General features: G+C 40.8%; 1 protein-coding gene and 1 pseudogene across 2 annotated transcripts; both read left to right on the top strand.

Annotated features, from left to right (window-relative positions):
• The first annotated feature begins 7,533 nt into the window (after window positions 1-7,533).
• On the top strand, window positions 7,534-28,073 carry LOC132842738 (interferon-induced very large GTPase 1-like; annotated as a pseudogene).
• A 14,987-nt stretch (window positions 28,074-43,060) lies between these two features.
• On the top strand, window positions 43,061-56,624 carry LOC132842737 (interferon-induced very large GTPase 1-like). 2 transcript variants are annotated; one of them, XM_060865573.1, is made up of 3 exons: window positions 43,061-43,091; window positions 48,881-48,924; window positions 51,566-56,624. In XM_060865573.1, exons 1-3 carry the CDS (start codon window positions 43,076-43,078, stop codon window positions 56,309-56,311), a joined length of 4,806 nt encoding a protein of 1,601 aa, XP_060721556.1. In that variant the 5' UTR covers window positions 43,061-43,075; the 3' UTR covers window positions 56,312-56,624. The 2 variants fall into 2 exon arrangements, with proteins under 2 accessions (XP_060721556.1, XP_060721557.1); XM_060865574.1 differs by lacking the exons at window positions 43,061-43,091; window positions 48,881-48,924 and having other exon boundaries at window positions 51,672-51,804; window positions 51,908-56,624.
• Window positions 56,625-68,176: the final 11,552 nt, after the last annotated feature.

The following is a 68,176-nucleotide window of genomic DNA, read 5'->3' as shown; positions in this document are numbered from 1 at the left end:
AAATTTATGGCAAGACAAATACAGCATGTTATCAGAAAATACTGGCAGACAATTTCAGGAAACCCACAATGCATGACTGAATATAACAGAAGCTGCCTAAAGGCTTGGAAAACACAAAGACAGATATGAGCAGATAAACATGCCAAATGTATTGATACCAAAATCAAGTCAGAAAAATTAACACAACACTTCCTCCTGGAACCCCAAAATGAAAAACAGTCCAAAAAAAAAGAAAACACCCATAAACCCAGAATCAGAATACTTTATTAATCTCCAGGGGGAAATTGGGTAAACACAGATCCCAGGTTTCGTGCTGGATCTGGAACTGCAATTAATTCATAAGCAACTTCAAACAAATGAATTAAAACCAACAATCTGGAACCAGTCCTTAAAACACAGATAATTACTAACATCCATGCCCCTGTTCTACTTCCTGGCTTGGCTCTTATACTTCAGTAGGCCATACTGTCTCAGGATGCATTAAGGTCAAAATAAAAGTCCCCTTTTCCTCACTCTAGGAGGTTTCTTTCCCAAACATAAAAGTGGCACAATGAAAAGGGTTAAGGGACCTGCTCAGGGGGCCAACAGTGGCAGCTTGGTGGATGTGGGAATCGAACTAACAACCTTCCAATTGGTAGTCCAGCACCTGAAACACTAGGCTACCACATCCCCCACTAGGCTACCACATCCCATTCACATTATGTATTCAAAAACAAAGACCTGGGAACCAGAGCTCAGGTCTGTGTGCTGCTGCACAAAATAGACAGAATGATTGACAACAATGGAGGAAGCAGTAAGATGTTTGAGGAAGTAAAAATCTGACAGGAGGAGGAGAAGAATGGAAATGACAACAGGATGAAGTGAATGCAGGAAGAACAAAAAAAAAAAAAGAAAAAAAAAGAAGATGAACCAAGACAAGATACTGTTGCTGCTTCTGGAGCAGCTGAAAGTGCAGTTGCTGGTGCAGCTGGAGGTGTTGGCAGTGGTGCTGCTGCTGGTGTTCTTCTTGGTGCTGCTGCTGTTCCTAGTATTGCTGCTACTGCCGCTGGTGGTACTGTAGTGCCTTTACTATTGCGGCTATTGTTGCTTATTTTGTTTTGAAATTTATAAAGGAGTACAGGATATATTTTATCATAGTTTTTGGTGCAATTGTTGGGGCAGTTGTTGGCTGGGCAGTTGGCAGTTTAATGGGATATGGCATCCTTGGTAAAGTTCTGTGTACATTTGGTGGTGTTACTGCTTGTGTTGGTTATCTGTTTGATTCAAAATGAAAAAAGTAATACATAAGCTGAAGCTATGGAGAGTTCATACTGTCACTATTAAAAGTGTTTCCTAAGCTTTCTTAATGAATATTAAGCACATATTCAGCCATTTGCTAATTAAAATTAACAAGTGAAGTTGTTTTTATATCATATATATGTCATGATTCAGCCCGGACTTTTGGCCATGTGCTTTTGTTGTTCTTCGTCACGTGTCTGCCCCGCCTTTGTCTGCTCCTCCCTGTCACCACACCTGCTCCTTATTGTCATCATTGTCTGTATTGTATTTAAGTTAGCCGCGTTGCTGAGTGCAGCGCGGATCATTAGTTACGTTTCCCCTCGTCCTGTCAAGTCGTGTTAAATGTAGTCATTTATATTGTTTTAGTTATTGTCATTTCTGTCTATGTCTTCCTGTGTTTATTAAACCCCCCTCTTTTGAAGCTATCCTGCGTACGGGTCTGTCTCCTTCCGTCCCCGGTTGTGACAATATATTTGCTTGTACATCTCATTTATTCAAGTCTCATTTATTATTCAGATTTCACATACATAGATTTTATATGCTCTAAAACAATATTACAAACAATGGTTAATTTACCATTTACCTGTAAAGCTGTTCATACAATCATGCTTACCTGTAATAAAATTGTTAAAGACAAGTGTTTTTGCAATTATTTAATAATATATTTTTTTAAAATTAATAACAATTCATTATTCATCCCATATAAGGTGTATCTACAATCATTCAATATACACTCTTTAAGCACTTTAATAGGAACACTGCACTAAAAGTGGGTAGTTAGATCATAACTAATCTGTTATGATCTCCAAATAATTACATTTTAGACTCATCTGTCATCTGTCCAAAGCACATTATTCCATTATTATTAAACCACATTATTATGGCTTTTGTCTCTGTGTTCATTCTCAAACTTCTTAGACAGTAAAGGTTTCCTCCTTCCGCACCTTGCATGATAATTAAAGTTGTGCGGTCTCTTTCTGATTGTAGATTCATGCACTTTGACATAAACTGTAGCAAGAGCTTGCTGTTGGTCCCGTGATGATATTTTAGGGTTTTTGGAGACTTTTTTTAATCATCTTGAGGTCTGTTCGTAGTTCGTAGCCCTGTTAGTAGTTTTAAATGTTTTTGTAAATGAGTTTCAGACAGTGGAATGGCTTATTACAAATTATTTTGAGATCTTTTTATATCCCTTACCAGACTCATAAACAACAACAATCTTCTTTCTGAAGGCCTCAGAGAGCTCTTTGGATCTCACCATGGTGATACCTCTCACATCAACAATTAAGAGTAAAACAAACTAAATGTCTGAGGTTTAAATAAGACAAGCCTTCTTCAAAATGCTCTGTAACATTTATCTAATAATTTGCACCCGATGTGATACACCTGTAGGTCATTTTAACCAGTTTATATACAAATAATTGTGGGGGTGTCCTTACTTTTCCTCACAAGAATGGTGAGGTGACTGTGGTGAGGAAAAACTCCCTTAGATGGAAGAGGAAGAAACCTTGAGAGGAACCAGAGTCAAAAGGGAACTCATCTTTATTTGGGTAAAACTGGAGGGTGTGATTATAAATTCTACAATCAGACAATTGTTTATTGATGAGGAGGTTGTTGTCCTCAAAGACCACATGTAGTTGGCATTTCCTAATAGAATGTAAGTAAGTAAGTAAGTAAAGTTTATTTATATAGCACCATTCACAGATAAAATCACAAAGTGCTTTACAAAATATATAAGAGTCTAAATAAGAGTGTCTTCAGTTGCTTTTTAAAAGAATCAGCAGAATCAGCCACACGCAGAGACAGGGGCAACACGTTCCACAGTCTGGGGGCCACAGACTGAAAAGAAAGATCCTCCGAGTTTTAAAATGGGTTTTAGGGACCACAAGCAGATTTTGACCTGATGACCTCAATGCTCTCAAAGAGCCATAAGGGGTCAACAGGTCAGAAATGTACTCAGGAGCATTCCAATGAAGGGCTCTTTAAGTGAGGACCAAAATTTTAAAATCAATTCTATATTTGATTGGTAACCAGTGATGTCTGAGTACTTCATGAAGCAGAGTCCACCTGGAGCTGGTACATCTCTAGATGGCTCAGGATCCTCACATGGTTGGCCTCATCTCAATGAATGTCTGAAAACTTCATGATACGAAAAACAAGTGAAGCTGGTACAAGCTCTGGATGCTTCCGGATGGGTAGAAAAAGAAGCAGTGGAGAGGAATTAGCTAAGCTGCTGTTCATAATATTAGCAAGCACTAGATAATAATATGCATGTACAGTACTAGAGCACAAGATTATGGGATGTATTATGTGTAGGCATGACTAAAGAGATATCCCTTTAATCTACATTTAAACTGGGAAAGTGTGTCTGAGCCCCGAACACTATCAGGAAGGCTATTCCAAAGTTTGGGTGCTAAATACGAGAAAGCTCTTCTACCTTTAGTAGACTTAGATATGCTGGGAACTACCAGAAGTCCTGAGTTTTGTGATCTCAGAGATTGTGAAGGATTGTAATATGTTAGAAGACTAGTTAGATACATTGGAGATAAACCCAGGGCTGTCAAGTGTTGAGAGTGACAGTCACGCATTTCGGTCTTTTCTCACACTCTCCCGCCACACATCGTATTTCTCACGCAGAAAAATGTACTGTTTATCATATATTTAATAAGCTGCAGCGCCCAAAATGTATCAGTCCGCACCGCTGTCTCTATGGAACCGGGCAGGAATCAAGCGCGTCTCAGTTCTTAGTCGAGCCTGACACTTATCAGCCAATCAAAAAAAAGAGGCTACACAATAGGCAATGAGAAAATAGCATTATCTGGGTTAGATTTAACGCAACAACCAATGAAAAAAAACATTCATTAGAGAGAGTATTTACGATTTGAACAAAACCTCAACATGAAACAGCTTGTCTCTGGACGGGACATTGTCCTCAATAATGACCCTAAAAATGGCTGGGCTTGAGCCGAACTGTTTTAAATGGGAGCAACATTACAAATGATAAAGGAGTCTAAAAAAGCAACAAACACTTACAATAAACAACAAAAAATTATTAAACAGAAATTAAACAAATACTCTGGGGTTTTTTGTTTTTTTTGGGGGGGTGGGGGGTGGCTGAGGTGGAGATGTCACGCTTGCCTTCTTCAAAACTTGAGAGCCCTGCAACACACACACACAAACACACACCAGACACACACTACACCCCCCACACACATCTCACACACACACTCACACACACACACCAGACACACACCACCCCACACCACACACACACACACACCCACACCCCACACACATTCTCAGCCTCTCTGCATTACGAGTCTTTCAGAGCACAACGCTGTCTGCACACTTTTATGTCTAAAAGAGCAGCGAGCTTTACAGCTGTAGCTGGACATCACTGAAAGATCCTACGGAGATATATTTGTACCTACAAGAAACAAATCTGGAAAATTCCAGAGGTGACCAAACTCCAGCATAGGCGTGTGTTTTGTAGATTCTGATTGTTCTGGTGAAATTTTACTTTCACTTTAGATTTCTCCACCCGAGACACAAAATGGCGTCGGGAGAAGGTAAGGAACAAATGACATGAATTTATCTTAATAAAGTAACACAAACAAGGAGTTTTGGATGAAATACGTTATGTGTATTTTCTACTTAAAACCTTTACACTAGTTTACTATAAAATGATACTATGTTTTAGAGGCAAAGCCAAACATAGAACATTTAGGTCTTTTCCAGTCTGTGACTGTGGGGAAAAATGACGCAGTGGCGATTTAACCTTTCGGTCAGAATATTTATACTGTTTAAAAGACCAGTAATATTTTACAATACATGCTAAAATAACTGAAATACACTGACATATTAGCTGAAAATACACTAAAGAAAACTAGCTACTTTGTCAAACTGAGGAATATCTCTAACAATAAGGTTTTATTTGTATTATTTATCTAATATATCACACAAATTTTAACATTTTTAAAAAAATATATATTCTGTGTATGTCAACATATACTAAGTAAAACACAGTGTATGTTACTGACCTGTAAATCAACAACAACAACAACAACAACAACAACAACAACAACAACAACAACAACAACAATAATAATAATAATAATAATAATAATAATAATAATATACATTAAAACAATACATTTATGATTTTGCTCCAGTGAAGGTAATAATGCAAGCCATTATTCTTATTGCCATCCTCTATGTGTGTTCTATAATAGGTGCTTAATGTCATTTAAATGCAAAGACTCAATTATAATTATGTCCACATATTTATAGTCATGTTTCTATTATAAGAAGAACAAATCTCTAATAGCACTTTGGTGTTATTCTCTACAGAGCTGCAGGCTATACACCCAATCATACATTAAAAACAACATTGTTGCTAAGATAGCATATATGTTTACACACCACCCCATGGTTGATTTATTCATTTGGTGCAGCACTGTGTGGCACCACTGACTTCATCCCTTCTCTAAATTTGCCCGGATGCTCAGTCTGTAGCCTATTGTACCACTGATTTCCTCATCTCCTCTCTCTGGATTAGTCAAGTCAAGTTTGCTTTATTGTCAAATCTTCCACATGTACAGTACATACATACAGAGAATTGAAATTGTGTTACTCTCAGACCCAAGGTGCATACAGATAACACTAACAAATAAAAATTAAATAAAGCAGCACAAGGCACATGGCAGATAAAGTGCATATGAGCAGACCAATGCTGCACAAAGTGACTGGTGCATGTCATCATATGTTAGTGGAAGGGGGGAGTGGAAGGACCTGGGGATGTGGGATCTGGGGGTAGGGTGGGCTCATAGTTCTGTGGTGCCTGGGGCAGAAAAGGGAAGGGGGTAAAGTTTGGGAGCGAGTTCAGCTTCCTGACAGCCTGATGAATGAAGCTGTCCTGCAATCTGTTGGTCCTGGCCTGGAGACTCCGCAGTCTCCTCCCTGATGGCAGCAGACTGAAGAAGCTGTGTGATGGGTGGGTGGGAGCACCTGCAATGCAGAGGGCTTTGCGGGTGAGACGAGTCTCATAAATGTCCTGGAGGGAGGGGAGAGAGACACCAATAATCTCCTCAGCTGCTCTCACTATGCGCTGTAGCGTCTTCCGGCAGGATGCGCTGCAAGCACCATACCACAGTGATGCAGCTCGATAGAATGCTCTCGATGGTGCCTCTGTAGAAGGTGTGCATGATGGGGGGTGTGGCTTTGGCTCTTCTCAGATTGCAGAGGAAGTAGAGATGCTGCTGTGATTTCTTGGCCAGTGCTGCTGTGTTTTCAGTAGGGATACTCAGTAGTACTCTTTAATGATAAATAAGAATTTAAATGTAAAACTTTATTATTTATATTCAGATTTTATTTATGTTTCTTTAAATCTGGCTTGTGACAATATCCATTATTAGAAATGCTACACAAATAAAATTGAACATGATGAGTTGACACACCCTCCCCCATTTTTACCGAATGTATTTCTGGTCACAGATTCTCAATGGCTCAATGTCGCAGAGCTCCTCAATGACTCGCTTATCTGCTTCTATGCTTCTCAGCAGTGAGACTCCAGCTAGAAGTCAGTAGCCCCTAAAGGCCTGGATAATTTCACATGTTGTAAGATTGAGTCACCTATAACTAGAGTTATTACAGGTTTCTTAGCTGGTACTTCACTAAGCACAACAAACCTGTTAGACATGTAGAGTGGAAAGGAGGGGTCCTCCCATGGGCTATCTTAGCGATTTGGCTTTGTGATAATGCCACCAAGTTGTCACCCATTTGCCAAGTTGTAAGTGCTCTACTAGTTGGGTACTACAGCAGTCCCTACAGAGGCTACACTGTTCTTGCCCTCACTAACTCTCTAGTGTTTGAATCTTCTCCATCAGAGAGCTAATATGAAGACTGGCAGTCATATGAAGCCATTTCTAATGATAGAAGAAGAATGACAAAATGTTCTGTACTCAACACACTGAAAGCTCAGTATTTGCCATGTTGTACATACATTACTTGTAGCTTTCTAGTCGTGATATTATGCAGATTGCCATAAAAGTCCAAAAAACCTCCACTTCAAGAAATTGCGTTAAATACCAGACAGAAGCAAGAGTACAGCAGTGTGTGTAACACCAGCTTCATGTATTCTCTCTCTCACGCTCTCTCTCTCTCTCTCTCTCTTCCTCCCTCCCTCCCCTCCCTCTCTGTCTCTCTCTCTCTCTCTCTCTCTCTGCATTACGAGTCTTTCAGAGCACAACGCTGTCTGCACACTTTTATGTCTAAAAGAGCAGCGAGCTTTACAGCTGTAGCTGGACATCACTGAAAGATCCTACGGAGATATATTTGTACCTACAAGAAACAAATCTGGAAAATTCCAGAGGTGACCAAACTGCAGCATAGGCGTGTGTTTTGTAGATTCTGATTATTCTGGTGAAATTTTACTTTCACTTTAGATTTCTCCACCCGAGACACGAAATGGCGTCGGGAGAAGGTAAGGAACAAATGACATGAATTTATCTTAATAAAGTAACATAAATAAGGAGTTTTGGATGAAATACGTTATGTGTATTTTCTACTTAAAATCTTTACACAAGTTTACTATAAAATTATACTATCTATTAGAGGCAAAGCCAAACATAGAACATTTAGGTCTTTTCCGGTCTGTGACTGTGGGGAAAAATGACGCAGTGGCGATTTAACCTTTCAGTCAGAATATTTATACTATTCAAAAGACCAGTAATATTTTACAATACATGCTAAACTAACTGAAATACACTGACATGTTAGCTGAAAATACACTAAAGAAAACTAGCTACTTTGTCGAATTGAGGAATATCTCTAACAATAAGGTTATATTTGTATTATTTATCTAATATATCACACAAATTTAAAAAAAATATATTCTGTGTATGTCAACATATACTAAGTAAAACACAATGTATGTTACTGACCTGTAAATCAACAACAACAACATCAATAATAATAATAATAAGAAGAAGAAGAAGAAGAAGAAGAAGAAACATTAAAACAGTACATTTATTATTTTGCTCCAGTGAAAATAATAATGCAAGCCATTATTCTTATTGCCATTCTCTATGTGTGTTCTATAATAGGTGCTTAATGTCATTTAAATGCAAAGACTCACTTATAATTATGTCCACATGTTTATAGTTATGTTTATATTATAAGAAGAACAAATCTCTAATAGCACTTTGGTGTTATTCTCTACACAGCTGCAGGCTATACACCCAATCATACATTAAAAACAACATTGTTGCCAAGATAGCATATATGATTGCACACCACCCCGTGGTTAATTTATTCATTTTGTGCAGCACTGTGTGGTACCACTGATTTCATCCCTCCTCTAAATTTGCCCGGGTGCTCAGTCTGTAGCCTATTATACTATTGATTTCCTCATCTCCTCTCTCTTGAAGTTGTGTTACTCTCAGACCGAAGGTGCATACAGATAACACTAACAAGTAAAAATTAAATAAAGCAGCACAAGGCACATGGCAGATAAAGTGCATATGAGCAGACCAATGCTGCACAAAGTGACTGGTGCATGTCATCGTATGTTAGTGGGAGGGTGGAGCGGAAGGACCTAGGGATGTGGGATCTGGGGGGTGGGGTGGGTTCATAGTTGTGTGGTGCCTGGGGCAGAAAAGGGAAGTTTGGGAGCGAGTTCAGCTTCCTGACAGCCTGATGAATGAAGCTGTCCTGCAATCTGTTGGTCCTGGCCTGGAGACTCCGCAGTCTCCTCCCTGATGGCAGCAGACTGAAGAAGCTGTGTGATGGGTGGGTGGGAGCACCTGCAATGCAGAGGGCTTTGCGGGTGAGACGAGTCCCGTAGATGTCCTGGAGGGAGGGGAGAGAGATCCCAATAATCTTCTCAGCTGCTCTCACTATGCGCTCCAGCATCTTCCGGCAAGATGCGTTGCAAGCACCATACCACACAGTGATGCAGCTCGATAGAATGCTCTCGATTGTGCCTCTGTAGAAAGTGTGCATGATGGAGGGCGTGGTTGTGGCTCTTCTCAGATTCTCAGAGGAAGTAGAGACGCTACTGTGATTTCTTGGCCAGTGCTGCTGTGTTTTCAGTAGGGATACTCAGTAGTACTCATTAGGGAGTACTACTAAATAAGAATTTAAATGGAAAACTTTCAGATTTTTTTGTTTCTTTAAAGCTGGCTTGTAACAATATCTATTATTAAAAATGCTACACAAATAAAATTGAACATGACGAATTGACACCCCCCCTCCCCCTTTTTCACTGAATGTATATCTGGTCGCAGATTCTCAATGGCTCAATGTCGCAGAGCTCCTCAATGACTCGCTTATCTGCTTCTATGCTTCTTAGCAGTGAGACTCCAGCTAGAAGTCAGTAGCCCCTAAAGGCCTGGATAATTTCACATGCTGTAAGATGGAGTCACCTGTAACCAGAGTCTTAGCGATTTGGCTTTGTGATAATGCCACCAAGTTGTCACCCATTTGCCAAGCTGTAAGTGCTCTATTTGTTGGGTACTACAGCAGTCCCTACAGAGGCTACACTGTTCTTGCTCTCACTAACTCTCTAGTGTTTGAATCTTCTCCATCAGAGAGCTAATATGAAGACTGGCAGTCATATGAAGCCATTTCTAATGATAGAAGAAGAATGACAAAATGTTCTGTACTCAACACACTGAAAGCTCAGTATTGGCCATGTTGTACATACATTACTTGTAGCTTTCTAATCGTGATATTATGCAGATTGCCATAAAAGTCCAAAAAACCTCCACTTCAACACCTTGGGTTAAATACTAGACAGAAGCAAGAGTCTCTGTGAAAAAAAGTCTGTTTATGAGAACATGAGAATTATGGATGGTGAGGGGATGTGGACCAAATGCTGTTGTTTTACTGTTATTGTTACTTTCTGTTACTGTAATTTTATATTGCATGTTCATGTATCAAATTTAATCTTTGGTTTATTTAACCTTATTCTAACTGTCCCTGCCATTGAAGTGACTCGTTTTTCCCTATATTTATGCATACACTTATGTTCACTTTGTAAATTTAAAGTGGCCAGGTGCAACACTGGCTGATTACCTGCACAAATGCATTATGTAGTAACTGGTGCCAGCTTAGTTTTGCCTCAGAGGAATCTTGTGGCAGTACAGAACAGTGAATTTAGTAACTTCGAGATCTTCCTTTAGCAGCAGCATCCTCCACCAAGCATTTCCTGTACTTGTTTAGAAGACTGGTACAATGATGCATTGGAATTTTAGACCATTCCTCCTCAAAAAAATGTTACAGTTCATCAGAATTTGGGCTATTCTGATTGAACAACCCTGTTCAATCATGCCCCAACATCTCAACTGGGTTAAGGTCATGATCTGGCCATTACAAAACACAAACTGTCTATTTGCCATTTTTCAATTGAGTTTCTTGTGTGATTTAAGATTTGTCATCAATGTGGGAATAAAATAGACCTAAATGGAGGATAGCATGAAAAAAACAGGATTTATTAAATAAAAACACAAAACAAGGACAAAGACAAAACCATACACTAGAACGAAGACAAAAGACAAGTATTCCTTGTCTTCCTTGTGCCTATGGTAGCGCGGCACAGTTAAATACATGACAAAATTAACTGCATAAGAAACAGGCGTGCAGAGGCATGGAGGAAGAGGCAAGAGTGGGGCAGACACAAACAAACAAAAGCACATGGCCAAAGTCCGGGCTGAGTCCTGACAGTACCCCCCCTCAAGGCGCCTCGGTCTTAATGACAGTCCCAACGAGGTCCAGGAGTGGGGAGCAAGGCACACAACAAGGCAGGTGTTGGGAGCAAGGCACACAGCGAGGCAGGTGGGAGGAGCAAGGCACACAGTGAGGCAGGTCGGGGGAGCAAGGCACACGACAGCGCAGCCAGAGAGGGCCGAGCAGAAGGGCCGAGCGATGTCCACAGCCGAGCAGAAGGGCTGAGCGATGTCCACAGCCGAGCAGAAGGGCCGAGCGACGTCCACAGCCAAGCAGAAGGGCTGAGTGATGTCCACAGCTGAGCAGAAGGGCCGAGCGACGTCCACAGCCAAGCAGAAGGGGTGGGCACAACCCCTGATGCACCGTGGGAAGACCCACTGCAACACCCCCCGCGGACAGGAAGTGGGGCAGCGTCCTCCACGGAAAATCGGAAGTGAAGCGACGTCCCCCACCGGACAGGTGCTGGGCGATGTCACAGGACACCAAAAAAAAACAAAACAAAAGTCGGCTGGTGACACGAAAACAGGAGGTGAGGCGCTGCGGAAAAAATGCAGACCGATGTCACCAAAACCACAAAAATCCAGGGCAAAAACAGTCTGGAAAAAAAAATAAATAAATGAATAAATAAAAATGCTCCCACTGAGCCGGTCCAGGCTGATGCTATCCTGCTGGGTCTTGGTGTGGCGAAATCCTTCTGTCAGCAACATGGTGATAAAATAGACCCAAATGCAGGATAGCATTTAAAAAACTGGGTTAAGGTCATGATCTGGCCATTACAAAACACAAACTGTCTATTGCCATTTTTCAATTGAGTTTCTTGTGTGATTTAAGATTTGTCATCAATGCGGGAATAAAATAGACCTAAATGGAGGATAGCATGAAAAAAACAGGATTTATTAAATAAAAACACAAAACAAGGACAAAGACAAAACCAGACACGACTAGAATGAAGACAAAAGACAAGGATTCCGTGCTGCCATAGGCAACGTGGCACAGTTACATACATGACAAAATTAACCACATAATGAACAGGTGTGCAGAGGCAGGGAGGAAGAGACAAGGGCGGGGCTGACACAGACAAACAAAAGCACGTGGCCAAAGTCCGGTCCAGACAAGATTAGACTCAAGTTTTATTGTAATGGTGCATAGTACAAGAACAGGGCCAGTGAAATTTACTGTATTTGGCAGACGTGTCTTCATATCTCATTTTTTAAAAATACAACTGAGCAGTTGAGGGCCTTGCTCAAGGGCCCAGCAGTGACAGTTTAGTGGTCCTGGGATTTGAACTCACAACCTTCTGTTCAGTAGTGTCAGGGAAGACAGGTGAGATCCCAAATGCAGAACATCAATCCTTCACGCTCTCTGAGATCACAAAACTCAGGACTTGGTATTCTGGTAGTTCCCAGAATATCAAAATCTACTATATGCGGTAGAGCATTTTCGTATTTAGCTCCCAAACGTTGGAATACCTGTGACTGACAGTGTTCGAGGCTCAGACACACTTTCCCTGTTTAAAAGTAGATTAAAGACATTTCTACCAGCCCAAGGCATCCAGAGCTTGTACCAGCTCCACTTGTGTTCCGGATCATGAAGATTTCGGATCTTCATTGATATGAGGCCAACCATGTAAAGATCCTGAGGCATCTAGAGCTGTACCGGCTCCAGTTGGACTCTGTATTCAGTATTCAAACATTCTATGAGGAGATGCCACTACATGTGGTCTTTGAGGACAACAACCCCCTCATTAATACACAACTGTCAGACTGTATATTTACAATCACACCCTTCAGTGGCATTGCAGTTCAGAAGGAAATCAGTGTCATAAAAAGCCCAATAATCCTTAGCACAGGAAAACGAGGCAATGCATAGCAGGAAGCAAGAGCAGGCAGCAAGAGCAGGAAGAAAGAGCAGACAGCAAGAGCAAGCAGGAACAATGACAGGGTGAAACCAGGCAGAGCAGGAGCAGGAATAAAGGCAGGATGACTTAACAGGAGCGCAAGGCAGACTGATAAGGCCATCTACTCAATAATCCTGTGTTGGCAGTGTGCTTACAGTATGTAGCGCATGGTCATATGCTGGAAGTGCATATAAGGCTTTAACTGAGCTGCAGGTCCTCATTTTTTGCCTCAATTATTTTTACATTTTCAGCATTTAGCAGACACTCTTATCCAGAGTGACTTACATTGTCTTATTTCAGTTTATACACCTGAGCAATTGAGGGTTAAGGACCTTGCTCAGGGGCCCTGGGGTGGCAACTCGGTGGACCTGTGATTCGAACCAACGACCTTCCGATTAGTAGACAAACACCTTAACCACTGAGCTACCACGTCCCACGATTATCATGAAGCATCGGGTTTTTCAAGTTAATATCTTCAAAGTGTGGAACATCCTGGAACATTTTAGAAAACTTGAGACAAGCCACAAAGTTTGGACAGCAGTTTCCTTTAGGATTTCCATCCATTAACCCCAATCTTTTTTAGTGTTTTTCTGATAAATGAACAGAGACCTTTACCGTTTTTAGTTTTCTAAAACTCTTTACCCTTGGATTCTTTTTAATCTCCTTCAGGATTCCTGTGGGGATTTTTGGTGTGAACTACGTATTCAGGATATGTAACAACAGTTCTGAATAGTTTCCTCTATTTACAGCCAGTTTGTCTTGTTGTGGATTAATGACCTACCAGATGTTTAGAAATGCTTTTATAGCCCTTTCCAGCTTTGTGTGTCTCTTACAATGCCTATTCTAAGGCCCTGTGAAGGTTGATGAGATCGAGACAGCTCACAGTAATTATTCTTATTGTGGATCTTCCTGAGAACAACAGATTTGACAGTAACCTTGTTTGTTCTTATATAAAGGGTAAAACATCTTAACAACCAACAGTTCCAACTTTGTAAAGCTCATCTTACTTTAAACTTGGTTTTGCAGCTTGCACTATGAATGATTACTCACTGTTCTTGATAAAAGACAGTTTTAGACTTTTAATAGTTTTAAGACAATGCAACAGCATGGTAGCCTCATCTCCCACCTTAGGTGGTCTGGTACATCAACCCTCACTTTTTGATCAGTAGCCTAGAACCACCACTGACATTCTTTTGCATGCTATGCTGGCTTACTACATAGGTTTTGGATGGCCTCTACTTTTCATTGCCTGGTCTTTAGACTAATTGATGAATGCTATTTTTAAACAGAAAAATAAATCTGAAGCTCATTTGTCTATGATTGTCAGGGATCAGCGCGGACCTTTGGACACGTGCGAATGTTTTTATTATTGTCACGTGTCTGCCACGCCTTCGTCCGCTCCTCCCTGTCTCCTCACCTGTTTCCCATCCTGTGATTGACTGTGTGTGTGTATTTATGTGAGCCGCGTTGCCGATGGCAGCGCGGATTCAGTAGTGTATTTAAGTTAGATTAAGTTACGTTAGTTCCCCGTGTCGTGTGGATGTCTGTTTGTTTCCCTTGTGTATTAAACCCCTATCATTTGAAGCTATCCTGCCGACGGGTCTGTCTCCTTTCCACCGGATCCGGGGGCCTGACAATGATAAATACACTCGTTTTACAGTTAAATTAGTTTCATTGTTATGCATCATGTCCACTGAGGAAAATCACATTTTTCAGTGGTATATATAAATAATAGACAGATTATTGTTTTGTACATATATTCTTATGTATTGTACATGTGTTTTTCCCTTATATTTCCAGTGTCAGAGCTGAGGATTGTTCTGTTGGGGAAAAGTCTCTCACATACGAGCAGTTTGGGAAACCTCATCCTGGGCAATTCTGTGTTTGAGACTGAAGATTCTGCACATTTAGTAAAGCAGTGTAAGAGTGTCAGTAGAGAGGTAGATGGAAGAAATATCACCATCATCAATGCACCTCATCTGTTTGACCCACAGCTCTCTCAGGAGGAACTGAGTCAGAGAATAAGAGACTGTGTTTTACATGAACGTGGGCCTCATGTATTTTTACTTGTGGTGCAGCCTCACGACTTTACAGAAGAGGACAGAAACCAACTGAGACGCATCCTGAACAACTGTAGTGATGAAGCGATAAAATCCTCCATTGTGATAACAGTAGATGGTAAGATGAAATACTTTTAGACATTTATTTCAGAATAAGATTTGGAGTGAAACAGAGTAATCTTAACCCTGATCACATGTCTAGAATAGCGGGACAGAACAGATTTACTGGTGTTACTAAAAACAAAATCAAGACAAATGAAGTGAATGTAAAACAAAATTGTAGTAAAATAAACAAAAAATCAAAACACAAATTTCAAATGTATAATAAACAGTGAATGCTTAGTTACAACTAAGGAAATTCTGGCTGGCATTGACTGTGTGCAGATAAAATAGCAAAGACTAAAAAGATTTGAAAGTTATTACAATAACAATTTGTAGTTATTGCATTACTACTTCGGTGCCGGTCCCAAGCCCGTATTAATAGAGATGGTTCTGTCAGGAAGGGTATCTGGGGTAAAACATGCCAAACTTAAACATGCGAATTGTCAGTGGGAATTCCATATCGGATCGGTTACTACTGGACCACTGTTGGTCGTGGAAGGAGAAGGGTTTATAGAGGGAAGAAAGGTAAGAAAAAGAAAGGCAGACATGTTGGTGAGGATGAACAGAGGTGACTAGGAGGTGATGGGCAGTTTTGGTGTCAAGGAAAGGAACTTGAGAAGGACTTGTATAGATTAACGAGACAAAGACAGAGATGGGAAGGATGTGCAACAGATGGGTGATTAAAGATAGACACAGTAAGGTGCTAACAGGTGAGGAGATGGAAGGAGTATTTTGAGGAGCTGATGAATGAGGAAAATGAGAGGGAAAGAAAAAAGGGTGAATATTGTAGAGCACGGGGGCATGGTGGCTTAGTGGTTAGCACGTTCGCCTCACACCTCCAGGGTCGGGGTTCGATTCCCGCCTCCACCTTGTGTGTGTGGAGTTTGCATGTTCGCCCCGTGCCTCGGGGGTTTCCTCCGGGTACTCCGGTTTCCTCCCCCGGTCCAAAGACATGCATGGTAGGTTGATTGGCATCTCTGGAAAATTGTCCCTAGTGTGTGATTGCGTGAGTGAGTGAGAGTGAGAGTGAGAGTGCGTGTGCCCTGCGATGGGTTGGCACTCCGTCCAGGGTGTATCCTGCCTTGATGCCCGATGATGCCTGAGATAGGCACAGGCTCCCTGTGACCCGAGGTAGTTCGGATAAGTGGTAGAAGATGAATGAATGATTAATGAATGTATTGTAGAGCAGGAAATAGCAAATATTAAAAAGGAGGAGGTGAGGGCGAATCAAGAGTGAAAAGGCTGTTGGTCCAGATGGCATACCTGTGGAGGTTGTGTCTAGGAGACAAAGCACAAGTGTTGAAGTGTCTAGGAAAGAAAGCAGTGGAGTTTCTATCTACTGTAAATATTTAACAGGATTTTAGAGAGTGAGAAAATGCCTGAGTAATTTAGAAGTGTTCTAGTGCCGATCTTTAAGAACAAGGGTGATGTGCAGAGTTGTAGCAACTACAGAGGTATAATGTTGATTTGCCACATATAGAAGCTATGGGAAAGAGTAGTGAAGCTAAACTAAGAAAGGAAGTGGATATTTGTGAGTAGCAGTATGGCTTCATGCCCAGAAAGAGCACTACTGAGAATGTTAATGGAGAGGTACAGAGATGGTCAGAAGGAGCTGCACTGTGTCTCTGTGGATTTAGAGAAAGTGTATGACAGGATGAAGAGAGAGGAGCTATGGTACTGTATGAGGATGTCAGGAGTGGCAGAGAAGTATGTCAGAGTAGTTCAGTATATGTACGAGAGGAGTAAGACAGCTGTGTTTTCCATTTCTTTTGAATATTCCTAGTTTTTGTTACCGACAACCTTAAAATGTAATGGCTCAACAACCAAATGACGCCAGCATAACATCAACATGTATTGTCTCCTAAATGCTCTGTTAAAATTTTATTCACAGACTATGTCACATGCCAGAAACAAGACCCAACAGAAGAGAGACAGGTAAGAAGATTCTTGTGCACTCTTGGAAGGACATCAACATACCAGGGTTGTGTTGAATGAAAATGTATCAGTGTGTTTTTATCAGAATACTTTATTAATCCCCAGGGGGAAATTGAGTTTGTTACCATAGTTCCAAGTCACCAACATAAGAATACTCTAATAGAGGCTTATATATAGATATGTTGCTGTACTGAGGAATTGTAAAGTCTGATGGACTTCGGCAGGACGGTTTTAATGTATCGCTCTGTGGAGCACCGTGGTTAGACGAGTCTGCGACCGAACGTACTCCTCTATCCGTCCAGGACATCATGGAGTGTGCAGAAGATGTTGTCTGAGATGGCCAGCAGCTTAGACAACATCCTTCTTTCTGACACTACAGTCAGAGAGTCCAGCTCCACTCCTACAACATCACCGGCCTTATGAATGAGTTTGTTCATTCTGTTGGCATCAGATACATTCAGATCACTGCCTCAGCATGCAACAGCAAAAAAGAAAGATATGGCTACCTCAGTCTCCTTAGAAAGTAGAGACGGCTCTGGCACTTCTTGTAGAAAGCTTCAGAGTTTTTAGTCCAGTCCATTATTATTAATGTGAACTCCCAGGTATTTGGAATCCTCCACCATGTCTACAGAGACCCTGTGGATGGAAACCCTCCTTTAGTCACATTGAGCTGTAGATGGTTCCGCTCACACCATACGGCAAAGTTATCCACTGTAATCCTGTACTCAGTCTCCTCACCACCGCTGATGCAACCAACTATAGCTGGGGAGGGGAGACTGTACCGTTCACCCCGAAAACTTGTCAGAAGTTATGATGATATAAATAATTTCAAATTAAAGATAAATTAATTCACTAATTTAATAAGTCCCTAATCGTTGTACTTTCAAACGTATAATTATAAAATCCTGGGTTATGGTTAGGTTTGCTGTGGTGATGGACAGGCTGACAGATAAAGTCAGACAGGAATCTCCGTAGACAATGATGTTTGCGGATGACATTGTGAGCTGTAGTGGGAGTAGAGAGCAGGTGGAGGAACACCTGGAAAGGTGGAGGTCTGCTCTTGAAACAACAAGTGTGTTTAACAAGCGGGAGGGAAGTAGAACAGTGAGGTTACAGGGGGCTGAGGTCAAGCGGGTGCAGGAATTTAAGTATTTGGTGTCAACTGTCCAGTGCGACGGGGAATGTGGAAAGGAGGCGAAGTGGCAAGTGCAGGTGGGCGGGAGTGAGTGTCAGGAGTGTTGTGTGACAGAAGAGTGTCAGAAAAAAAAATCACAGGAAAGGTGTACAAAGCAGTAGTCTGACCAGCTATGGTGTATTTTTTAGAGACTATAGCAGTGAGAAATATACACGAGTCAGAGATGGAGGATGTTGAGGTTCTCTTTAGGAGTGACGAGGATGGACAGGATTAGGAATGAGCACATCAGAGGAACAGCTCAGGTTGGCTGTTTTGGGAACAAGGTCAGAGAGGCCAGATTGGGATGGTTTAGACATGTGCAGAGGAGGGAGATGGTTATATTGGAAGAAGGATTTTAAGCAAGATAACTGGGAAAATCAACACTTTTATCCAAAAGTGGTTGATCTTATTGATATCCCAGTCTGAAATAAAGTCTCCTTGTAATACGCTGCAATCCATCATCACGATCCTGTGAGGAGTAGACGCCTTTGAGAGAAAGAGGTTGAAGTTATCAGATTTCTTGCTGAGTGTGAAGAGACTGACCATCATTTAGGTGTTTGTGGCTTTGTTGAACCTGTTCTGCTCCTAATGGATACGGAGCCAACCACCAGAAGGTCAGCGAAAGAACTGAGTGAAGAGGCTTAGGTCAGCAGCATTTAGCTCCGATTGAAGAGTAAGGAGATGTATTGGGATAGTAACACCTAACCAAATGGCTAGATGCAGTGGTCACAGGATGACGACAGGCACCAGAGCAGTATATAAATTCTAGAGAAATCTATCAATTCCAGATATACATTTTTCATTTTAAAGATTTGTACCCAATAAGCAAGCCAGAGACGAAAGCGGCAAGGAAAACCTCTCTGAGACTAATTTTAGAGAGTCTTTTACATATTTATGGAATTGTTATAAATCTGAGAAAGCAGCTTTTTACTCCCTACAGCAGTGGTGGGATGTGACAAAAACACAAATTAAAGTTTTTTTTTGTTTGTTTTTTTTGTGAACATTACAATCTCAGCATCACAAAAGACATTGCTGGACTGACTAATCTGTCAGACTTAGAACGTAGAGTTGTAGCAGATTTCCTTTCTGATACCTGAGTGTAATGAGGAGTCAGAAGAATCCATATGCACAATAGGGAACACAGCGTGAATGGGAAACATGGTCCAAAAGTTTAAAACCAAAACAATAGCAGAGGCAGAGCAAACAAACAGACAAGAGCAAGGCTAACAGAGTGGTTGGAACTGATTAAGCAGAACAATGGTCATACACGGTAGAAAGAAAACGAGATATACAAACGGCTTGGTATGCAACAAGGTTGTCGATACTTTGGCAGACAGCTTGTCACCCAAGAAGGTTATTTCTGTGACTCCAAACTGACACTTGCTTCTGTTTAACTTTAAATCATGGACTCGAATTCTTTCCATCAATTGTAATAGTCGCTGATTATGTTGTTCAAGGGTAGACCCCCACACCACCAGATCGTCAATATATACACAAACACCGTCAAGACCCTCAATCAGTGTTTCCATTGCTCTATGAAAAATTTCAGGAGCTGACTTAATTCCAAATGGAAGACGCAAAAAACAATATCTTCCAAAGGGAGTATTAAAAGTGCAATATTTGCTACTCTCAGAATTCAATCGAAGCTGCCAGAAACCTTGAGATGCATCTAATTTACTAAAGATTTTGGCACCCGACATTTCGCTAAGAATCTCTTCACGTGTAGGTATCTGATAATGTTCTCTTTTGATGTTATCATTAAGATCTTTAGGATCCAAGCAAACTCTTAATGCACCATTAGGCTTTTTCACGCAAGTAATGGAATTTACCCAATCTGTTGGTTGTTCAATCTTCCGTATCACTTCCAATTGGGTCATGCGATCCAATTCCTGCTTCAAGGCCTCTCGCAGAGGGACAGGAACCCAACAAGGAGCATGGATAACAGGTGTAGCATCTTCCCTCAGTTGTATTTTGTAAGTGAATGGCAGCGTTCCTTGACCTTCAAAAGCATCTGGGAATTGATTCACAAGATCAATAACAGAATCATATCCAGTGTGGACTACTACATTGTGGTTCACTTGATACACTCTTTTAACCTACTGAAGGTTTTCAGTAGGTTAAAGAAGGTTTTCGGATATTAATTAAGTTGACTTTAGCACCAGTGTCTAATTTAAAAGGTAATATTGTCCCATTAGCCACAAGAGGAACAATCCACTTTGATGACTGTACAGACTCCATCATGGATACCTCTTTTTTCCTCCGAAACCATCTGAACATAAAAGGAATCACTCAAGGTATCACTGTCATCTGTATCTTCTTCCACTACCTGCACTCGATGTTCTATTATAGATTCTTTTGAAAAGCACATTTTTGCAAAGTGGTTTAGGCCATTACACTTAGAACACCTTTTGCCAAATGCTGGGCACTGTCTGAACTTATGCTTAGTCCCACAACATTTGCAAAGAAAAGTTTCATTGTCATTGCCTCTACTACTTCTTGCATAACCTCGTTTCTTGTCTCTGTATGAAATGGCATCTATTGCTGCGGCTGCATTTTGAGAGGACATCGTTGTAGAAACATCAAACTGCATCACATGCTGTCGCGCTAATTCACTGGACTGGCACAATTCAACAGCACGATCCAATGTAAGCTCGGATTCTCGTAGCAATCTTTCTCGTATTTTCTTATTCCAGATACCAAACACAATCTGATCTCGAATCATGGAATCTCTCAAGTCATTAAAATTACAGGTTTTTGCCTTGATCTTGAGGTCAGTAAGAAAGCAATCAAAAGCCTCTCCTTCATGCTGTATTCGAGCTCTAAACACATATCGTTCATATGTCTCATTCTTCTTTGTCAAACAATGAGCATCAAATTTTTCCAATACCTTGTCCAGTTTCTTCTTATCTGCCTCATCCTCAAAGATAAAGCTGTTAAAAACTTCCACAGCATCTACTCTAACAATCATAAGTAGCAGGGCAATCTTTCTTTTGTACAAAACTTTGTTGTTTGAAAGTCCTCCAGTTTGCATCAACATTTCCACACAACTTCAGTGAAACAGGGGGTTTAATGGCGTCCTTTGCGTTCTTCTGGCCCCACTCCTGGTAGCATGTATTATTCAGGCATCATACAAATAAGAGGAACTCGGGATTGCAGGAACTGGTTTCTTTATTCCACCTGGTACATCCATCACATACAAGTTACCAACTCTTCTTCACTCAATGCACCCAACTTTATACTACCCAGTACTGCCACCTAGTGGACCAAACAACATCCCACTCATTACAATAACATTATAGATGAAAAAAAAATGGAGAGCAAACAATAAACACATTTCAATCAGTAATGAACTTTGAAACAACTATGAAAATGATACGAATGATTATTATATGTATATCGGTTTGATCATTAACCCTTCATGACCTTTTACGTCACTTCACCTGAACCAAAATCCCATTGTCTGACCTTTTTGTTGGCAGTCACTTATGAGGTCTGTGAAGTCCAGCTGTCTGCTTAGTCGGCTTTTAATTGAAAGTCGGGCAAGGCTATTAAACCTTTCTTGTGTTTGCGTAGACCTGAGATAGTTTTTGACAAGCTTCAACTTGCTGAAAGCTCTTTCTTCACCAGAAACAGAGACAGGTAGAGTGCAGAAGATGTGCACTGCAACACACACCTCTCCAAAAATGCTCTGGAGCTGCATCCTGTAGATTGACTCGTATCCAGTTTTTCTTTTGCTCGCCGGTAATAAAAATAAAAAATAAAAAATCCTGACAGTACCCGGCCGGCAGCAGTTTTCCCACAAAAGTAAATCGGGCACCGAAATAACAACACTAAACTGTCGTAAAGAATGTCTTGATCGACTGGGATACAGCAGCTCTTGTGGCCTCCCTCTCCTTCTTTTCATGGCGTTTCTGGTACCCTGATTTATGTTTTCGTATCATTTTCAATCAGTCAGTCTCAGTCTCTTCCACCAAGTTCATCTCTAACTTCAGCTGCCGCGTCAACACTGATTGGTCCTTGTATCGGACTAATTGGACCTCGTATCGGACTAAACCATTTTTGGGAGGGGTGACGAGGTGATATTTGGAAGACTTATTATATCAAATTGTACGTTTCTTTGGTTTTCATTAAGATCTGTGGAATACGACTATTATTAATATTAGAATTATTCACAGAACAGGGGCCTATATAGTATAGCTGCTGGATTTTGTGGGGGCCCCTGTAATTGTCACCACCTTTCACCCCACTAGCGACGGCCTTGCCCTTAAGGTTTGTATTCCGGCGAGGGCTCCTTCTGGGGGGATGGCAAGGGTGTTCTTGAACTTTCTAACATGCTTATACTTATACATGCTTACATGCTTATATATATATATATTTTTCAAGCAAGAAGGAATAATTATATTATTATATTCCTTCTTAAAACAATAAAAAAGATTCCTTAAAATTCAATAAATTAGTTACAAATTTTCAGTTAAGTTATTTCTCCTTAAAGAAAATCATGTTATAAACTGAAACATACTGTTTAGATGTTGTTTTTTCTTCTTCCTGAATTTGATTTACAGTTTCCAAGATACGCATGTGGAAAAGAAAACGTTGTTAATCTGTGTGAGAATATGTTTTATATGTTGGTGGAAAGCAGCTCAATGGCTAATTGCTTTTGTCTTAACTCCAACATCTAATATATTCTTTAGACAGCTCTGTCACAACTGTATATTTATTGTTGCTTAGTAATATAAGTGATGGATGAAATGTTGACTGTCATTTAACAATTATTTATAACCAGAATGTTCCATTTTATTTTACAGGAAACAATAACTGGGCATGAATTAGCAGAAGATGTATCAACTTGTGATGAACAGAAAAAGCTCAAAATGACAAAAGCAGAGCAACTGATGATCAGAATGAAGCTTTATGAAAAGTACAAAGAAAAAATGAAAACATCAGATGTTCTTCAAATAACTTTATTACAAGAGGAGCCTTATAGAGAGGAGAACTTAGTGGAAACCTTTCTACAAAGAATGCTAATGATGGACTACAGAGCAAGGTACATTACAACTGAAGAAGACTCCAGCAGCTCTGAACACACTTACTTAAACACCGGAGATAAAGAAGACAATGATGACTTTGCTGATTTTTTTTTGACAAAGACAGAATCTTTGGACAGTGAAACCCATAAATATCCTATTCACCCCATGGATGTCCAGATGGCCGTGTTCCACTGCTCTGATCATTTCCTAAAGCAGCTAATAGTGACTAAACTAGATCAGTGTCAGTACGCTCTGCCTCTGCTGGTGCCCAATCCCTTCACCAGAGAGATTGAGTTTCCTCTCTGGACTTTTCGCCAAATCAGAAAGAGTTGGAAGAGTCACTCTGCTGCGGTCAGTCAAAACCAGTCCATGTCTGAAGCTCAAACTCCAATGGTGGCTTTCTTCAGACTCGGCTCTGTTTCTTCATCCAAGTCTCAGCTGATGAACAGCTTGATCAATGAAAAACATCACACATTCTTCCACAGACACTGTTCAGGAAGCAGCAAGAACCGGCTCCTGATGGATGGAGTGGTGGAGATCGCTTGGTTCTGTCCATCAGGGAAGGAAACTGATTATTTCACTGACTGTGTGGCATTCTGTAATCTCCATGGTGATGCAGAAGCTAATAAAGAGCAACTGGAAATCCTGATTGAAATGTCCTCAGTGAATGTTGTAGTTTTCTCTAATCATGAAAAAGCAGCATATAAGGAGATTATACAGAAGCTCTACAGTGACACCAAACCACTGATCTGTCTACTTTCTGAGGACGAATCATGTGCCACTAGATCCAAGAGTGGAAATTACAGAATTGGTCTTAAAGACAGAAATCAGTCAGATGTAGCCAAGAATCTCAGAACAACCATCAAAGAGTGTCTTTCAAAGTCACCATCAATTTTTAGAACTGAAGATCTGAACAAACCTGAAGTGATTACAAAAGATGAAGATGACCCTGAATGTCAGAAAGGGAAAGAAGCTGCAGAGATGATCATGAGCAAGTTAAAGGGATGTGAATGTTCAAAATTAAAGGAAACATTTCTGCCCTGTCAGGGGACGTTATGGCACGACTGGTGTGAGATGAACAAAGACCTGCAAAGACTTCATGGGAACAACTTAGAAATGCAGAAGTCTGAAAAAGAAGAAAATATGAAGAAAATCCGTGAAGATCAGCATAATTACAGACTCTCTGGTCTTATGGAACATTTCACCTCATCACTGCAAGATCTAGGAGAAAATGAAAGGTTATTCTTTTTAAAATGGGTTGGGATTCTCCTGGACAAACACACCTCAGATGATCTTTCAAAACTTCATGAGGAGTACAATGAAAAGTGGAAGGCAGTTTTAGACCTAAAGAAGAAACATGACAAATCAGATCAAATGAAGCTAGAACAAAATGAGCTTGAGAAAATTTCAGAAAAACTGAATGCAGCAACTTTTGGTTTGGAACACATCCTCAGAGAGATGGGCCAAATATACGAGGCTTTTTTTTCTGTACAACAATCCAATGAACAATATAAAGAAAAAACCTTCACCTCTCTCCCTAAGCTTGCAGCAGAAATACTGAAATCTGGTCATCCACTGGAGCTGATGGATGGAGATGCTGCTCATGTTCCTCTGATCTGGGTTTCAGCAGTTCTAGATGAACTTGTGAAGATACTGGGGGATCAGAAGGTGTTTGTGCTGTCAGTTATGGGAATTCAGCGCTCTGGGAAATCCACCATGGATCCACCAATGCCATGTTTGGTCTCCAGTTTGCTGTCAGTGCTGGAAGGTGCACCAGAGGAGCCTTCATGCAGCTGGTCAAAGTGTCAGAGGAGATGAAGGAAGAGCTGAAGTTTGACTACATTATAGTTGTAGATACTGAAGGACTTCGAGCGCTTGAGCTTGCAGGAAAATCCACTCGTCATCATGACAATGAACTCGCCACATTCGTTGTTGGTCTCGGAAACCTGACCTTAATCAACATCTTTGGAGAGAACCCTGCTGAGATGCAGGACATCCTTCAGATTGTCGTTCAGGCCTTTCTGAGGATGAAGAAGGTCCGACTGAATCCCAGATGCATGTTTGTCCATCAGAATGTTGGAGACATCACTGCTGGAGAGAAAAACATGGAAGGAAGGAGACGCTTACAGGAAAAACTGGATGAAATGACCAAGCTAGCTGCTAAAGAAGAAGACTGTGAAGCTGATTGTTTCAGTGATGTTATTGAATTCAATGTACAAGATGATGTGTATTATTTTGCACAGCTCTGGGAGGGCAGCCCACCAATGGCACCACCAAACCCATCATACAGCAGAAATGTCCAGGATCTAAAGAAAGACATTTTCAAAAAAGCTACTCCGTCTACTGGTATCACTCTCTCACAGTTTAAATCACGCATTAGTGACCTTTGGAATGCATTACTCAATGAGAACTTTGTGTTTAGCTTCAAAAACACACTGGAGATAGCAGTGTACAGAAAACTGGAGAATGAGTTTGGAAAATGGACCTGGACCCTCAGAAGTGCCATGTTAGCAATTGAAGAAGATCTTTATAACAGAATTGAAAATGAAAAACTTGAAGAAATTAAAGAACAGGATCTTTATTCTTCCATGAAAAAGACCAAAGAGGAAGTGGACAACTCAATGAAGAGTTGCTTTGAAGAGGACAAAGACAAAGACATTTTAATTCAGTGGAGAGTGAGATATGAAATGAAAATCAAAGAACTTTATGAAGATCTTGTCAGAAACACCAAACAAAATGTGAATGAAGTTATACAACATCAACATACACGAGAGACTTTTGAACTACAAAGCACACAAAAAAAATACAACACCAAACTGTTCAATCTGAGCAAAGACCTCGCTCTGACACTGAAAAGTGAAATTACTGATGAACAAGTTCTTAAAAAAGAATTTGATAAATTATGGGACAAATGGGTCACTGAGATGACACAAGACACACTGGAGGTGGGTGAATTTACACGCAAGACACCTCCAGAGAGAACTTTTAATTTTTGGGAAGATGCTGTACAGATTTTGTCTTTGGGTAATGAAAAAGCTTTTGTGTATAAACAAAGGTCTCTGCCAGACTACAGACAAATATACAAACTGGCAGATTATTCACTGTATGTTGCAAATCTCAATAGACAGAAGTTACGTCATTATGTCTCTGGCATGAATAAACTCTCTTATGAAGAGAATCACTTAGTAAGAACTCTGGTTATAAATGTGATCAAAGAAACCGATGGAATAATCAAGACGACATGCAAGAAAATCACAAGACTCGGGTACAAAGACAGCTATATACAGGAAATAACAGACCTTGTCAAGAAGAAAGTTGGACAACATCACAGTGAGGACCAGAGAATTAAGCTCAAAAAGGAGTTCACTCTGGATCTCTGCCTTCATGTGTGTGAACTCATGAATTGCAGATTTGTTGAGCACCATAAACTATTCAGGGACGCAAATGATCCAAGAGTTTATCTGTCCAAGAAGAAACTTCAGTATTACAATGTCTTTGGAAACTACTGGAAAGGAGCAACAACAACAAAAGTGTTTGGTGAACTGATCTGCAGTAACCTGAGAGAATCCATCCTGCAAGCAGTTTACAATAAATCTGCCATTGATTTGGCAACAGAGATCATATCCAACATGTCAGAGTTTAATGGCAACAGGTCAAATCTTGAGAAACACATCTTGACATGTCTCGCAGAAAAAGAGGACTTTAACAAGTACATGGAGTACATTCATTGTCCCCAAAAGCACTTCAAAAATTTCATTACAAAGAAGGTTAATGAGTACATTACTGAGAACAACACAGTCCTGACAATTTTTAAAGGAAATCTAAAAGAGAAAGTGGCGACTGTAAGAAATGCTGTTCACATTGCAACTGAAGAGGTCAAGAACAGCTGTGGTGATGCACACATGTGGCTGAGAAGTTTCACCAGTTCACTAACAGCTAAACTGAGCTTAAAAGAAATAACCTTCACTGATCACAAAGAAATTACTGACTTTGATTTTCTACACCAGCTGGTTAGTGATGGTCTCACTGACATGATGTCAGAACTAGACAAAAGCTTTAAAGATGTAAAAGACATCAAATTTGAGAAGTGCAGGAAGAAGCCAGATGAGCTTCTGATTGAACATCTCTGTAAATGCTGCTGGGTTCAGTGTCCGTTCTGTAAAGCCATCTGCACCAACACAGTAGAGGATCATGATGGAGATCACAGTGTCCCCTTCCACAGGGTAGATGGTATGAATGGGATGTATTACATTAGAACAACTAATCTCAGCTGTACTTTCTGCACAACAAATGTGCAAAGTGATGCAGGTTTCTACCCACATGGTATTGAAGGTGTGCGTATTCCTTTCAAATCATACACAAAAGCAGGAGGAGTCTATGCAACCTGGAGCATCACCCCAGACAATTCACAGCTCGCATACTGGAAATGGTTTGTGCACAGATTCCAGAAAGACCTGGAAGGGCACTATAAAAAAACATTTCAGGGTGATGGTGAGATCCCCAAAGAGTGGAGAGACTTCACTAAAGAACAAGCTATTGAGAGTTTGGATCAATATATCTGATGAAAGACAACTCTGCTAAACATAACCTAGAATAAAGAGCAAATTAATTATGAACCAGTTATATTACCTGTATTAGTAACAGAAATGACAAAAAATATAATCAGTAAACATTTATCAGATTCTATTATATTAGAACAATCACTATTTACATGCACTATGTTTCACCTTCATGCACTATATACACACAGCCTTTTTTTCTTTCTTGACATTTAAAAATGAAAAAAGTTATCAGTAGAAATATTAATCCTCAATGTGCTTTACAATCAGATTTTTTTTTGTTCATGTTTGAAGCATAATAAAAAATATTAAATCATATTTTATGTCTGTGCAGAAAGACTTAATCATTTATTCATCACTGGAACACAGAAAGTGAAAGACCTGCTTCAGATGTAAGGTTTTAGGACAAACGCAGCTGGTGGCGGGGATCAAACGCAAATCTCCACGGTTGTGTCGATCTCCTGCATTTAGCAGATCAGACTCACTTGCATGATTTGGTGCATGCACTGATTTTATTGAACATAAAGACATACATGAAACAAAAATACATAGAAACACAACCTGTTTAACACAGCGTCCAGCCTTACAGCTCACACACAATGTCACATCACAAATAATGTCTGAATCATGACAGACATATATAGACCTGAACATCAAGGGAAAGAAGGAACAGGTGAGAAAGTGGGAAAACACATTAGGAAATGGTGTGGCACCACCCACCTGGTGGTAAAAGTAAAAGGGTCAAGCTAAACAAAGAAAAAAAAAAAAGAAATGAAATAACCACTTCCCTAACCCTTCCTAACAAACAGGAGAAAACTGGGATAAAAATGGCACCCAGCTCCCTATAACCTCCAAAAAAGCAAAATAATTATAAAAACAAATAAGCAACCCTTAAGGCAGCATATCTATCTTAAGGTAGTAACTCTTCACTACTACTATAACATCAACAGAATTACAAAACAAAGATAGAACAGACTGATGAAGGTAACTGGTAACATTATTAATTAGCACATTCAACAACCCAAATAGCAGCTATCACAAAAAGAAGGACAAAGACAGAAACCTTATTTCTTCCTCTCTTATCTGGCACATTTTTATTGGCTTTATACAACCTCACTCAAGAGTGGTTATCTGGTACAACTGAGGACAATGAACTACCTGTTAAATGCTAAGTAGGAGGAGTCAAAAAAAAAATGCAGAGGAAAAAGAACAGAGAAAAAGAAAACACAACTCTAACACAAGATAACAGTACAAATACATCCCTGGACATAACAGTGTAAAAAAAATTGAAAAAGATTGAGAAATTGAGAAAAAAAACCCCCACAGGATTTGGATTCATGGCCGTGGGACTGCATCAGTAGTGGGTCTTTCCCACCCTCAGATGCCACAGCTTCTGACCAGATCTCAGCATGTCTGGCAGAAATTTCATCATGGATGACTGCTCATCAGTTAAAGCTCAATCCTAGCAAAACTGAACTGCTGTTCATCCCAGGTGACTCATCCAAAGGTCATGATTCAATTCAATTCAATTCAAGTTTATTTGTATAGCGCTTTTTACAATGGACATTGTCTCAAAGCAGCTTTACAGAACGTAAACATAGAACAGAAGATAAACATAAGGAGTAATATAGAGAATTAATATAATAAAAATTCAAAATTCAGAATATATATAGTTCACAGTGTGTGTGTACGTGTGTATGTGTATGTGTTTATCCCCAATGAGCAAGTCTGAGGTGACTCAGCAGCAGTGGCAAGGAAAAACTCTCTTAGATTAGTAAAGGAAGAAACCTTGAGAGGAACCAGACTCAAAGGGGAACCTCATCCTCATATGGGTGACACTAGATGGTGTGATTCCAAATATACAATCAGACAAATGTTGTATTGGTGTAGGGATCACATGGAGTTCAGATCTCCTCTTAGTATTACAGAGTCCAACTGGAGCTGGTAGATCTGTAGATGTTTTCTTCAGGATTCTTGCAGAGTCGGCCTCATCTAAGCGGAAACCAAAAACTTCATCGCACGGAAGACGATCGGAGCTGGTACAATGTCTGGGTGTCTCGGCATGGGTTGAAAAAGAGAAGAGCAGTGCAAAGGGATTAACATATCTGCTGTTCATAAAAATGTGCAGGTCTAGTGTAATAGTGCACAATATAATATAACAGGATGTATTATGTGTATGCCTGACTAAAGAGATGAGTTTTTAATCTACATTTAAACTGGAAAAGTGTGTCTGAGCCCCGAACACTATCAGGAAGACTATTCCAGAGTTTGGGAGCTAAATAAGAAAACGCTCTACCGCCTTTAGTAGACTTAGATATTCTGGGAACTACCAGAAGTCCTGAGTTTTGTGATCTCAGAGAGCGTGAAGGATTGTAACGTGTTAGAAGACTAGTTGGGTGGGAGCTAAACCATTAAGAGCCTTGTACGTAAGTAGCAGCAGTTTGTAATCAATTCTAAACTTAACAGGTAGCCAGTGTAGAGATGATAAAATTGGGGTTATATGGTCATAATTTCTTGTCCTTGTGAGAACTCTGGCAGCTGCATTTTGGACTAACTGCAGCCTATTTATTAAAGATGCAGGACAACCACCTAGTAATGCATTACAATAGTCCAGTCTAGAGGTCATGAAAGCATGAACTAGTTTCTCAGCATCAGGTAGAGACAGGATGTTTCTCAGCTTGGCGATATTTCTAAGGTGAAAGAAGGCTGTTTTTGTGGTTTGGGCGACATGATTTTCAAAAGACAAGTTACTGTCTAATATAACACCCAGGTCTTTCACTGTCGAGCTACTAGCAACAGTACATCCCTCTAATTGGAAGTTAAATTGTGAGAGTTTTTGTGTATTGGTTTTTGGACCTATAATTAGTATTTCTGTCTTATCAGAGTTTAATAACAGAAAGTTACAGCTCATCCAGTCTTTTATCTCTCTAAGGCACTGAGTTAATTTGGACAATTTAGCTATTTCATCTGGTTTTGATGAGATATATAACTGTGTGTCATCAGCATAGCAATGGAAACTGCAAACTTGAAAGACTTAGGGACGTAACCTAAAGATAGCGAGGAGTTAATAATATTAAGAAGAGGCTCACCAGCTTTATTTAACACTTCTTTCAGTAGTTTAGTTGGAATGGGGTCTAGTGAACAAGTTGTTGATTTAGCTGTGGTAATAAGCTTAACTAACTCTTCCTGTCCTGTGCTTGTAAAGCAATGTAGTTTTGTGTCTAGAGCCTTAGGTGAGACCGGGTCACTGGAAGCTCTCATATGTTGAGTGTCACCTATTTTACTCCTGATACTCAGTGAAGAATCTCATAAAATCCTCACTACTGAACTGTGATGGAATAGTGTGTTCAGATTTCTGGTGTTTTGTTAATCTAACCACTGTGCTAAATAAAAACCTGGGATTGTTCTGGTTATTTTCTATGAGTTTGCTCAGGTGCTCAACCCTGGCAGCTTTTAGAGCCTGTCTATAGTTGGACATACTTTCCTTATACGCAATTCTAAAAACCTCTAATTTAGTTTTTCTCCACTTTCGCTCGAGGTTACGGGTCTCTCTCTTGAGGGTGTGAGTATGACTATTATACCATGGTGCAAGCGTTTTATCTCTAACCTTCTTTAATCTGATTGGGGCAACAGTGTCTAATGTGCTAGTGAATATAGCGCCTATGCTGTTAGTAATTTCATCTAGGCCGTCTGTGTTTAAGGGTGCAGTAAGAAGTCCAGACAGATCAGGTAGGTTATTTGTGAATCTGTCTTTAGTGGTTGAAATGATAGTTCTACCGAGTCGATAACGTGGTGAGACACAGTTAGTCTGTTCTACAGGTAGTGTGTACAGTATGAGGTAATGGGTGTTATATTAGACAGCAACTTGTCCTTTGAAAATCATGTCGCCCAAACCACAAAAACAGCCTTCTTTCACCTTAGAAATATTGCCAAGCTGAGAAACATCCTGTCTCTACCTGATGCTGAGAAACTAGTTCATGCTTTCATGACCTCTAGACTGGACTATTGTAATGCATTACTAGGTGGTTGTCCTGCATCTTTAATAAATAGGCTGCAGTTAGTCCAAAATGCAGCTGCCAGAGTTCTCACTAGGACAAGAAAGTATGACCATATAACCCCAATTTTATCATCTCTACACTGGCTACCTGTTAAGTTTAGAATTGATTACAAACTGCTGCTACTTACTGTATGTACAAGGCTCTTAATGGTTTAGCTCCCACCCAACTAGTCTTCTAACACGTTACAATCCTTCACGCTCTCTGAGATCACAAAACTCAGGACTTCTGGTAGTTCCCAGAATATCTAAGTCTACTAAAGGCGGTAGAGCGTTTTCTTATTTAGCTCCCAAACTCTGGAATAGTCTTCCTGATAGTGTTCGGGGCTCAGACACACTTTCCCAGTTTAAATGTAGATTAAAAACTCATCTATTTAGTCAGGCATACACATAACACATCCCGTTATATTATATTGTGCACTATTACACTAGACCTGCACATTTTTATGAACAGCAGATATGTTAATCCCTTTGCACTGCTCTTCTCTTTTTCAACCCATGCCGAGACACCCAGACATCGTACCAGCTCCGATCGTCTTCCGTGCGATGAAGTTTTTGGTTTCCGCTTAGATGAGGCAGACTCTGCGAGGATCCTGAAGAAAACATCTACAGATCTACCAGCTCCAGTTGGACTCTGTAATACTAAGAGGAGATCTGAACTCCATGTGATCCCTACACCAATACAACATTTGTCTGATTGTATATTTGGAATCACACCATCTAGTGTCACCCATATGAGGATGAGGTTCCCCTTTGAGTCTGGTTCCTCTCAAGGTTTCTTCCTTTACTAATCTAAGGGAGTTTTTCCTTGCCACTGCTGCCTGAGTCACTTCAGACTTGCTCATTGGGGATAAACACATACACATACACACATACACACACACTGTGAACTATATATATTCTGAATTTTGAATTTTTATTATATTAATTCTCTATATTACTCCTTATGCTTATCTTCTGTTCTATGTTTACGTTCTGTAAAGCTGCTTTGAGACAATGTCCATTGTAAAAAGCGCTATACAAATAAACTTGAATTGAATTGAAAATGAACCTCAAAGCCCTCATCACTCCTCGCACTGCACCTCGCACCCTCCGATCTACCAGCACTAATCGACTGGTTCCACCATCTCTCAGGGTAAGAGGCAAGTATACTACAAGACTCTTCTCTGTACTGGCACCAAGGGGGTGGAATGAACTTCCCCTAGAGGTCCGGACAGCTGAGTCACTGGCTTTTTTCAAGCGGCGGTTGAAGACCTACTTATTCAGGAAACACTTCAACTAGCACTTCTTTCCTTATCTTTTGCATTAAAAAAATAAATAAATAAATAAAAAACACCCTTTGACACTTTTTCATTGTAACTTTGAACAATGTTTTAAACTCATGGTATCTTAAGTATGTAACCTAGTGAGCCAGCATTAATGTATCCAATGTTAGAGATTTAAGCACTTATGTACGTCGCTCTGGATAAGGGCATCTGCCAAATGCTGTAAATGTAAATGTAAAAATAACCATGAGACCTGACAGGAATGGACCACTCATCAGATGACTGTAAATGCTGTGGGACCCAGTCTAAGTCTTTTACAATTACAATTTCATGACCTGGATTTAGTTTATAATAGTTTTTTAATGAAGCTCAGTGGTTAAAGGGTAATGAGATGCAGTGATTAATGTGATAAGTTATATTTATGCAGCCATATACTGGTAATATTCTAGACTCCTATTAGATTTATTCCAACACTCACCATCTTCATTATTCATTACAGTGTCTCTTGCATTTAATTTAATTTGCTTCTTCATACTGCATTTTCTTATTTTTTTTATGTTTAAAGGTGGTTTAGACATTAATGTGTTATTGTTAATTATTTACACTACTGTATATCATTGGTTAGTAATATTATTATTTTTAATAATAATAATAATAATAATAATAATAATAATAATAATCAGTACATCCATTCATCCATTTTTTATGTCATGGTAGCATTAAACTACATTTTCCCATCAGCCCCATTATGTCACATGTCCTAAACCTTATCACCTTTGTCTTACTGCATGTAATGAATCCCGGCAGAACGTGTGGGATCCATATACAGATTTAATGGAAAAATCCAGTGACAACAAATCCAAAACACAATCCAGAAGGTACAGTCAAAAAACATTCACATCCATAGAAGTAAAACCCACCTGCAAACAAATTAAAAAATAAGTGAGAAACTGTAGTAAGAGAAACAAGCAGACTCATACACAGTCAAGCAAACAATGGCAACATAACAAGGCTCTGTATAGACACAATGGAACAATACTTCTCACCAGCATTAGTTTGCATGCTGATTAAATGTCCATAGAAACCGGAAAAACAATCTTGACCCGGAAGTGGGTCAAAACTCCGGTGAGGATTCCCTCTGTCGGTTTGGAAGCAGGTTGTGATTAATTTAATATTTTGAAGCAGAACATGGTCAGGTGTCATTCCATCTAGATCATGTTTAATTCATCGTCAACTGTTTGTTCTTATACAACAGAGGAGAACATGCCTTACCATAAGGATCAACCTTTCCCCACACCGCACCATGATGTAAAGCTGCTGGAGGATGTAGGAACACTGGATACCTTTCAGGAGCATAAACTTCTCAATCTTCTCCTTATTCCATCTAACAATTTCATCTTGTAGTTCTCTTTTAGCTCCTACCAGTTAGTGTCCGTTGTTGGAAGGAATATGCATCACCTGACCTCTTCTACATATAAATCGTCTTAGGGTGTTGATGTATGAGTTTGCATGAGCCATTTCTAGATTCACTGCTCTACTCAACATGGAAGTAAATATGGCACCTTATCATTTCACTAGGCTTCTCCATCTTTTGGTCACAATAATCCAAAATCTACACCCACATAGATGAAGTGGGCAAGTTCAGCTTCAAGTCTCTCTTCATAGGTCTGCCATTTTCTGTTATCTTGCCTCTAAAATCTCTACACACAACACATTTAGATATAACTTTGATAGCTGCAGAGCTGGCAGCGGTGATCCAGATTTTTTTTCTAAGCTGAGAGAAAATATGATTTCTTTCTCTAAGTCCCAGCTGTTCATGTTTATGTTGTGCTCAAAAGTTTGCATAACCTGAAAGAACTTGTTACACATTGCCATTTATTTGAAAAATATGACTGATAATGCAAAATAATAATAATTGGTCAAGTCAATAATTATCACATAGTTGTTTGACTCCTTTTTAAAACCTAGTGATAACTAAAATCAACTAAACAACCCTGATCAAAAGTTTTTATATCCTTGAATCCAGCTCATGAGAAGACAAGATAACTGCCAATGGACCTGCGTAATAAGGTAGTTGAACTTTATAAAGCAGGAAAAGGATATAAAAAGATATATAAACACTTTAAAATGCCAGTCAGTACTGTTCAAACTCTGATAAAGAGGTGGAAATTAAGAGGTTCTTTTGATACTAAGCCATGGTCAGGTAGACCAAAGAGTTCACCCATTACACACACAAGAATTGTTCAGGACACAAAGAAAAACCCACAACTTTGAGAGGCTGCTCTGTAAAAACGTGGTGGTGGTGTTTCAAGGAGCACAATAAGGAGGCACTTGAACACAGATGACCTGCATGGTGGAGTTGCCAGGAGAAAGCCCTACGGTGAAAATTACACCATCCCCACTGTAAAGCATGGTGGAGGATCTCTTATGTTTTGGGGCTTATTTGTTTGCGCTCCAGTGGCACAGGGAAGTTATGAAAAATTTATGGCAAGACAAATACAGCATGTTATCAGAAAATATTGGCAGACAGCCTCAGGAAACAGATATGAGCAGATAAACATGCCAAATGTATTGATACCAAAATCAAATCAGAAAAATGAACACTTAACCTTGACCTTCCTCCTGGAACCCCAAAATGAAAAACAGTCCAAAAAAAACACCCATAAACCCAGAATCAGAATACTTTATAAATCTCCAGGGGGAAATTGGGTAAACACAGATCCCAGGTTTCGTGCTGTATCTGGAACTGCAATTAATTCAAAAGAAACTTCAAACAAATGAATTAAAACCAACAATCTGGAACCAGTCCTTAAAACACAGATAATTACTAACATCCATGCCCCTGTTCCACTTCCTGGCTTGGCTCTTATATTTCAGTAGGCCATCCTGTTTTAGGGTGCTCTAAGGTCTAAATAAAAGTCCCCTTTTCCCCACTCTATGAGGTTTCTGCCCCAAACATTAAAGTGCCTCAATGAAAAGGGTTAAGGGCCTTGCTCAGGAGCAGCTTGGTGGATGTGTTAACTGAACTAACAACCTTCCGATTGGTAGTCCAGCACCTGAACCACTAGGCTACCACATCCCCCACTAGGCGACCACATCCCATTCACAATATGTATTCAAAAAAGAAAACAAAGACCCTGTGGACCAGAGATCAGGTCTGTATGCTGCTGCACAAGATAGACAGAATGATTGAGAACAATGGAGGAAGCAGTAAGATGTTTGAGGAAGTAAAAATCTGACAGGAGGAGGAGAAGAATGGAAATGACAGCAGGATGAAGTGAATGCAGGAAGAACAAAAAGAAAAAAAAGAAGAAGAACCAAGACAAGATACTGTTGCTGCTTCTGGAGCAGCTGAAAGTGCAGTTGCTGGTGCAGCTGGAGGTGGCAGTGGTGCTGCTGCTGGTGTTCTTCTTGGTGCTGCTGCTGTTGCTAGTATTGCTGCTACTGCCGCTGGTGGTACTGTAGTGCCTTTACTATTGCGGCTATTGTTGCTTATTTGGTTTTGAAATTTATAAAGGAGTACAGGATATATTTTATCATAGTTTTTGGTGCAATTGTTGGGGCAGTTGTTGGCTGGGCAGTTGGCAGTTTAATGGGATATGGCATCCTTGGTAAAGTTCTGTGTACATTTGGTGGTGTTACTGCTTGTGTTGGTTATCTGTTTGATTCAAAATGAAAAAAGTAATACATAAGCTGAAGCTATGGAGAGTTCATACTGTTCATTAAAAGTGTTTCCTAAGCTTTCTTAATGAATATTAAGCACATATTCAGCCATTTGCTAATTAAAATTAACAAGTGAAGTTGTTTTTATATCATATATATTTGCTTGTACATCTCATTTATTCAAGTCTCATTTATTATTCAGATTTCACATACATAGATTTTATATGCTCTAAAACAATATTACAAACAATGGCTAATTCACCATTTACCTGTAAAGTAGTGTTAATTTCGTCACCTATTTTTAATTTAGTCTTAGTCTTAGTCTTGTGCCAAATGTCCTTGTTAGTTTTAGTCATATTTAGTCATTCACATATCTTTTTTGTTAGTCTTAGTTTTAGTCGACTAAAAGTCTCGTCATTTTAGTCTAGTTTTAGTCAAAAGAAAACTCAAGGTATCTTAGTCTTAGTTTTAGTCGACTAAAAGTCTTTTAATTTTAGTCTAGTTTTAGTCAAAAAATTGTATCTTGACCACATCTGGAATCTATTGTAAGAATAAATACAATGAGGCCTCATTAAATGCAATAATATCAGGAACACAAGTGTTATAGTGGAAATAAATAACTTAATGAAAAGCCTAAGATCAAAACTGTAGGTGTGTATATATATACACATACACACCTACAGTTTTGATCTTTACCAACCAAGGACATCTTTACCAACCAAGGACATTACCAACTTATATTTGTATATATAATATTGTATATATTTGTATATATATTTGTATATATATACAAATTACCACACCATTATTGATGATATTTGGAGCAATATTACATGTAATTGTTAAACTTGATTCCCTTACATATACATTTGCTTTTAAGCCTAATTATTAATTATGATTATGATGTGATTGTGACAGGGGGGTGGGAAGAGGTTTCAGGTTGGGAGTGTTGAGTTTTTTCTGTCACCACTTTTGAATAAGAAACAATATCAAGGCTATAAAACTTGTCAAAACTCCGCGAATCACAAAAGTATCAGTGAGAAGTTTAAACAGTGCACACACTCGTTTAAACAGTGCATACTACGGTGGCCGGGAAGTGCAAAACAAATTAACAAAACCCAAACCAAATTAACAAAACCCAAACCAAATTAACAAAACCAAAACCAAATTAACAAAACCCAAACCAAATTAACAAAACCCAAACCAAATTAACAAAACCCAAACCAAATTAACAAAACCGAAAACACAACGACAAGTCAGACAATCCAGAAACGGTAGTGTATCGTTTTTTGAATGGAAACTTACCGATCATTGGACAAGACACCTGTCACTCAAGATATACAGGTATGGAATCTTATGTGTAATGTGTAAAGTTCTCCGTTTAAATAAAGTTCTCCGTTCAAGAAAATAACAGAATTAATCCACAGTAATCCATTCCATCCATCCATTCCAACTTTTCCCTGTGGCAGACTGTTGAACTTCATGTATACTTTGAGTGACAGGTGTCTTGTCCAATCACAAACTATACCAACCCGGAAGCGGTAAGTATAGTTTGTGAATGGAAACTTACCGATCATTGGACAAGACGACTGTCATTAAAGATATACATGTGAATGAAAGGTGTCTCGTCCGATGATGGTAAGTTTCCATTCACAAATTATACCAACCGCTTCCGGGGTGTCTGACTTGTTAATGTGTTTTCCGTTTTGTTAATTTGGTTTGGGTTTTGTTAATGTGTTTTCCGTTTTGTTAATTTGGTTTGGGTTTTGTTAATTTGTTTTGCACTTCCCGGCCACCGTACCGAACACTATCAGGAAGGCTATTCCAATGTTTGGGTGCTAAATACGAGAAAGCTCTTCTACCTTTAGTAGACTTAGATATGCTGGGAACTACCAGAAGTCCTGAGTTTTGTGATCTCAGAGATTGTGAAGGATTGTAATATGTTAGAAGACTAGTTAGATACATTGGAGATAAACCCAGGGCTGTCAAGTGTTGAGAGTGACAGTCACGCATTTCGGTCTTTTCTCACACTCTCCCGCCACACATCGTATTTCTCACGCAGAAAAATGTACTATTTATCATATATTTAATAAGCTGCAGCGCCCAAAATGTATCAGTCCGCACCGCTGTCTCTATGGAACCGGGCAGGAATCAAGCGCGTCTCAGATCTTAGTCGAGCCTGACACTTATCAGCCAATCAAAAAAAAGAGGCTACACAATAGGCAATGAGAAAATAGCATTATCTGGGTTAGATTTAACGCAACAACCAATGAAAAAAAAACATTCATTAGAGAGAGTATTTACGATTTGAACAAAACCTCAACACGAAACAGCTTGTCTCTGGACGGGACATTGTCTTCAATAATGACCCTAAAAATGGCTGGGCTTGAGCCGAACTGTTTTAAATGGGAGCAACATTACAAATGATAAAGGAGTCTAAAAAAGCAACAAACACTTACAATAAACAACACCAGACATAATCTCTCTCTCTCTCTCTCTCTCTCTCTCTCACACACACACACACACACACACAAACACACACACACAATTATTAAACAGAAATTAAACAAATACTCTGGGGTTTTTTGTTTTTTTTGGGGGGTGGGGGGGTGGCTGAGGTGGAGATGTCACGCTTGCCTGTCTTCAAAACTTGAGAGCCCTGCAACACACACACACACACAAACACACACCAGACACACACTACACCCCCCCACACACATCTCACACACACACACTCACACACACACACACCAGACACACACCACCCCACACCACACACACACACACACACCCACACCCCACACACATTCTCAGCCTCTCTGCATTACGAGTCTTTCAGATCACAACGCTGTCTGCACACCTTTATGTCTAAAAGAGCAGGTGGCTTAACAGCTGTAGCTGGACATCACTGAAAGATCCACCGGAGATATATTTGTACCTACAAGAAACAAATCTGGAAAATTCCAGAGGTGACCAAACTGCACCATAGGCGTGTGTTTTGTAGATTCTGATTGTTCTGGTGAAATTTTACTTTCACTTTAGATTTCTCCACCCGAGACACAAAATGGCGTCGGGAGAAGGTAAGGAACATTCATTCATTCATTCATCTTCTACCGCTTATCCGAACTACCTCGGGTCACGGGGAGCCTGTGCCTATCTCGGCATCAAGGCAGGATACACCCTGGACAGAGTGCCAACCCATCGCAGGGCACACACACACACTCATTCACACACTAGGGACAATTTTCCAGAGATGCCAATCAACCTACCATGCATGTCTTTGGACCGGGGGAGGAAACCGGAGTACCCGGAGGAAACCCCCGAGGCACGGGGAGAACATGCAAACTCCACACACACAAGGTGGAGGCGGGAATCGAACCCCGACCCTGGAGGTGTGAGGCGAACGTGCTAACCACTAAGCCACCGTGCCCCCCTAGGTAAGGAACAAATGACATGAATTTATCTTAATAAAGTAACACAAACAAGGAGTTTTGGATGAAATACGTTATGTGTATTTTCTACTTAAAACCTTTACACTAGTTTACTATAAAATTTTACTATGTTTTAGAGGCAAAGCCAAACATAGAACATTTAGGTCTTTTCCAGTCTGTGACTGTGGGGAAAAATGACGCAGTGGCGATTTAACCTTTCGGTCAGAATATTTATACTGTTTAAAAGACCAGTAATATTTTACAATACATGCTAAAATAACTGAAATACACTGACATATTAGCTGAAAATACACTAAAGAAAACTAGCTATTTTGTCAAACTGAGGAATATCTCTAACAATAAGGTTATATTTGTATTATTTATCTAATATATCACACAAATTTAAAAAAAACATATTCTGTGTATGTCAACATATACTAAGTAAAACACAGTGTATGTTACTGACCTGTAAATCAACATCATCATCAACAACAACAACAACAACAACAACAATAATAATAATAATAATAATATACATTAAAACAATACATTTATGATTTTGCTCCAGTGAAGGTAATAATGCAAGCCATTATTCTTATTGCCATCCTCTATGTGTGTTCTATAATAGGTGCTTAATGTCATTTAAATGCAAAGACTCAATTATAATTATGTCCACATATTTATAGTCATGTTTATATTATAAGAAGAACAAATCTCTAATAGCACTTTGGTGTTATTCTCTACAGAGCTGCAGGCTATACACCCAATCATACATTAAAAACAACATTGTTGCCAAGATAGCATATATGATTGCACACCATCCCATGGTTGATTTATTCATTTGGTGCAGCACTGTGTGGCACCACTGACTTCATCCCTTCTCTAAATTTGCCCGGGTGCTCAGTCTGTAGCCTATTGTACCACTGATTTCCTCATCTCCTCTCTCTGGATTAGTCAAGTCAAGTTTGCTTTATTGTCAAATCTTCCACATGTACAGTACATACATACAGAGAATTGAAATTGTGTTACTCTCAGACCCAAGGTGCATACAGATAACACTAACAAATAAAAATTAAATAAAGCAGCACAAGGCACATGGCAGATAAAGTGCATATGAGCAGACCAATGCTGCACAAAGTGACTGGTGCATGTCATCATATGTTAGTGGGAGGGGGGAGTGGAAGGACCTGGGGATGTGGAATCTGGGGGGTGGGTTGGATTCATAGTTCTGTGGTGCCTGGGGCAGAAAAGGGAAGGGGGGGAGTTCGGGAGGGAGTTCAGCTTCCTGACAGCCTGATGAATGAAGCTGTCCTGCAATCTATTGGTCCTGGCCTGGAGACTCCGCAGTCTCCTCCCTGATGGCAGCAGACTGAAGAAGCTCTGTGATGGGTGGGTGGGAGCACCTGCAATGCAGAGGGCTTTGCGGGTGAGACGAGTCTCATAAATGTCCTGGAGGGAGGGGAGAGAGACACCAATAATCTCCTCAGCTGCTCTCACTATGCGCTGTAGCGTCTTCCGGCAGGATGCGCTGCAAGCACCATACCACAGTGATGCAGCTCGATAGAATGCTCTCGATGGTGCCTCTGTAGAAGGTGTGCATGATGGGGGGTGTGGCTCTGGCTCTTCTCAGATTGCAGAGGAAGTAGAGATGCTGCTGTGATTTCTTGGCCAGTGCTGCTGTGTTTTCAGTAGGGATACTCAGTAGTACTCTTTAATGATAAATAAGAATTTAAATGTAAAACTTTATTATTTATATTCAGATTTTATTTATGTTTCTTTAAATCTGGCTTGTGACAATATCCATTATTAGAAATGCTACACAAATAAAATTGAACATGATGAGTTGACACCCCCCTCCCCCATTTTTACCGAATGTATTTCTGGTCACAGATTCTCAATGGCTCAATGTCGCAGAGCTCCTCAATGACTCGCTTATCTGCTTCTATGCTTCTCAGCAGTGAGACTCCAGCTAGAAGTCAGTAGCCCCTAAAGGCCTGGATAATTTCACATGTTGTAAGATTGAGTCACCTATAACCAGAGTTATTACAGGTTTCTTAGCTGGTACTTCACTAAGCACAACAAACCTGTTAGACATGTAGAGTGGAAAGGAGGGGTCCTCCCATGGGCGATCTTAGCGATTTGGCTTTGTGATAATGCCACCAAGTTGTCACCCATTTGCCAAGTTGTAAGTGCTCTACTAGTTGGGTACTACAGCAGTCCCTACAGAGGCTACACTGTTCTTGCTCTCACTAACTCTCTAGTGTTTGAATCTTCTCCATCAGAGAGCTAATATGAAGACTGGCAGTCATATGAAGCCATTTCTAATGATAGAAGAAGAATGACAAAATGTTCTGTACTCAACACACTGAAAGCTCAGTATTTGCCATGTTGTACATACATTACTTGTAGCTTTCTAGTCGTGATATTATGCAGATTGCCATAAAAGTCCAAAAAACCTCCACTTCAAGAAATTGCGTTAAATACCAGACAGAAGCAAGAGTACAGCAGTGTGTGTAACACCAGCTTCATGTATTCTCTCTCTCACGCTCTCTCTCTCTCTCTCTCTCTCTCTCTTCCTCCCTCCCTCCCCTCCCTCTCTGTCTCTCTCCCCCTCCATTCTCTCTCTCTCTCTCTCTCTCTCTCTCTCTCTCTCTCTCTCTCTCTGCATTACGAGTCTTTCAGAGCACAACGCTGTCTGCACACTTTTATGTCTAAAAGAGCAGCGAGCTTTACAGCTGTAGCTGGACATCACTGAAAGATCCTACGGAGATATATTTGTACCTACAAGAAACAAATCTGGAAAATTCCAGAGGTGACCAAACTCCAGCATAGGCGTGTGTTTTGTAGATTCTGATTGTTCTGGTGAAATTTTACTTTCACTTTAGATTTCTCCACCCGAGACACAAAATGGCGTCGGGAGAAGGTAAGGAACAAATGACATGAATTTATCTTAATAAAGTAACACAAACAAGGAGTTTTGGATGAAATACGTTATGTGTATTTTCTACTTAAAACCTTTACACTAGTTTACTATAAAATTTTACTATGTTTTAGAGGCAAAGCCAAACATAGAACATTTAGGTCTTTTCCAGTCTGTGACTGTGGGGAAAAATGACGCAGTGGCGATTTAACCTTTCGGTCAGAATATTTATACTGTTTAAAAGACCAGTAATATTTTACAATACATGCTAAAATAACTGAAATACACTGACATATTAGCTGAAAATACACTAAAGAAAACTAGCTACTTTGTCAAACTGAGGAATATCTCTAACAATAAGGTTTTATTTGTATTATTTATCTAATATATCACACAAATTAAAAAAAAATATATTCTGTGTATGTCAACATTTACTAAGTAAAACACAATGTATGTTACTGACCTGTAAATCAACATCATCATCAACAACAACAACAACAACAACAACAACAATAATAATAATATACATTAAAACAATACATTTATGATTTTGCTCCAGTGAAGGTAATAATGCAAGCCATTATTCTTATTGCCATCCTCTATGTGTGTTCTATAATAGGTGCTTAATGTCATTTAAATGCAAAGACTCAATTATAATTATGTCCACATATTTATAGTCATGTTTATATTATAAGAAGAACAAATCTCTAATAGCACTTTGGTGTTATTCTCTACAGAGCTGCAGGCTATACACCCAATCATACATTAAAAACAACATTGTTGCCAAGATAGCATATATGATTGCACACCACCCCATGGTTGATTTATTCATTTGGTGCAGCACTGTGTGGCACCACTGACTTCATCCCTTCTCTAAATTTGCCCGGGTGCTCAGTCTGTAGCCTATTGTACCACTGATTTCCTCATCTCCTCTCTCTGGATTAGTCAAGTCAAGTTTGCTTTATTGTCAAATCTTCCACATGTACAGTACATACATACAGAGAATTGAAATTGTGTTACTCTCAGACCCAAGGTGCATACAGATAACACTAACAAATAAAAATTAAATAAAGCAGCACAAGGCACATGGCAGATAAAGTGCATATGAGCAGACCAATGCTGCACAAAGTGACTGGTGCATGTCATCATATGTTAGTGGGAGGGGGGAGTGGAAGGACCTGGGGATGTGAGATCTGGGGGTATGGTGGGCTCATAGTTCTGTGGTGCCTGGGGCAGAAAAGGGAAGGGGGTGAGTTCGGGAGGGAGTTCAGCTTCCTGACAGCCTGATGAATGAAGCTGTCCTGCAATCTGTTGGTCCTGGCCTGGAGACTCCGCAGTCTCCTCCCTGATGGCAGCAGACTGACAAAGCTGTGTGATGGGTGGGTGGGAGCACCTGCAATGCAGAGGGCTTTGCGGGTGAGACGAGTCTCATAAATGTCCTGGAGGGAGGGGAGAGAGACACCAATAATCTCCTCAGCTGCTCTCACTATGCGCTGTAGCGTCTTCCGGCAGGATGCGCTGCAAGCACCATACCACAGTGATGCAGCTCGATAGAATGCTCTCGATGGTGCCTCTGTAGAAGGTGTGCATGATGGGGGGTGTGGCTCGGGCTCTTCTCAGATTGCAGAGGAAGTAGAGATGCTGCTGTGATTTCTTGGCCAGTGCTGCTGTGTTTTCAGTAGGGATACTCAGTAGTACTCTTTAATGATAAATAAGAATTTAAATGTAAAACTTTATTATTTATATTCAGATTTTATTTATGTTTCTTTAAATCTGGCTTGTGACAATATCCATTATTAGAAATGCTACACAAATAAAATTGAACATGAAGAGTTGACACACCCTCCCCCATTTTTACCGAATGTATTTCTGGTCACAGATTCTCAATGGCTCAATGTCGCAGAGCTCCTCAATGACTCGCTTATCTGCTTCTATGCTTCTCAGCAGTGAGACTCCAGCTAGAAGTCAGTAGCCCCTAAAGGCCTGGATAATTTCACATGTTGTAAGATTGAGTAACCTGTAACTAGAGTTATTACAGGTTTCTTAGCTGGTACTTCACTAAGCACAACAAACCTGTTAGACATGTAGAGTGGAAAGGAGGGGTCCTCCCATGGGCGATCTTAGCGATTTGGCTTTGTGATAATGTCACCAAGTTGTCACCCATTTGCCAAGCTGTAAGCGCTCTACTAGTTGGGTACTACAGCAGTCCCTACAGAGGCTACACTGTTCTTGCTCTCACTAACTCTCTAGTGTTTGAATCTTCTCCATCAGAGAGCTAACATGAAGCCATTTCTAATGATAGAAGAAGAATATGTTCAAAATGTTCTGTACTCAACACACTGAAAGCTCAGTATTTGCCATGTTGTACATACATTACTTGTCGCTTTCTAGTCGTGATATTATGGAGATTGCCATAAAAGTCCAAGGTCATATTGCATGTTCATGCAGCAAATTTTATCTTTGGTTTACTTAACTTTATTCTAACTGTTCCTGCAGTTGAAGTGATTCGTTTTTTCCCTATACTTTATGCATACTCTTATGTTCACTTTGTAAATTTAAAGCAGTCGTACCCTGTATGTATGTATATGTGACAAATAAAATTTGATTTGATTTCTTAGCCATTTTTCAATTGAGTTTCTTGAGTGATTTTAGATTAGACTCAAGTTTTATTGTAATGGTGCAGAGTACAAGAACAGGGCCAATGAAATTACTGCATTTGGCAGACGAGACTTCGTATCTCTTTTTTTTTTTTTATACAACTGAGCAGTTGAGAGTTGAGGGCCTTGCTCAAGGGCCCAGCAGTGACAGTTTGGTGGTATTGGGATTTGAACTCACAACCTTCTTTTCAGTAGTGTCAGGGAAGACAGGTTAGATCCCAGATGCAGAACATCAATCCTTCACGCTCTCTGAGATCACAAAACTCAGGACTTGGTATTGTGGTAGTTCCCAGAATATCAAAATCTACTATAGGCGGTAGAGCATTTTCGTATTTAGCTCCCAAACATTGGAATATCTGTGACTGACAGTGTTCGAGGCTCAGACACACTTTCCCAGTTTAAAAGTAGATTAAAGACATTTCTACCAGCCCAAGGCATCCAGAGCTTGTACCAGCTCCACTTGTGTTCCGGATCATGAAGATTTCAGATCTTCATTGATATGAGGCCAACCATGTAAAGATCCTGAGGCATCTAGAGATGTTGGATTCTGTATTCAGTATTCAGACATTCTATGAGGAGATGCCTCTACGTGTGGTCTTTGAGGACAACAACCCCCTCATTAATACACAACTGTCAGACTGTATATTTACAATCACACCCTTCAGTGTCACCCAAATGTGGATAACGTTCCCTTTTGAGTCTGATTTATCTCAAGGTTTCTTCCTCTTCTATCTACGGGAGTTTTTCCTTGCCACTGTTGCCTTAGTCACCTCAGGCTTGCTCATTGGGGATAAATACAAACACATTTAATTATATTAATAAAATGTTTGTTTTCAATTAATCTATGTATAATATTAAACTTTTGTATTATGCTTCTTATGTTCTGTAAAGCTGCTTTGAGACAATGTCCATTGTTAAAAGCGCTGTACAAATACATTTTGAATTTGAATTTAAACATAGACAAAAATTTAAATTAAGAGTCTTTAATGGGAAAAAGTAAAGGCAGATTTCAATATAACAGACAATTCAATAATCTGAGACATGGGTGAACAGGGCATTGCAGTTCAGTAGGAAATCAGTGTCATAAAATGTCCAATAATCCTTAGCACAGGAAAACGGGGCAATGCATGCAGCAGGCAGCAAGAGCAGGCAGGAACGATGACAGGAAAACAGACAGGGTGAAACCAGGCAGAGCAGGAGCAGGAATAAAGGAGGGATGACTTAACAGGAGCGCAAGGCAGACTGAGAAGGCCATCTAGTCAAGAATCCTGTGTTGGCAGCGTGCTTAAGTAGCACATGATCAAATGCCGGAAGTGCATATAATACTTTAACTCAGCTACAGGTCACTGGTCTGTATATTCTGGTCATTGTCATCATTGTTGCCTCAATTAACATGAAGCGTCGGGTTTTTCAAGTTAATTTGATGGTTCTGTCAGGAAGGGTATCTGGGGTAAAACATGCCAAACTTAAACATGCGAATTGTCAGTGGGAATTCCATATCGGATCGGTTACTACTGGACCACTGTTGGTCGAGGAAGGAGAGGAGGGAGAAGGGTTCATAGAGGGATGAAAGGTAAGAAGATGAAAGGCAGGCATGTTGGTGAGGATGAACAGAGGTGACTAGGAGGTGATGGGCAGTTTTGGTGTCAAGGAAAGGAACCTAGAAGGACAAATGGTGGAGGACTTTGTTAACTTATTTCCAGAAGAGAGAGGAACATAGAGTTACATACAGTACAAGAGTGGAGGTAGGAGTATGCAGGTAGAATACATTCTATGTAGATGAGGCCTATCTGAGAGAGAATAGTGACTGCAAGGTGGTGGTAGGAGAGAGAGTAGCAAGGCAGAATTGGATGGTGATGTGTAAGATGTCTCTGGTGGTCATGAAGAAGAGGAGAGGAAAGACAGAAAAGAACACCAAGTGGTGGACATTGAAAAAGGAAGAATGTTGTGAGGAATTCAGACAGAAACTAAGACAGGCTTTGGGAGGTCAGGAAGAGCTTCCAGATGACTGGGAAACTACAGCAGAAGTGATCAGGGAGACAGGTGAGAGGGTGCTATGTGTGTCAGGAAGGAAACATAAGGAAACATAGTGGTGGATCAAGGAAGTACAGGACATCATTCAGAGGAAGAGGCTAGCTAAAATGAAGTGGGACATAGAAAGGAATGAAGAGAGATGTGGCAAAGGCCAAACGGAAAGCATACCATGAGTTGTATGTCAGGATAGACATGAAGGAAGATAAGAAGGACTTGTATAGATTAACGAGACAAAGACATAGAGATGGGAAGGATGTGCAACAGATGAGGGTGATTAAAGATAGACACGGTAAGGTGCTAACAGGTGAGGAGATGGAAGGAGTATTTTGATGAGCTGATGAATGAGGAAAATGAGAAGGAAAGAAAAAAGGGTGAATATTGTAGAGCAGGAAATAGCAAAGATTAAAAAGGAGGTGAGGGCGAATGAAGAGTGAAAAGGCTGTTGGTCCAGATGGCATACCTGTGGAGAGTGTGTCTAGGAGACAAAGCACAAGTGTGAAAGTTTATAGGAGAGAAAGCAGAGAAGGTCTTATCTAAATTTTTAATAGGATTTTAGAGAGTGAGAAAATGCCTGAGTAATGGAGAAGTGTTCTAGTGCCGATCTTTGAGAACAAAGGTGATGTGCAGAGTTGTAGCAACTACAGACGTATAAAGTTGATGAGCCACACACAGAAGCTATGGGAAAGAGTAGTGAAAGCTAGGCTAAGAAAGGAAGTGGATATTTGTGAGTAGCAGTATGGCTTCATGTGCAGAAAGGGCACTACTGATGCAATTCTTGCTCTGAGAATGTTAATGAAGAAGTACAGAGATGGTCAGAAGGAGCTGCACTGTGTCTCTGTGGATTTAGAGAAAGTGTATGACAGGGTGAAGAGAGAGGAGCTATGGTACTGTATGAGGATGTCAGGAGTGGCAGAGAAGTATGTCAGAGTAGTTCAGTATATGTACAAGAGGAGTATGACAGCTGTGTTTTCCATTTCTTTTGAATATTCCTAGTTTTTGTTACTGACAACCTTAAAATGTAATGGCTCCACAACCAAGTGACGCCAGCATAAAATCTACATGTATTGTCTCCTAAATGCTCTGTTAAAATTTTATTCACAGACTATGTCACATGCCAGAAACAAGATCCAACAGGAGAGAGACAGGTAAGAAGATTCTTGTGCACTCTTGGAAGGCCATCAACATACCAGGGTTGTGTTGAATGAAAATGTATCAGTGTGTTTTTATCAGAATACTTTATTAATCCCCAGGGGGAAATTGGGTTTGTTACCACAGTTCCAAGTCACCAACATAAGAATACTCTAATAGAGGCTTATATATAGATATGTTGTTGTACTGAGGAATTGTAAAGTCTGATGGACTTCGGCAGGACGGTTTTCCTGTGACACTCTGTGGAGCACCTTCTTTAGACGAGTCTGCGACTGAACGTACTCCTGTATTCGTCCAGGACATCATGGAGTGTGCGGAAGATTGTTTGTCTGAGATGGCCAGCAGCCATCCTTCTTTCTGACACTACAGTCAGAGAGTCCAGCTCCACTCCTACAACATCACCAGCCTTACGAATGAGTTTGTTCATTCTGTTGGCATCAACTACATTCAGATCACTGCCTTAGCATGCAACAGCAAAAAAAAAAGATATGGCTACCACAAGATATGGAATCTTCCACCATGTCTACAGAGACCCTGTGGATGGAAACCCTCCTTTAGTCACATTGAGCTGTAGATGGTTCCGCTCACACCATACGGCAAAGTTATCCACTGTAATCCTGTACTCAGTCTCCTCACCACCGCTGATGCAACCAACTATAGCTGGGGAGGGGAGACTGTACCGTTCACCCCGAAAACTTGTCAGAAGTTATGATGATATAAATAATTTCAAATTAAAGATAAATTAATTCATTCATTCATTCATTTTCTACCGCTTATCCGAACTACCTCAGGTCACGGGGAGCCTGTGCCTATCTCAGGCGTCATCGGGCATCAAGGCAGGATACACCCTGGACAGAGTGCCAACCCATCGCAGGGCACACACACACTCTCATTCACTCACGCAATCACACACTACGGACAATTTTCCAGAGATGCCAGTCAACCTACTATGCATGTCTTTGGACCGGGGAGGAAACCGGAGTACCCAGAGGAAACCCCCGAGGCACGGGGAGAACATGCAAACTCCACACACACAAGGCGGAGGCTGGAATCGAACCCCCAACCCTGGAGGTGTGAGGCGAACGTGTTAACCACTAAGCGACCGTGCCCCCTAGATAAATTCATTTACTAATTTAATAAGTCCCTAATACGTGTACTTGCAAAAGTATAATTCATGGGTAAAAGTATAAATCAAAATCATGGGTTAGAGTTAGGATTGCTATGGTGATGGACAGGCCGACAGATGAAGTCAGACAGGAATCTCCGTGGACAATGATGTTTGCGGATGACATTGTGATCTGTAGTGAGAGTAGAGAGCAGGTGGAGGAACACTTGGAAAGGTGGAGGTCTGCTCTTGAAAGAAGTGGAATGAAAGTCAGTCTTAGTAAGACAGAATATAAGTGTTTGAACAAGAGGGAGAGAAGAATCCATATGCAGAATAGAGAACACAGCTTTAATGAGAAAAATCCAGAGCAGTCAATCCAAATTGGAAGGCAAAATCCTAAATGGGAAACACGGTCCAAAAGTTCAAACCAAAACAATAGCAGAGGCAGAGCAAACTAACAGACAAGGGAAAGGCTAACAGCATCTTCTGAACTGATTAAGCAGAACAATGGTCATACACAGTAGAAAGAAAATGAGATATACAAACGGCTTGGTATGCACTTTGTGTCATAATGGCGTGTCTTTATGTTAGCGAACCCGGAAGTTGAAACCTAAACTGACCTCCGTTGCCCGGAAGATTTGTATTCCGGCGAGGGCTCCCTCTGGGGGGTGGCAATGGTGTTCTTACACTGAGGGAGAACTTTCTAACATACTTTCATTCATTCATCTTCTACCGCTTATCCGAACTACCTCGGGCCTGTGCCTATCTCAGGCGTCATTGGGCATGATACAGGATACACCCTGGCAGGATACACCCTGGACGGAGTGCCAACCCATCGCAGGGCACACACACTCATTCACTCACGCAATCACACACTAGGGACAATTTTTCCAGAGATGCCAATCAACCTACCATGCATGTCTTTGGACCGGGGGAGGAAACCGGAGTACCCGGAGGAAACCCCCGAGGCACGGGGAGAACATGCAAACTCCACACACACAAGGTGGAGGCGGGAATCGAACCCCGACCCTGGAGGTGCGAGGCGAACATGCTAACCACTAAGCCACCGTGCCCCGCCTCTAACATACTTGTACTTGATTATATATATTTTTTCAAGCAAGAAGGAGTAATTATATTATTATATTCCTTCTTAAAACAATAAAAAAAGATTCCTTAAAATTCAATAAATTAGTTACATCTTTTCAGTTAAATATTTCTCCTTAAATATTTAAATCATGTTATAAACTGAAACATACTGGTTTTGTCTTCTTCCTGAATCTGATTTACAGTTTCCAAGATACGCATGTGGAAAAGAAAACGTTGTTAATCTGTGTGAGAATATGTTTGATATGTTGGTGGAAAGCAGCTCACTGGCTAATTGCTTTTGTCTTAACTCCAACATCTAATATATTCTTTAGACAGCTCTGTCACAACTGTATATTTACTGTTGCTTAGTAATATAAGTGATGGATGAAATGTTGACTGTCATTTAACAATTATTTATAACCAGAATGTTCCATTTTATTTTACAGGAAACAATAACTGGGCATGAATTAGCAGAAGATGTATCAACTTGTGAAGAACAGAAAAAGCTCAAAATGACAAAAGCAGAGCAACTGATGATCAGAATGAAGCTTTATGAAAAGTACAAAGAAAAAATGAAAACATCAGATGTTCTTCAAATAACTTTATTACAGGAGGAGCCTTGTAAAGAGGAGAACTTAGTGAAAACATTTCTACAAAGAATGCTAATGATGGACTACAGAGCAAGGTACATTACAACTGAAGAAGACTCCAGCAGCTCTGAACACACTTATTTAAACACCGGAGATAATGAAGACAACGATGACTTTGCTGATTTTTTTTTGACAAAGACAGAATCTTTGGACAGTGAAACCCATAAATATCCTATTCACCCCATGGATGTCCAGATGGCCGTGTTCCACTGCTCTGATCATTTCCTAAAGCAGCTAATAGTGACTAAACTAGCTCAGTGTCAGTACGCTCTGCCTCTGCTGGTGCCCAATCCCTTCACCAGAGAGATTGAGTTTCCTCTCTGGACTTTTCGCCAAATCAGAAAGAGTTGGAAGAGTCACTCTGCTGCGGTCAGTGAGAACCAGGCCATGTCTGAAGCTCAAACTCCAATGGTGGCTTTCTTCAGACTCGGCTCTGTTTCTTCATCCAAGTCTCAGCTGATGAACAGCTTGATCAATGAAAAACATCACACATTCTTCCACAGACACTGTTCAGGAAGCAGCAAGAACCGGCTCCTGATGGATGGAGTGGTGGAGATCGCTTGGTTCTGTCCATCAGGGAAGGAAACTGATTATTTCACTGACTGTGTGGCATTCTGTAATCTCCATGGTGATGCAGAAGCTAATAAAGAGCAACTGGAAATCCTGACTAAAATATCCTCAGTGAACATTGTACTTTACTCTAATCATGAAAAAGCAGCATATAAGGAGATTATACAGAAGCTCTACAGTGACGCCAAACCACTGATCTGTCTACTTTCTGAGGATGAATCATGTGCCACTAGATCCAAGAGTGGGAATTACAGAATTGGTCTTAAAGACAGAAATCAGTCAGATGTAGCCAAGAATCTCAGAACAACCATCAAAGAGTGTCTTTCAAAGTCACCATCAATTTTTAGAACTGAAGATCTGAACAAACCTGAAGTGATTACAAAAGATGAAGATGACCCTGAATGTCAGAAAGGGAAAGAAGCTGCAGAGATGATCATGAGCAAGTTAAAGGGATGTGAATGTTCAAAATTAAAGGAAACATTTCTGCCCTGTCAGGGGAAGTTATGGCATGACTTGTGTGAGATGAACAAAGACCTGCACAGACTTCATGGGAACAACTTAGAAACGCAGAAGTCTGAAAAAAAAGAAAAAATGAAGAAAACCCGTGAAGATCAGCATAATTACAGACTCTCTGGTCTTATGGAACACTTCACCTCCTCACTGCAAGATCTAGGAGAAAATGAAAGGTTATTCTTTTTAAAATGGGTTGGGATTCTCCTGGACAAACACACCTCAGATGATCTTTCAAAACTTCATGAGGTGTACAATGAAAAGTGGAAGGCAGTTTTAGACCTAAAGAAGAAACATGACAAATCAGATCAAATGAAGCAAGAACAAAATGAGCTGGAGAAAATTTCAGAAAAACTGAATGCAGCAACTTTTGGTTTGGAACACATCCTCAGAGAGATGGGCCAAATATACGAGGCTTTTATTTCTGTACAACAATCCAATGAACAATATAAAGAAAAAACCTTCACCTCTCTCCCTAAGCTTGCAGCAGAAGTCCTGAAATCTGGTCATCCACTGGAGCTGATGGATGGAGATGCTGCTCATGTTCCTCTGATCTGGGTTTCAGCAGTTCTAGATGAACTTGTGAAGATACTGGGGGATCAGAGGGTGTTTGTGCTGTCAGTTATGGGAATTCAGAGCTCTGGGAAATCCACCATGCTGAATGCCATGTTTGGTCTCCAGTTTGCTGTCAGTGCTGGAAGGTGCACCAGAGGAGCCTTCATGCAGCTGGTCAAAGTGTCAGAGGAGATGAAGGAAGAGCTGAAGTTTGACTACATTATAGTTGTAGATACTGAAGGACTTCGAGCGCTTGAGCTTGCAGGAAAATCCACTCGTCATCATGACAATGAACTCGCCACATTCGTTGTTGGTCTTGGAAACCTGACCTTAATCAACATCTTTGGAGAGAACCCTGCTGAGATGCAGGACATCCTTCAGATTGTCGTTCAGGCCTTTCTGAGGATGAAGAAGGTCCGACTGAATCCCAGATGTATGTTTGTCCATCAGAATGTTGGAGACATCACTGCTGGAGAGAAAAACATGGAAGGAAGGAGACGCTTACAGGAAAAACTGGATGAAATGACCAAGCTAGCTGCTAAAGAAGAAGACTGTGAAGCTGATTGTTTCAGTGATGTTATTGAATTCAATGTACAAGATGATGTGTATTATTTTGCACAGCTCTGGGAGGGCAGCCCACCAATGGCACCACCAAACCCATCATACAGCAGAAATGTCCAGGTTCTAAAGAAAGACATTTTCAAAAAAGCTACTCCGTCTGCTGGTATCACTCTCTCACAGTTTAAATCACGCATTAGTGACCTTTGGAATGCATTACTCAATGAGAACTTTGTGTTTAGCTTCAAAAACACACTGGAGATAGCAGTGTACAGAAAACTGGAGAATGAGTTTGGAAAATGGACCTGGACCCTCAGAAGTGTCATGTTAGCAATTGAAGAAAATCTTTATAACAGAATTGCAAATGAAAAACCTGAAGAAATTAAAGAACAGGATCTTTATTCTTCCATGAAAAAGACCAAAGAGGAAGTGGACAACTCAATGAAGAGTTGCTTTGAAGAGGACAAAGACAAAGACATTTTAATTCAGTGGAGAGTGAGATGTGAAATAAAAATCAGAGAACTTTATGAAGATCTTGTCAGAAACACCAAACAAAATGTGAATGAAGTTATACAACATCAACATACACGAGAGACTTTTGAACTACAAAGCACACAAAAAGAATACGACACCAAACTGTTCAATCTGAGCAAAGACCTCGCTCTGAAACTGAAAAGCAAAATTACAGATGAACAAGTTCTTAAAAAAGAATTTGACAAATTGTGGGACAAATGGGTCACTGAGATGACACGAGACACACCTGCAGAGAGAACTTTTAATTTTTGGGAAGATGCTGTACAGATTTTATCTTTGGGTAATGATCAAGCTTCTGTGTATAAACGAATGTCTCTGCCAGACTACAGACAAATAGACAAACTGGCAGATTATTCACCTCATGTTGCAAATCTCAAAAGACAGAAGTTTACTCATTACATCCCTGGCATGAATGAACTCTCTTTTGAAGACAATCACTTAGTACGAACTCTGGTTATAGATGTGATCAAAGAAACTGATGGAATAATCAAGACGACATGCAAGAAAATCACAAGACTCGGGTACAAAGACAGCTATATACAGGAAATAACAGACCTTGTCAAGAAGAGAGTTGGACAACATCACAGTGAGGACCAGAGAATTAAGCTCAAAAAGGAGTTCACTCTGGATCTCTGCCTTCATGTGTGTGAACTTATGATTAGCAGATTTGCTGAGCACCATAAACAATTCAGGGATGCAAATGATCCAAGAGTTTATCTGTCCAAGAAGAAACCACAGTATTACAGTGTCTTTAGAAACTACTGCAAAGGAGCAACAACAACAAAAGTGTTTGGTGAACTGATCTGCAGTAACCTGAGAGAATCCATCCTGCAAGCAGTTTACAATAAATCTGCCAATGATTTGGCAACACAGATCAGATCCAACATGTCAGAGTTTAACGGCAACAGGTCAAATCTTGAGAAACACATCTTGACATGTCTCGCAGAAAAAGAGGACTTTAACAAGTACATGGAGTACATTCATAATCCCCAAAAGCACTACAAAAATTTCATTACAGAGAAGGTTAATGAGTACATTTCTGAGAACACCACAGTTCTGAACCTTTTTAAAGGAAATCTAAAAGAGAAAGTGGCGACTGTAAGAAATGCTGTTCACATTGCAACTGAAGAGGTCAAGAACAGCTGTGGTGATGCAGACATGTGGCTGAGAAGTTTCACCAGTTCACTAACAGATAAACTGAGCTTAAAAGAAATAACCTTCACTGATCACAAAGACATTACAGACTTTGATTTTCTACAGAAGCTTGTTAGTGATGGTCTCACTGACATGATGTCAGAACTAGACAAAAGCTTTAAAGATGTAAAAGACATCAAAATTGAGAAGTCCAGGAAGAAGCCAGATGAGCTTCTGATTGAACATCTCTGTAAATGCTGCTGGGTTCAGTGTCCGTTCTGTAAAGCCATCTGCACCAACACAGTAGAGGATCATTGTGGAGATCACAGTGTCCCCTTCCACAGGGTAGATGGTATGAATGGGATGTATTACATTAGAACAACTAATCTCAGCTCTATGTTCTGCACAACAAATGTGCAAAATAATGAAAGTTTCTACGCATGTGGTAAAGGTGCATGGATTCCTTTCAAATCATACAGAACAGCAGGAGGAGTCTATGCAACCTGGAGCATCACCCCAGACAATTCACAGCTCGCATACTGGAAATGGTTTGTGTGCACATTCCAGAAAGACCTGGAAGAGTACTATGGTAAAACATTTCAGGGTCATGGTGAGATCCCCAAAGAGTGGAGAGACTTCACTAAAGAACAAGCTATTGAGAGTTTGGATGAATATATCTGATGAAAGACAACTCTTCTAAACAAAACCTAGAATAAACAGCAACTTAATTATGAACCAGTTATATTACCTGTATTAGTAACAAATGACAAAAAATATAATCAGTAAACATTTATCAGATTCTATTCTATTAGAATAATCACTATATGCATGCACACTGTTTTACCTTCATGCACTATATATACACAGAATTTTTTTCTTTCTTGACATTTAAAAATGAATAAAGTTATCAGTAGAAATATTAATCCTACAATGTGCTTTATAATCAGATTTTTTTTGTTCATGTTTCAAGCATAATAAAGAATATTAAATCATATTTTATGTCTCTGTGCAGAAAGACTTAATTTATTCATCACTGGAACATAGAGAGAAAGTAAGAGACCTGCTTCACGTGTACCGTTTTAGGACAAACGCAGCTGGTGGCGGGGATCAAACGCAAATCTGCCCTGTTGCGTCGATCTTTTGCATTTAGCAGATCAGACTCACTTGCAGGATTTGGTGCATGTACTGCTTTTATTGAACATAAAATACCTACATGAAACAAAAAGTACATGGAAACATAACCTGGATAACACGGCGTCCAGGATTACAGCTCACACTCAACATCACATCACAAATAATGTCTGAATCATGACAGACATACAGTATATAGACCTGCACATCAAGGGACACAAGGAACAGGTGAGCAAGTGGGAAAAAACATTAGTAAAAGGTGTGTGGCACCACCCATCTGGTGGTAAAAGTAAAAGGTTCAAGCTGAAACAAAGAAGAAGAAAAAAAGAAATGAAATAACCACTTCCCTAACCCTTCCTTACAAACAGGAGAAAACTGGGATAAAAAAAATGGCACCCAGCTGCCTATAACCTCCAAAAAAAGAAAAATAATTATAAAAACAAATAAGCAACCCTTAAGGCAGCATATCTATCTTAAGGTAGTAACTCTTCACTACTACTATAACATCAACAGAATTACAAAACAAAGATAGAACAGACTGATGAAGGTAACATTATTAATTAGCACATTCAACAACCCAGATAGCCGCTATCACAAAAATCTGAGAAGGACAAAGACAGAAACCTTATTTCTTCCTCTCTTATCTGGCACATTTTTCTTGGATTTATACAGCCTCACTCATGAGTGGCTATCTGGCACAGCTAAGGACAATGAACTACCTGTTAAACGCTAAGTAGGATTAGTCAAAAAAGAAGCAGAAGAAAAAGAACACAGAGAAAAAGAAAACACAACTCTAACACCAGATAACAATACAAACACATCCCTGGACATAATAGTGTAAAAGAAATTGAGAAAGATTGAGAAATTGAGAGAAAAAAAAACCCCACAGGATTTGGATTCATGGCCGTGGGACTGCATCAGTAGTAAATAACCATGAGACCTGACAGGTATGGATCACTCATCAGAAGACTGTAAATGCTGTGTGACCCAGTCTAAGTCTTTTACAATTACAATTTCATGACCTGGATTTAGTATATCATAGTTTCATAATGAAGCTCAGTGGTTAAAGGCATTGGGTAAAGAGATGCAGTGATTAATGTGATAAGTTATATTTATGCAGCAATACACTGGTAATATTATAGACTCCTATTAAGTTTATTCCAACACTCACCATCTTCATTATTAATTACAGTGTTTCTTACATTTAATTTAATTTGCTTCTTCATACTGCATTTTCTTATTTTTTTATGTTTAAAGGTGGTTTAGACATTAATGTGTTATTGTTAATTATTTACACTACTGTATATCATTGGTTAGTAATATTCATTCATTCATTCATCTTCTACCGCTTATCTGAACTACCTCAGGTCACGGGGAGCCTGTGCCTATCTCAGGCGTCATTGGGCATCAAGGCAGGATACACCCTGGACGGAGTGCCAACCCATCACAGGGCACACACACACACTCTTTCACTCAATCACACACACTAGGGACAATTTTCCAGAGATGCCAATCAACCTACCATGCATGTCTTTGGACCGGGGAGGAAACCGGAGTACCCGGAGGAAACCCCCGAGGCACGGGGAGAACATGCAAACTCCACACACACAAGGTGGAGGCGGGAATCGAACCTCGACCCTGGAGGTGTGAGGCGAACGTGCTATTGATATTATTGATAATAATAATAATAATAATAATAATAATAATAATAATAATAATAATAATAATCAGTACACCATTCATCCATTTTTTGTGTCATGGTAGCATTAAACTACATTTTCCCATCAGCCCCATTATGTCACATGTCCTAAACTTTATCACTTGTGTCTTACTGCATGTAATGAAGCCCCAAAGGCAGAAAGTCTGGGATCCATATACAGATTTAATGAAAAATCCAGTGACAACAAATCCAAAACACAATCCAGAAGGTACAGTCAAAAAACATTCACATCCATAGAAGCAAAACACAGCTGCAAACAAATCCGAAAATAAGTGAGAAATTGTAGTAAGAGAAACAAGCAGACTCATACACAGTCAAGTAAACAATGGCAACATAACAAGGCTCTGTATAGACACAATGGAACAATACCTCTCACCAGCATTAGTGTGCATGCTGATTAAATGTCCATAGAAACCGGAAAAATCAATCTTGATCCGGAAGTGGGTCAAAACTCCGGTGAGGATTCCCTCTGTCGGTTTGGAAGCAGGTTGTGATTAATTTAACATTTTTTAAGCAGAACATGGTTAGGTGTCATTCCATCCAGATCATGTTTAATTCATCGTCAACTGTTTGTTCTTATACAACAGAGGAGAACGTGCCTTACCATAAGGATCAACTTTTCCCACACCGCACCATGATGTAAAGCTGCTGGAGGATGAAGGAACACTGGATACCTTTCAGGAGCATAAACTTCTCAATCTTCTCCTTATTCCATTTAACAATTTCATCTTGTAGTTCTCTTTTAGCTCCTTCCAGTTTGTGTCCATTGTTAGAAGGAATGTGCATCACCTGACCTCTTCTACATATAAATCGTCTTAGGGTTTTGATGTATGAGTTTGCATGAGCCATTTCTAGATTCACTGCTCTACTCAACATGAAAGTAAATATGGCACCTTATCATTTCACTAGACTTCCCCCTCTTCTGGTCACAATAATCCAAAATCTACACCCACATAGATGAAATGGGCAAGTTCAGCTTCAAGTCTCTCTTCATAGGTCTGCCATTTTCTGGTATCTTGCCTCTAACATCTCTACACACTACACATTTAGATATAACTTTGCTAGCTGCAGAGCTGGCAGCGGTGATCCAGAATTTTTTTCTAAGCTGAGAGAAAATATGATTTCTTTCACTATGTCCCAGCTGTTCATGTTTATGTTGTGCTCAAAAGTTTGCATAACCTGAAAGAACTTGTTACACATTGCCATTTATTTGAAAAATATGACTGATAATGCAAAATAATAATAATTAGTCAAGTCAATAATCACATAGTTGTTTGACTCCTTTTTAAAACCTAGTGATAACTGAAATCAACTAAACAACCCTGAAAGTTTACATATCCTTGAATCCAGCTCATGAGGTGATGCACTGACCTGGCTGGATACTGCACCATGGGGAAGACAAGATAACTGCCAAGGGACCTGCGTAATAAGGTAGTTGAATTTTATAAAGCAGGAAAAGGATATAAAAAGAAATCTCAACACTTTAAAATGCCAGTCAGTGCTGTTCAAACTCTGATAAAGAGGTGGAAATTAAGAGGTTCTTTTGATACTAAGCCATGGTCAGGTAGACCAAAGAGTTCACCCATTACACACAGAAGTATTGTTCAGGACACAAAGAAAAACCTACAACTTTGAGAGGCTGCTCTGGAAAAACGTGGTGGTGGTGTTTCAAGGAGCACAATAAGGAGGCACTTGAACACAGATGACCTGCATGGTGGAGTTGCCAGAAAGCCCTACGCTGAAAAGTACACCATCCCCACTGTAAAGCATGGTGGCGGATCTCTTATGTTTTGGGGCTTATTTGTTTGAGCTCCAGTGGCACAGGGAAGTTATGAAAAATGTATGGCAAGACAAATACAGCATGTTATCAGAAAATACTGGCAGACAATTTCAGGAAACCCACAATGCATGACTGAATATAACAGAAGCTGCCTAAAGGCTTGGAAAACACAAAGACAGATATGAGCAGATAAACATGCCAAATGTATTGATACCAAAATCAAATCAGAAAAATTAACACAACACTTCCTCCTGGAACCCCAAAATGAAAAACAGTCCAAAAAAAAAACACCCATAAACCCAGAATCAGAATACTTTATTAATCTCCAGGGGGAAATTGGGTAAACACAGATCCCAGGTTTCGTGCTGGATCTGGAACTGCAATTAATTCATAAGCAACTTCAAACAAATGAATTAAAACCAACAATCTGGAACCAGTCGTTAAAACACAGATAATTACTAACATCCATGCCCCTGTTCTACTTCCTGGCTTGGCTCTTATACTTCAGTAGGCCATACTGTCTCAGGGTGCGTTAAGGTCAAAATAAAAGTCCCCTTTTCCTCACTCTAGGAGGTTTCTGTCCCAAACATAAAAGTGGCACAATGAAAAGGGTTAAGGGACCTGCTCAGGGGGCCAACAGTGGCAGCTTGGTGGATGTGGGAATCGAACTAACAACCTTCCAATTGGTAGTCCAGCACCTGAAACACTAGGCTACCACATCCCCCACTAGGCTACCACATCCCATTCACATTATGTATTCAAAAACAAAGACCTGGGAACCAGAGCTCAGGTCTGTGTGCTGCTGCACAAAATAGACAGAATGATTGACAACAATGGAGGAAGCAGTAAGATGTTTGAGGAAGTAAAAATCTGACAGGAGGAGGAGAAGAATGGAAATGACAACAGGATGAAGTGAATGCAGGAAGAACAAAAAGAAAAAAAAGAAGAAGAACCAATACAAGATACTGTTGCTGCTTCTGGAGCAGCTGAAAGTGCAGTTGCTGGTGCAGCTGGAGGTGGCAGTGGTGCTGCTGCTGGTGTTCTTCTTGGTGCTGCTGCTGTTGCTAGTATTGCTGCTACTGCCGCTGGTGGTACTGTAGTGCCTTTACTATTGTGGCTATTGTTGCTTATTTTGTTTTGAAATTTATAAAGGAGTACAGGATATATTTTATCATAGTTTTTGGTGCAATTGTCAGGGCAGTTGTTGGCTGGGCAGTTGGCAGTTTAATGGGATATGGCATACTTGGTAAAGTTCTGTGTACATTTGGTGGCGTTACTGCTTGTGTTGGTTATCTGTTTGATTCAAAATGAAAAAAGTAATACATAAGCTGAAGCTATGGAGAGTTCATACTGTCACTATTAAAAGTGTTTCCTAAGCTTTCTTAATGAATATTAAGCACATATTCAGCCATTTGCTAATTAAAATTAACAAGTGAAGTTGTTTTTATATCATATATATTTGCTTGTACATCTCATTTATTCAAGTCTCATTTATTATTCAGATTTCACATACATAGATTTTATATGCTCTAAAACAATATTACAAACAATGGTTAATTTACCATTTACCTGTAAAGCTGTTCATACAATCATGCTTACCTGTAATAAAATTGTTAAAGACAAGTGTTTTTGCAATTATTTAATAATATATTTTTTTAAATTAATAACAATTCATTATTCATCCCATATAAGGTGTATCTACAATCATTCAATATACACTCTTTAAGCACTTTAATAGGAACACTGCACTAAAAGTGGGTAGTTAGATCATAACTAATCTGTTATGATCTCCAAATAATTACATTTTAGACTCATCTGTCATCTGTCCAAAGCACATTATTCCATTATTATTAAACCACATTATTATGGCTTTTGTCTCTGTGTTCATTCTCAAACTTCTTAGACAGTAAAGGTTTCCTCCTTCCGCACCTCGCAAGATAATTAAAGTTGTGCGGTCTCTTTCTGATTGTAGATTCATGCACTTTGACATAAACTGTAGCAAGAGCTTGCTGTTGGTCCCGTGATGATATTTTAGGGTTTTTGGAGACTTTTTTTAATCATCTTGAGGTCTGTTCGTAGTTCGTAGCCCTGTTAGTAGTTTTAAATGTTTTTGTAAATGAGTTTCAGACAGTGGAATGGCTTATTACAAATTATTTTGAGATCTTTTTATATCCCTTACCAGACTCATAAACAACAACAATCTTCTTTCTGAAGGCCTCAGAGAGCTCTTTGGATCTCACCATGGTGATACCTCTCACATCAACAATTAAGAGTAAAACAAACTAAATGTCTGAGGTTTAAATAAGACAAGCCTTCTTCAAAATGCTCTGTAACATTTTTCTAATAATTTGCACCCGATGTGATACACCTGTAGGTCATTTTAACCAGTTTATATACAAATAATTGTGGGGGTGTCCTTACTTTTCCTCACAAGAATGGTGAGGTGACTGTGGTGATGAAAAACTCCCTTAGATGGAAGAGGAAGAAACCTTGAGAGGAACCAGAGTCAAAAGGGAACTCATCTTTATTTGGGTAAAACTGGAGGGTGTGATTATAAATTCTACAATCAGACAATTGTTTATTGATGAGGAGGTTGTTGTCCTCAAAGACCACATGTAGTTGGCATTTCCTAATAGAATGTAAGTAAGTAAGTAAGTAAAGTTTATTTATATAGCACCTTTCACAGATAAAATCACAAAGTGCTTTACAAAATATATAAGAGTCTAAATAAGAGTGTCTTCAGTTGCTTTTTAAAAGAATCAGCAGAATCAGCCACACGCAGAGACAGGGGCAACACGTTCCACAGTCTGGGGGCCACAGACTGAAAAGAAAGATCCCCCCGAGTTTTAAAATGGGTTTTAGGGACCACAAGCAGATTTTGACCTGATGACCTCAATGCTCTCAAAGAGCCATAAGGGGTCAACAGGTCAGAAATGTACTCAGGAGCATTCCAATGAAGGGCTCTTTAAGTGAGGACCAAAATTTTAAAATCAATTCTATATTTGATTGGTAACCAGTGATGTCTGAGTACTTCATGAAGCAGAGTCCACCTGGAGCTGGTACATCTCTAGATGGCTCAGGATCCTCACATGGTTGGCCTCATCTCAATGAATGTCTGAAAACTTCATGATACGAAAAACAAGTGAAGCTGGTACAAGCTCTGGATGCTTCCGGATGGGTAGAAAAAGAAGCAGTGGAGAGGAATTAGCTAAGCTGCTGTTCATAATATTAGCAAGCACTAGATGATAATATGCATGTACAGTACTAGAGCACAAGATTATGGGATGTATTATGTGTAGGCATGACTAAAGAGATATGCCTTTAATCTACATTTAAACTGGGAAAGTGTGTCTGAGCCCCGAACACTATCAGGAAGGCTATTCCAAAGTTTGGGTGCTAAATACGAGAAAGCTCTTCTACCTTTAGTAGACTTAGATATGCTGGGAACTACCAGAAGTCCTGAGTTTTGTGATCTCAGAGATTGTGAAGGATTGTAATATGTTAGAAGACTAGTTAGATACATTGGAGATAAACCCAGGGCTGTCAAGTGTTGAGAGTGACAGTCACGCATTTCGGTCTTTTCTCACACTCTCCCGCCACACATCGTATTTCTCACGCAGAAAAATGTACTGTTTATCATATATTTAATAAGCTGCAGCGCCCAAAATGTATCAGTCCGCACCGCTGTCTCTATGGAACCGGGCAGGAATCAAGCGCGTCTCAGATCTTAGTCGAGCCTGACACTTATCAGCCAATCAAAAAAAAGAGGCTACACAATAGGCAATGAGAAAATAGCATTATCTGGGTTAGATTTAACGCAACAACCAATGAAAAAAAACATTCATTAGAGAGAGTATTTACGATTTGAACAAAACCTCAACATGAAACAGCTTGTCTCTGGACGGGACATTGTCCTCAATAATGACCCTAAAAATGGCTGGGCTTGAGCCGAACTGTTTTAAATGGGAGCAACATTACAAATGATAAAGGAGTCTAAAAAAGCAACAAACACTTACAATAAACAACAAAAAATTATTAAACAGAAATTAAACAAATACTCTGGGGTTTTTTGTTTTTTTGGGGGGGTGGGGGGTGGCTGAGGTGGAGATGTCACGCTTGCCTGTCTTCAAAACTTGAGAGCCCTGCAACACACACACACAAACACACACCAGACACACACTACACCCCCCACACACATCTCACACACACACTCACACACACACACCAGACACACACCACCCCACACCACACACACACACACACCCACACCCCACACACATTCTCAGCCTCTCTGCATTACGAGTCTTTCAGAGCACAACGCTGTCTGCACACTTTTATGTCTAAAAGAGCAGCGAGCTTTACAGCTGTAGCTGGACATCACTGAAAGATCCTACGGAGATATATTTGTACCTACAAGAAACAAATCTGGAAAATTCCAGAGGTGACCAAACTCCAGCATAGGCGTGTGTTTTGTAGATTCTGATTGTTCTGGTGAAATTTTACTTTCACTTTAGATTTCTCCACCCGAGACACAAAATGGCGTCGGGAGAAGGTAAGGAACAAATGACATGAATTTATCTTAATAAAGTAACACAAACAAGGAGTTTTGGATGAAATACGTTATGTGTATTTTCTACTTAAAACCTTTACACTAGTTTACTATAAAATGATACTATCTTTTAGAGGCAAAGCCAAACATAGAACATTTAGGTCTTTTCCAGTCTGTGACTGTGGGGAAAAATGACGCAGTGGCGATTTAACCTTTCGGTCAGAATATTTATACTGTTTAAAAGACCAGTAATATTTTACAATACATGCTAAAATAACTGAAATACACTGACATATTAGCTGAAAATACACTAAAGAAACGATAACTTATCTTATCGTTTCCTCACTAACCCGGTGAGGCGGGGAGGCGAGCCCCGGTATCTCCTGTGGGCCCACCACCTGCAGGAGAAACCGTAAGGGGCTGGTGCAATGTGGATTGGGTGGCAGTCGAAGGCGGGAGCCTCGGCGACCCAATCCCCGGACACGGAATCTGGCTCTAGGGACATGGAATGTCACCTCGCTGGGGGGGAAGGAGCCTGAGCTGGTGCGGGAGGTCGAGAGATACCGACTAGATATAGTTGGGCTCACCTCCACGCACGGCCTGGGCTCTGGAACCCAACTCCTTGAGAGAGGCTGGGCTCTCTACTACTCTGGAGTTGCCCGCGGTGAGAGGCGGCGGGCTGGTGTGGGCTTGCTCATAGCCCCCCAGCTCAGCAGCCATGTGTTGGAGTTCACCCCGGTGAACGAGAGGGTCGTTTCCCTACGCCTTCGGGTCGGGGAGAGGTCTCTCACTGTTATTTGTGCTTACGGGCCAAATGGCAGTGTAGAGTACCCGACCTTCTTGGAGTCTCTTGGAGGGGTGCTGGAAAGTGCTCCGACCGGGGACTCCGTCATTCTACTGGGGGACTTCAACGCTCACGTGGGCAGCGACAGTGACACCTGGAGGGGCGTGATTGGGAGGAACGGCCCCCCCGACCTGAACCCGAGTGGTGTTCTGTTATTGGACTTCTGTGCTAGTCACAGTTTGTCCATAATGAACACCATGTTCAAGCATAAGGGTGTCCATCAGTACACATGGCATCAGGACACCCTAGGTCGGAGGTCGATGATCGACTTTGTGGTTGTTTCATCTGACCTCCGGCCATATGTCTTGGACACTCGGGTAAAGAGAGGGGCGGAGCTGTCAACTGATCACCACCTGGTGGTGGGTTGGATCCGATGGCCGGGGAGGAAGTTGGACAGACTTGGCAGACCCAAACGTACTGTGAGGGTCCGCTGGGAACGTTTGGCAGAGTCTCCGGTCAGAGAGATCTTCAACTCCCACCTCCGGCAGAGCTTCAACCAGATCCCGAGGGAGGTTGGAGACGTTGAGTCTGAGTGGACCATGTTCTCCACCTCCATTGTCGACGCGGCCGCGCGGAGCTGTGGCCGTAAGGTCTCTGGTGCCTGTCGTGGCGGCAATCCCCGAACCCGGTGGTGGACACCGGAAGTAAGGGATGCCGTCAAGCTGAAGAAGGAGTCCTATCGAGCCTGGTTGGCTCGGGGGACTCCGGAGGCAGCCGATAGGTACCGGAGGGCCAAGCGAGCTTCAGCCCGGGTGGTTGCAGAGGCAAAAACTCGGGTCTGGGAAGAGTTCGGTGAGGCCATGGAGAAGGACTATAGGTTGGCCTCGAAGAAATTCTGGCAAACCGTCCGGCGCCTCAGGAAGGGGAAGCAGTGCCCTGCTCACACTTTTTACAGTGAGAGTGGGAATCTGCTGACTTCGACTGGGGACATTCTCGGACGGTGGAAGGAGTACTTCGAGGATCTCCTCAACCCCACCGACATGTCTTCCACTGAGGAAGCAGAGGCAGAGGGCTCAGTTGAGGACTCATCGATCCCCCAAGCTGAGGTCACTGAGGTGGTTGAGAAGCTCCTCAGTGGCAAGGCACCGGGGGTGGATGAGATCCGCCCTGAGTACCTCAAGTCTCTGGATGTTGTGGGGCTGTCTTGGTTGACACGCCTCTGCAACATCGCGTGGCGGCTGGGGACAGTGCCTCTGGACTGGCAGACTGGGGTGGTGGTCCCTCTGTTTAAGAAGGGGGACCGGAGGGTGTGTTCCAACTACAGGGGGATCACACTCCTCAGCCTCCCCGGAAAAGTCTATGCCGGGGTACTGGAGAGGAGAATTCGGCCGATAGTCGAACCTCGGATTCAGGAGGAACAATGTGGGTTTCGTCCCGGTCGTGGAACACTGGACCATCTCTATACCCTCACCAGGTTGCTGGAGGGTTCATGGGAGTTTGCCCAACCAGTCCACATGTGCTTTGTGGATCTGGAGAAGGCATTCGACTGTGTCCCTCGTGGTGATCTGTGGGGGGTGCTCTGGGAGTATGGGGTCCGGGGCCCTCTGCTAAGGGCTGTTCGGTCCCTATATGACCGGAGCAGGAGTTTGGTTCGCATTGCCGGCAGTAAGTCAGACTTGTTCCCGGTGCATGTTGGACTCCGGCAGGGCTGCCCTTTGTCACCGGTCCTGTTCATTATTTATATGGACAGGATTTCTAGGCGCAGTCAGGGGCCGGAGGGAGTCCGGTTTGGGGACCACGGGATTTCGTCTCTGCTTTTTGCAGATGATGTTGTCCTGTTGGCTTCTTCAAATCAGGACCTTCAGCGTGCACTGGGACGGTTTGCAGCCGAGTGTGAAGCGGCAGGGATGAGAATCAGCACCTCCAAGTCCGAGGCCATGGTTCTCAGCCGGAAAAGGGTGGCTTGTCCCCTTCGGGTTGGTGGAAAGCTCCTGCCTCAAGTGGAGGAGTTTAAGTATCTTGGGGTCTTGTTCACGAGTGAGGGAAGGATGGAGCGGGAGATCGACAGGCGGATCGGAGTATCTTCTGCAGTGATGCGGTCGATATACCGGTCTGTTGTGGTGAAGAAAGAGCTGAGCCGCAAGGCGAAGCTCTCCATTTACCAGTCGATCTACGTTCCTACCCTTACCTATGGTCATGAGCTTTGGGTCATGACCGAAAGGACAAGATCCCGGATACAGGCGGCCGAAATGAGTTTCCTCCGCAGGGTGGCTGGGCGCTCCCTTAGAGATAGGGTGAGGAGCTCGGTCACTCGGGAGGAGCTCAGAGTAGAGCCGCTGCTCCTCCACATCGAGAGGAGTCAGCTGAGGTGGCTCGGGCATCTGTTCCGGATGCCTCCTGGACGCCTCCCTGGGGAGGTGTTCCGGGCATGTCCAACCGGAAGGAGGCCCCGGGGAAGACCTAGGACACGCTGGAGGGACTATGTCTCTCGGCTGGCCTGGGAACGCCTCGGTATTCCCCCGGAGGAGCTGGAGGAAGTGTCTGGGGAGAGGGAAGTCTGGGTGTCCCTGCTCAGACTGCTG

This window comes from Tachysurus vachellii, chromosome 3 (genome assembly GCF_030014155.1).
Source record: "Tachysurus vachellii isolate PV-2020 chromosome 3, HZAU_Pvac_v1, whole genome shotgun sequence".
NCBI lineage: Eukaryota > Metazoa > Chordata > Actinopteri > Siluriformes > Bagridae > Tachysurus > Tachysurus vachellii.
Note: the sequence above shows the minus strand (reverse complement) of the source record. Positions and strands in the feature narration are given on the sequence as shown.

Coding starts and splice junctions, on each gene's coding strand:
- LOC132842737 (XM_060865573.1), top strand. Junction 48,925..51,565: donor ATCCAACAGGAGAGAGACAG/GTAAGAAGATTC, acceptor TTTATTTTACAG/GAAACAATAACTGGGCATGA.